This window comes from Vicia villosa, unplaced genomic scaffold, assembly GCF_029867415.1.
Source record: "Vicia villosa cultivar HV-30 ecotype Madison, WI unplaced genomic scaffold, Vvil1.0 ctg.003111F_1_1, whole genome shotgun sequence".
Lineage (NCBI taxonomy): Eukaryota > Viridiplantae > Streptophyta > Magnoliopsida > Fabales > Fabaceae > Vicia > Vicia villosa.
Genome location: NW_026706116.1, coordinates 12,881 through 84,969, shown reverse-complemented (window position 1 = coordinate 84,969; position 72,089 = coordinate 12,881). Strand labels below are relative to the sequence as shown.

At 37.7% G+C, this 72,089-nt stretch overlaps 1 protein-coding gene and 1 pseudogene across 1 annotated transcript; one reads left to right on the top strand and one right to left on the bottom strand.

Moving 5' to 3' along the window:
• The first annotated feature begins 25,178 nt into the window (after positions 1–25,178).
• On the top strand, positions 25,179–27,698 carry LOC131640423 (hypothetical protein At1g04090-like). Its single transcript, XM_058910821.1, has 2 exons — positions 25,179–25,393; positions 25,768–27,698. The coding sequence occupies exons 1-2, from the start codon at positions 25,300–25,302 to the stop codon at positions 27,297–27,299; spliced, it is 1,626 nt and encodes a 541-aa protein (XP_058766804.1). The 5' UTR covers positions 25,179–25,299; the 3' UTR covers positions 27,300–27,698.
• A 3,582-nt stretch (positions 27,699–31,280) lies between these two features.
• LOC131640425 (ent-kaurene synthase TSP4, chloroplastic-like) lies at positions 31,281–36,256 on the bottom strand (annotated as a pseudogene).
• Between the last annotated feature and the right edge of the window lie 35,833 nt (positions 36,257–72,089).

Sequence of the window (72,089 nt, the reverse complement as noted above, 5' to 3'; positions counted from 1 at the left end):
TAAACACACGACATTAGATTTAAGAACAACGAGAGCGTATTAAAACTAATTAGATATTATTTGTTTTCAAAAAGTGCTTTTAAACTCAACACGGGACAGCGAGAGCGTACGTTAGGGAATATTAGCATAATCTGAGTCAACAGAGCGAGAGTTTGAGACAAGGATTTTTAATTAAATAACGCCTGCATAAAATAGGCATTTTATCAATTATGATGTTTTCAAAAAGCGTTTCTAAATCTGGCGGGATGGCGAGAGCGTACATTATAAGTTAGGATCGTAGTCTGAATCAATAGAGCGAGAGTTTGAGAGGAGGACTTTTAAATGACATATTTAATAAAGATTTTTGATTTAATAAGAATCTGGCCAATGGAACTTTGAATCACCTAAGTTAGACGAACTACATACTCATATCCGCTTATTATTATTATATCACTTAGATTTAAGATTTTAGTTTCCCCATCTATAAACAATCCAAATATTCTTAGCCTTAGCTTTACATAGTAACCTTAGATAATGGTAGTCCGATTCATAGTCCCTGTGGATTCGATATCTTTTAAGACTACACGACACGACTGTGCACTTGCAGTTATTAGATTAATAGACACATAAAGTCGCGATCAACACCAATGGACATAAGAGAGAGATATATTCTGGGTATTCAAGCACATCTTCCCAGCTTTGATTGCTTATGAGAATTAGAATAAGACTAGACCATCTCGAGAATTAGAAAGTTGTTCCCAACCATTCTAGCCTGATTACAATATTCTAAATAATTTGTTAAAAACTTTTTTTTAACGATTTTTATTTTTGATGACAAAAGGGAGCAATGTATATGACTTTTTATTCATTTTTATCCAGATTTAATAAAATCTCAAACATTTAAATTTGTGGATCTGTTTATATGATTTTTGTGCTTCTGAAAATTATCTTTTGAGTTCATGATATTTCTCTCCAGTCTCTTTTCTTACTACCTTTTTTTATTTTTTTTTTATAACAAAAGAAGGAGTAAGGTAATAAGTATTTAAACTCTAAATCTGACAATTACATTTATGTTTAGGGGGAGCTTACAAACCTCTTCATTAGGACTATCAGACTCAGGGGAAACTTACAAACCTCAGACCTTGGAGTTGACTTGTTAAATCAACAACCATTGTTCTTAAATACTTGTGTTTTTCGTCATTAAAAAGAGGAGATTGTTGGAACAAAATTGGTTTGTACCATATCCCTAAGATTTTGATGGTAAAAAGCATTTAAAAAACAATTAGGTATACTAACTTATGTTCAAGTGTGCAGGACCATAAACTAAAATTTATGATAGAAGTTAAGTTCTGACACTAAAGTTGAACATTAAAGAGAAACTTGAAGATCCTGAATCTGAAGAATCAGAACCTGAGCATCAACTTCTAAAGACTCAGACTCTGAAGTAGGTCAACCTCTAAAAACTTAGAACTCTGAAGAAGGTCAACTTCTAAAGACCATACTCTAAAGAAGGTCAAGCTCTGAAGATACAGACTTTGAAGTTGGTCAAACGCAAGGATCAAGAAGACTTTGGAAGGTTATTAACAAACTCAGAGATCATTTTGTCTTCTTTTGATCATGTGCCGAACCAATAAAAAGTTTGCACAGATAGTAGGGATGGAATTAATAATTCCTTTTGAAGCTAAGGATTTTCAAAAGTGTTTTGTAAAACATTAACCATTTGAAGTAACATCCCAACGTCTCTAATTAATGCTTCTCCAATACTCACTTATGCAAGAAGTCTTCTCCAACGACTATTTTATGTCTCTATATATAAGAAGCTGAAGACTTGAAGAAAAGCAAGCGAATGAGCTATTGGCAAACAAAGAGTTGTCACTCTATCAAATGAAAAAGCACAAATTTTACTTAGAATTTATTAACACTTGTACTTTCTAGAAATTCTTAAGTCTTAAGAGTCTTTTGTGTTGTATTTTGTTTACACCTCTAATTGTATATCAAGTGTAACTCTTAAACATTCTTTCATTTGCAAGTTAAATTGTAAGAAGTCTCTTGATTGTGTGCTTGAGCATTTGAAATATCTTACTTGTGTGCTTGAGCATCTGGAAGTCTCTTGCCTCTGTGGTTGAGCATATGAAGTCTATTGCTTGTAAGCTTGAGCATCTGTACGTTTCTTACTTGTGTTCCTGAGCATTAGAAGTCTTTTACCTGTGTATTTGAGCATTGGAAGTCTCTTGCTTGTGTGCTTGAGCAATTGTAATCAGGTGTGATTACATTGAAATCCCTTGAAAGGGCAATGGGACTTGTCATACCCCAAAATTTGCCCATGTTATTTTCCACACATAAAATCAAAACAAAAGACAAAGCTCCAAAACACACTCTCCTATACAAAAGCTCTGAACTAGGGAGTTATTAATGCAATGGAAAATCATTGAATCAATGGCTCAAGATGGTTCCATAGGGTCACTAACATCCCAAAGTATCTCCATATAAAGTTTCAAGTCAATCAGAGCAAATTGAGTCCCTCAAATCTTGATTAGGTCAACAGTCGACTCTCAAGGGCAAAATAGTCATTTCAAGTCAATATACAGACAAAGTTCAAGATATTTGGTCAGCAACATCCTCATAACCCTAAAATCATCATTTGATCAAGGGTTGATCATGATGATGCAAGGAAAGATCAGAAAAGTCAAAAGACAAAAGTTACTATTTTGGGCATGAACTAAAAAAAGTCAACCAAACTTTGAAAATTCACCAAATATTCATACTTCATCAGAAAAATTCCCACCAAAGCTCATTTTGAAGAGAATTCATTCCTCTATCCAATGGTCCAAGAATCAGAGCTCATAGGTCAATGGTTTAAGAGATATGGCTTCATACATTATAGGTCCTTTTCAAAAGTCAACAAAAAGACACTTTTTTCAAAAGCACATAAAATGAGAATGAAAAATGATTTTGATACGGGACCAATGACATTGGTTAGGGGACTCTCCAAGGTTTCTAAAATGTCTTAGAACACTTCCATACCTCAAAAATTGAGGGAGATAGGCCTTGTCAAAGTTAGGTGATTTTGGAGGGAAAAATGTGAAGGAACTTGAAATTTTTTGCAAATGGGCCTAAGCTTTTGAGATCCAAACTTGTTCCTTATGACATTGAGAGCCCATAAATAAATTTCCACGAATTTACTTGAATTATGTGATTTATTATGAATTTTTATTCATATTAAAAGGAATTTAAAATCAAAATAAATCATATAATTGCAAAATTTGATTTGATTCTATTATTAACCACTTCCAATCACCAATCAAATCATATATTCAGTAAAAATTCGTGCAAAAGGGATTGATTCAATGAAGATTGAAGGTGAACCAAAATTAGAAAGATTTTAAGATGATTTCAAATCAAATTTTCCAAGGTTACAAATATTTGATTCAAAGAGATTCTTTCTGGTTTTATTAACCCAATCCATACTACTATAAGTAGTGAACAAATTCAGACCTCTAGGGTTACAAAAAAATCGGCAGCCAAAGAAAGTGAAACCGAGCTCAAGAATTCACAAAAATCTCAAACCTCAGAATCAAGATACAAGGCAATTCAAAAGGATCCAATCGTTCAAGGACCCTCCCAGTTCTTCCCTGAATCTATTCCACTCCTCACACGCAAGGGATACGTCCAGAAACGTGCCAAATTCATTACGGTTTGCACCCTTCTAAAACTTACTCGATTACCTCATAATACGCGTCATAAACGAATTTTGTTTGCATATATGTGATTATTGTGATGTGTTCATTGTTTCTGGATCTTTAATTTGAATTCTGGGTACTATAATTGTGTTTAGCCATGAACGAAGATCTAGGGTTTTGTTTAGGGTTTTCTTGCACAGGTCAAATTGGACCAAATTAAGGCCATAGGCAAGTTTGTGAGGTCCATACGAATGTATTGATGGCCTTGCGAAATTTTTTTGTACCGGTTTGCTTGTATTCGTAAGCTGCAGGGCTATAGCAACGGAAGCGTCCGTTGGTAAAAGTTAGAACCAGAGCTAAAACGACGGAGGAGAGGTTGAAGACAACTACGTGGCGTCTCCTCACTAGATGGCTTTGGCGCGCGTTTTTTTAAACCCAGATGGATCATATGCGTTATGAAACACCTGCTACGGTGCTCCCTCATCATCATGTCCATTCATCTGAACATCCAGTTGATCCAACGCCCCTGGAGACGCAGGTGCACCAAGGACCGTCATACACGTGCGGTATTGAATAAAAGCTAAGTTTTTTTTAATTTTTTTTATTTATAATTATATAACATAATTAATTTTATTTATACATATACATATATATATATATATATCATTCAATTTCTTTTCTCTATAATAATATAATAACCGAAATCTATTTTATAAAACTTTTTTATAATTATTATTTATTTATTTATCTAGTGATTAATTTAATACTTATATTATTTTTTTTTAATTATATATCTTATTTAATATCTATTTAATTATATACATATCTTTAAAAATTCATATTTATTTCCTTTTGATTCCAAAAATTCATAAAAAATTATTTTTTGCATTCGATTTAATTTTCTTAACCCGATTTAATTAATTAGGTCGTAAGACCAATAATTAATTAAATCAATTTACAATTATGTGCAATTTGAATTTTAAATCAGGGTTTACGAAGATCGGCTCTACACTGAAAAAATCTTCTTCTTCTGTGCCTTTTTCAGGATTGCTTTTTTTCAAACGCCTTCCGACTACGCGCCTGATTCAAAAACCCAAAGTTAAGTATTCTACTTAATTTAATGTTACTTCCTATTTGGTTTATTTTATATACGGGTTTGTTTCGCCTTCATATTTTGTCTGCCTTGTTTCTTTTCAGGGTTAACCTTAAAAGGCGCCCTATCAACCATATCAGATCAAATACAAAACTAAAGTCGATGCTTCTGGCAAACCCTTGCCCTCAACCCTGTCAGGCAAATGCCAAGCTAAGTACTTTCTCTTTATTCTATTTTTTAATTTATTATTCTACTTTCTTTGTGGTTAATGGCAAACCCTTGCCCTCAACCCTGTCAGGCAAATGCCAAGCTAAGTACTTTCTCTTTATTCTATTTTTTAATTTATTATTCTACTTTCTTTGTGGTTAATGAAGTTTACCCTCGAACCTGATAATGCACTCACTCTCCGTTTTCTGTATCTTCTTTCTCCTTTTCAGGGTTTGTCAGATGCCAAAGCTACGTGTATTGGTAACCCTAACTCTAATATTTTCTGTTTTAATTTTTAATTATATCCCGCTGGTTTCAATTCCCCTCTCCTCCGCTGGTTACAATTTCCCTTCCCCATTATTACTATTATATTATTGTGTGGTTAGTAATCTTAGGGAGTGCAAGCCTTAAATCAATGTAGATAATTAATTCTAAGATAATTTTCTGAATATAATCACGTGATTGGTGCACACATGCACGCTTTTGGGGTAACCTCTCTGTTGCCTTGTTGCCTTGTTGCCTGTTGCCTTGTTGCCTTGTGTTTTTGCAGAATAAGCCACGTCCCTCGAATATGAGGATACCTCAGCCATGTTGCCTCGAATACTAAAGGTCATACGACCCTAAATGATGCTGCCTTCGATACACAAAAATGACCTCGACCCTCGGAAGTTGCCTACGGAAAAAGGCTGATGTATCTTCTGGTTGCCTACGAATAAGGCTTATTCTGATCCTTACCTTAGACTACCTGCCCTCCTATGGCATGGGACAGTCTTATGGCAAAGGATGCTTCGACGACCCTTCAACCTCCAAACGAAAGGCTTCCTGCCCTCTTATGGCAAGGATTGACCCTTTCATTCTGAAAGGCTAAAAAGAGACCTATCATCTGAGTTTAAGGTAATTGCCCCTAATTGCCTTGCAATGCTCAAACTTTCATTATATTCTTTCTCATAATTTTTCAAAAGGGCTACGCTCATTTACGAGCTAAAGTCCCTATCTCTTTCATCTACATTTTCTAAACAAACGAGCAAGCAAAGCAATTAAGAGCCCATGGGAAACCATGGATGCAAAGGGTGCCTTACACCTTCCCTTTGCATAAATTACCCCCCGAACTTAGATTTCTTTAAAAAGGTTTTTTTCTGTTTCTTTTTGCCTTTCCGAATTTGTTTGGATAAAATAAAAGTCGGTGGCGACTCTTGCTTACCGCGACATTCCGATTAATAAAAAGTCAGTTCACCGTATTACAGAACTGGCGACTCTGCTGGGGAAAATTTCGATTAAGAGGGGTTACCTTAAAGGTTTAGGATTCATTTTAAAATGTTTTCTATTATTTGCTTTGTTTGTTTTATTTTTCAGGGGCGTTTTGGGAATTAACTGAAGGACGAATCCTATTCCCGGATTCAAGAACCCTTAAGATTAGGAGTGGCATAGTCATAAGGACCTCTTTCACATATGTGGGAGATGAGTCAGTATGAAGTTCACGCTTGAGTTAGGACTCCATAGCATATGCACACCTTTCTCAAATGAGGGAGGTTTATGTATGTGTCTGTGGGTGCGCCGGAGCTCAAGGACCTTTAGTTACCCTTAACCCATCCTGGCCTTTAGGAACGTAGTGGGGGGACTACTCTTGACAAATGTTAAGAACTAGTCGCTACCCGATGCTACAATTCAGATAGGTTCTTTCTCAAAGTATCATTGCATGGTGCAAATGCATCATGTCCGAGGGTGCTTTAGAAGGGCTGACAATTCTGGATAACTTGTAGAACCTGTTGCTGAAATCTCCTTATCCATAGAAATACCCTTGGGAAAGACACCTGATCAGACTCCATGCAAGCCTTAAGCCAAAAATTGTGTGGCTTGTTTGTATTTGCTACTAACCTTTGTTTCCCTGCAGGTTTTGCTAAGCGACTTGTTTACCCTTATTATCCTACGCTTTGCTTGATGCACTGCATTCGCATAACATCATGACATCATGACATCATAAGCATAACATAATTAACTAACCCTTTCAAGGATCTTAGGGATTTAGAACACACAATTTCAGGTACTCTTATCAAGGACTGAATTCTTATCTAGGGGCAAGAGGATTTATTTTCCTCTGGCCACGTACCTTCCAATTCAAAGACATCGCACCTATCAAGGGGCAAGAGGATTTATTTTCCTCTAGACATGTATCTTCAAATTCAGAAGTATCCCGAATCAGAGGCGATGACCCACTCGATATGGTGAGCTTGATTCTTAAAGAAAGACGTTCAAAGACAAAGTTCAGATTTCTCCTGACAAAGACATGACCAAATCACTTTCTAAATGTTGCTGACTTAATTCCTAGAGATCCTTGAAAATATTGCATTTGCATTCATAACACCGCATAACAGGTTTCTTACAATAGGTCTCTCATCCTTCCTCGCTGTTTATTTCAGCATCATGGATCTCGAACAATCTGTCAAAAATCTTCAGGCTCAGAATAACCAGTTCCAAAAAGTAATCTTTCACTTGGCCAAGGGGCAAGAAGAATTGAAGGCACTTCTGATCGAGAAGGAGAAGAATCAATATAAGTATCAAGGTGGTCAAGATAATCAGAGATCCAAGCCTAAGCGGTCATTTACTCCATTACATATGTCGCTGTCTCAAGCTCTGCAACAACTGCTCAATCAGAACTTGATAACTCTATTGCCTCCATATTCACTTCCTACTAATCCCGCTCCTGGGTACAAGTACCATGCAAGATGTGCTTATCATTCAAACAGTCCTGGTCATGATACAGAGGATTGTGGACCGTTGAAGCACATGATCCAAGACCTCATTGATTGCAAGATCATTGACTTCAATTCACCTGAGAAACCTCATATGGCCAATACTGGGTACAATCGGAAAGGTCGCAATGAACCCAACCAATCTGTGGGGACAATTCTAATCTCTACACCAGTTCAACAACAAATACACAAGTCAGATACACCTAAGCGCCAATTCGCAAAGATCAATATGACTCTGGCCGAAGCGTTGCAACAATTGCTGAAGAAAGGGCTAATCACTTTGAAGGATCCTCCGAGGAATCCTAGTACCTCCTCTTCTCGTTATAAGCCCAATACGAGGTGCGCATATCACTCCAATAGCCCTGGGCATGATACGAATGATTGTTGGCCATTGAAGAACAAGATTCAAGACATGATCGATGCTGGTGAAATTGAATTCTATCATCCCAAGACTCCTGTGGTGATCACTACTCCTATGCCTAATCACAAAAAGATTGATTAATACCTAGAAGGATGAACTTTTTAGATCATTAGATTTACTTTCATTTGCAATTTCTATTCTGTTTGTTTAAACACTCCAATTATGATAGACATTATTTGTTTTAATAATCATCATCAGTGCATTGCATATGTTTGTCTTGAATAAATTATTTCGCTATCACTCTTTTTAAATTATGTCGTTACTCGGCATATGTTTTGTGATACTCAACTCTTGCTAAGCTGTAAACCTTTTAAGGGAGGATGACGAGAACGATACCGCAATCTCATATAGTATGCTTTTGAACAGACTATGCTGACGATGTACAGGCATTGTTTCAATTCCTAAACAGTGGAGATATAAGGATGTTAATCCCTCGTTAACCCCTTTGAGCCTAAGAAGTAGAAGTTTTCTTTCTTGTACTAATTAAAACCCTTGATCATAACCTGGGGCAGGGTAGTTCTCAGTTAATTTGGCTGTGCATTCTATTTTAAGAGAATCATTCAGTACACCTTTCAACAAAGGTTTCAATCATAAACGTTCAACCATACACATCAAAGAAGTGTTGAAGATGTCAATCAAAAGACAATGATGGTTCATCAATCATTAAGCAACGCAGTCAATATCTTTCAAAAGGAAAAAAAATGAAAAAACAAAGAAAAGCCTGCTAAGTCAAAAATCAAAAAGGTGACTTAGGCAAAAATCAAGGCATCCGGCTGACTGTAAGCTCAAAATAGACAGTTCAGGCAAAAGTTAGGGATATCAAAAAGATGAAGAAAAAAAAAGAAAAAAAAGAGAAGTCAATAAATTCTTGAACAACTCAAAGTTGTGACTACCAAAAGGAAGAAGTGACTGCCATCTCAAGAGTTCTCTTTGTTTGCGAACCATCAACATTATCAAAGGCGCAAATCCAAAAGTCTCTTGGAACCTGAATGCATAAGTCGAACCAACTGAGCTTAGGAATGAAGAACATCACGAAGAAGGGGATGGGTATAAATAAACTTTGAGCCTTTATCTTTTGTTTCTTAAAACCGTGAACCAAGCCACGTTACAACCCTTGAAAGTCCTAACTGAAGCATGGTTAGTTCGAAAGCATACTGTCACCAAAAAGGTATCCCGACTCCTTAAGGTTTACTAAAATGCTGAGTGGATATTTCGCTTCTACAAAAAATAGCATGTTTTACAAATATCACGCTTTTACATCTCTTGTTTTAATGTTTTTTTTTAAAACTCAAGACAAACGTATGCATTGCATCTCATGAATTCATTATTAAACATATTCTGCTACGTAATTTCAAATGTTAGCATCAGAATAAATTTGCACAGGGTATGGCTAATGACTGAAAGTTATCCCGACAAACAAAATCACTCCAAGAAGCCATGTCTCTTACGTATACAAGGGGCATGACATGTTTTGCCCAATCAATCTGGGGCAATCAAGTCAAGATTCCAAGAATCTCTCAAATGACAAACAGTCAAAGGCATATATCCCAAGTGGGTTTCATACTCTTTACCGATCAATCTGGGGCAATCAAGTCAAGATTCCGAGAATCTCTCATGGATGCTCGATCAATCAGGGGCATACATCCAAGTATATCTAAAGCTAGTCCCTAATCAACATGGGACACTGTCTTGAGCCTATGATTACTGGGGGCATATCGCCCATAGTGTACATCTCATAAAGCCCTCGCGAGGCGAATCTTTCCAAAGATCCTACTAGCAGGGGCAAATCTATGCAAGTCTAGTTTTACATCTTTATCAAATACTCAGTGGCATGTCCTAATCAAATCCAGGAATGGTAGTCACTATAATACTGGGGGAAATATTCAAGGCATCCATGCCTTCCCGCAATTCCGATTTCACAAAATCATATCCCCACAGAGCAATCCTCTAGAAGATATCTTCAAACATACTCGGCCCGACAAAGACATGGCTCCCCAACAGAGTTTACATCTTCAATACCACCTGTTCTCCGACACTTTGCTCTTCTCCAACATGATTTATTAATATCCCTAAATCAGGGTACATCAAATTACTGATCATCCCCAAGCAGAAACCGTAAATCCCCAGCTGAACATCTTCAAAGATACAGAGATTTATTTTCTCAATCAAGACAACATGAATCATATTCACATATCACATGTCATAAACATATTCATACAATTGCATACACGTTCATACATAATACATAAAACAGCGCGACAATTGCATACATAACATACGAGGTCCTCATTTATTTTGAGAATCCCGTCATACAAACACATTGCATGCATCATGACATGGCATAAAGAAAACTAACCTCTACTTTTCAGGATACCACTATCTCCATTTACAAGAGTTAAGTCGACACCTTTGACGGTTCCTTAACAATCTATTTTCAAGTATTAAGTCGATACCTTTGACGGTTCCTTAATATATCAAGAGTTAAGTCGACACCTTTGACGGTTCCTTAACAACACATTTCAGATATAAGTCGACACCTTTGACGGTTCCTTATACAATCTGTCTGCATATCTGAGTCGATACCTTTGACGGTGCCTCAATGATATGCTTCAGAGTTAAGTCGATACCTTTGACGGTTCCTTAACAACCCACATCAAGAGTTAAGTCGACACCTTTGACGGTTCCTTAACAACACACTTCAGATATAAGTCGACACCTTTGACGGTTCCTTATACAATCTATCCGCATATCTGAGTCGATACCTTTGACGGTGCCTCAACAATATGCTTCGAATTTAAGTCGATACCTTTGACGGTTCCTTAAATAACCCAACACAGATTTGAGTCGATACCTTTGACGGTTCCTCAACATTCAAAAGAGGGAAGACAGCAAAAGCAGAAATTGCGTAACAATCTACACTCTAACAACTATCAGATGGCATCTACAAGCCCATCTCCGACAAAAGTCCCTACTTCAAATAGGGAAAATTTCTTGGTATTCTTATGTTCAATCATCTCCAACCTTCAGATACCGACTGGCATACAGACCACTCTACATCTTCAGGTTTAAGATAATTGAACAGGGGCAGCTGTCATACCCCAAAATTTGCCCATGTTATTTTCCACACATAAAATCAAAACAAAAGACAAAGCTCCAAAACACACTCTCCTATACAAAAGCTCTGAACTAGGGAGTTATTAATGCAATGGAAAATCATTGAATCAATGGCTCAAGATGGTTCCATAGGGTCACTAACATCCCAAAGTATCTCCATATAAAGTTTCAAGTCAATCAGAGCAAATTGAGTCCCTCAAATCTTGATTAGGTCAACAGTCGACTCTCAAGGGCAAAATAGTCATTTCAAGTCAATATACAGACAAAGTTCAAGATATTTGGTCAGCAACATCCTCATAACCCTAAAATCATCATTTGATCAAGGGTTGATCATGATGATGCAAGGAAAGATCAGAAAAGTCAAAAGACAAAAGTTACTATTTTGGGCATGAACTAAAAAAAGTCAACCAAACTTTGAAAATTCACCAAATATTCATACTTCATCAGAAAAATTCCCACCAAAGCTCATTTTGAAGAGAATTCATTCCTCTATCCAATGGTCCAAGAATCAGAGCTCATAGGTCAATGGTTTAAGAGATATGGCTTCATACATTATAGGTCCTTTTCAAAAGTCAACAAAAAGACACTTTTTTCAAAAGCACATAAAATGAGAATGAAAAATGATTTTGATACGGGACCAATGACATTGGTTAGGGGACTCTCCAAGGTTTCTAAAATGTCTTAGAACACTTCCATACCTCAAAAATTGAGGGAGATAGGCCTTGTCAAAGTTAGGTGATTTTGGAGGGAAAAATGTGAAGGAACTTGAAATTTTTTGCAAATGGGCCTAAGCTTTTGAGATCCAAACTTGTTCCTTATGACATTGAGAGCCCATAAATAAATTTCCACGAATTTACTTGAATTATGTGATTTATTATGAATTTTTATTCATATTAAAAGGAATTTAAAATCAAAATAAATCATATAATTGCAAAATTTGATTTGATTCTATTATTAACCACTTCCAATCACCAATCAAATCATATATTCAGTAAAAATTCGTGCAAAAGGGATTGATTCAATGAAGATTGAAGGTGAACCAAAATTAGAAAGATTTTAAGATGATTTCAAATCAAATTTTCCAAGGTTACAAATATTTGATTCAAAGAGATTCTTTCTGGTTTTATTAACCCAATCCATACTACTATAAGTAGTGAACAAATTCAGACCTCTAGGGTTACAAAAAAATCGGCAGCCAAAGAAAGTGAAACCGAGCTCAAGAATTCACAAAAATCTCAAACCTCAGAATCAAGATACAAGGCAATTCAAAAGGATCCAATCGTTCAAGGACCCTCCCAGTTCTTCCCTGAATCTATTCCACTCCTCACACGCAAGGGATACGTCCAGAAACGTGCCAAATTCATTACGGTTTGCACCCTTCTAAAACTTACTCGATTACCTCATAATACGCGTCATAAACGAATTTTGTTTGCATATATGTGATTATTGTGATGTGTTCATTGTTTCTGGATCTTTAATTTGAATTCTGGGTACTATAATTGTGTTTAGCCATGAACGAAGATCTAGGGTTTTGTTTAGGGTTTTCTTGCACAGGTCAAATTGGACCAAATTAAGGCCATAGGCAAGTTTGTGAGGTCCATACGAATGTATTGATGGCCTTGCGAAATTTTTTTGTACCGGTTTGCTTGTATTCGTAAGCTGCAGGGCTATAGCAACGGAAGCGTCCGTTGGTAAAAGTTAGAACCAGAGCTAAAACGACGGAGGAGAGGTTGAAGACAACTACGTGGCGTCTCCTCACTAGATGGCTTTGGCGCGCGTTTTTTTAAACCCAGATGGATCATATGCGTTATGAAACACCTGCTACGGTGCTCCCTCATCATCATGTCCATTCATCTGAACAGCCAGTTGATCCAACGCCCCTGGAGACGCAGGTGCACCAAGGACCGTCATACACGTGCGGTATTGAATAAAAGCTAAGTTTTTTTTAATTTTTTTTATTTATAATTATATAACATAATTAATTTTATTTATACATATACATATATATATATCATTCAATTTCTTTTCTCTATAATAATATAATAACCGAAATCTATTTTATAAAACTTTTTTATAATTATTATTTATTTATTTATCTAGTGATTAATTTAATACTTATATTATTTTTTTTTAATTATATATCTTATTTAATATCTATTTAATTATATACATATCTTTAAAAATTCATATTTATTTCCTTTTGATTCCAAAAATTCATAAAAAATTATTTTTTGCATTCGATTTAATTTTCTTAACCCGATTTAATTAATTAGGTCGTAAGACCAATAATTAATTAAATCAATTTACAATTATGTGCAATTTGAATTTTAAATCAGGGTTTACGAAGATCGGCTCTACACTGAAAAAATCTTCTTCTTCTGTGCCTTTTTCAGGATTGCTTTTTTTCAAACGCCTTCCGACTACGCGCCTGATTCAAAAACCCAAAGTTAAGTATTCTACTTAATTTAATGTTACTTCCTATTTGGTTTATTTTATATACGGGTTTGTTTCGCCTTCATATTTTGTCTGCCTTGTTTCTTTTCAGGGTTAACCTTAAAAGGCGCCCTATCAACCATATCAGATCAAATACAAAACTAAAGTCGATGCTTCTGGCAAACCCTTGCCCTCAACCCTGTCAGGCAAATGCCAAGCTAAGTACTTTCTCTTTATTCTATTTTTTAATTTATTATTCTACTTTCTTTGTGGTTAATGGCAAACCCTTGCCCTCAACCCTGTCAGGCAAATGCCAAGCTAAGTACTTTCTCTTTATTCTATTTTTTAATTTATTATTCTACTTTCTTTGTGGTTAATGAAGTTTACCCTCGAACCTGATAATGCACTCACTCTCCGTTTTCTGTATCTTCTTTCTCCTTTTCAGGGTTTGTCAGATGCCAAAGCTACGTGTATTGGTAACCCTAACTCTAATATTTTCTGTTTTAATTTTTAATTATATCCCGCTGGTTTCAATTCCCCTCTCCTCCGCTGGTTACAATTTCCCTTCCCCATTATTACTATTATATTATTGTGTGGTTAGTAATCTTAGGGAGTGCAAGCCTTAAATCAATGTAGATAATTAATTATAAGATAATTTTCTGAATATAATCACGTGATTGGTGCACACACGCACGCTTTTGGGGTAACCTCTCTGTTGCCTTGTTGCCTTGTTGCCTGTTGCCTTGTTGCCTTGTGTTTTTGCAGAATAAGCCACGTCCCTCGAATATGAGGATACCTCAGCCATGTTGCCTCGAATACTAAAGGTCATACGACCCTAAATGATGCTGCCTTCGATACACAAAAATGACCTCGACCCTCGGAAGTTGCCTACGGAAAAAGGCTGATGTATCTTCTGGTTGCCTACGAATAAGGCTTATTCTGATCCTTACCTTAGACTACCTGCCCTCCTATGGCATGGGACAGTCTTATGGCAAAGGATGCTTCGACGACCCTTCAACCTCCAAACGAAAGGCTTCCTGCCCTCTTATGGCAAGGATTGACCCTTTCATTCTGAAAGGCTAAAAAGAGACCTATCATCTGAGTTTAAGGTAATTGCCCCTAATTGCCTTGCAATGCTCAAACTTTCATTATATTCTTTCTCATAATTTTTCAAAAGGGCTACGCTCATTTACGAGCTAAAGTCCCTATCTCTTTCATCTACATTTTCTAAACAAACGAGCAAGCAAAGCAATTAAGAGCCCATGGGAAACCATGGATGCAAAGGGTGCCTTACACCTTCCCTTTGCATAAATTACCCCCCGAACTTAGATTTCTTTAAAAAGGTTTTTTTCTGTTTCTTTTTGCCTTTCCGAATTTGTTTGGATAAAATAAAAGTCGGTGGCGACTCTTGCTTACCGCGACATTCCGATTAATAAAAAGTCAGTTCACCGTATTACAGAACTGGCGACTCTGCTGGGGAAAATTTCGATTAAGAGGGGTTACCTTAAAGGTTTAGGATTCATTTTAAAATGTTTTCTATTATTTGCTTTGTTTGTTTTATTTTTCAGGGGCGTTTTGGGAATTAACTGAAGGACGAATCCTATTCCCGGATTCAAGAACCCTTAAGATTAGGAGTGGCATAGTCATAAGGACCTCTTTCACATATGTGGGAGATGATTCAGTATGAAGTTCACGCTTGAGTTAGGACTCCATAGCATATGCACACCTTTCTCAAATGAGGGAGGTTTATGTATGTGTCTGTGGGTGCGCCGGAGCTCAAGGACCTTTAGTTACCCTTAACCCATCCTGGCCTTTAGGAACGTAGTGGGGGGACTACTCTTGACAAATGTTAAGAACTAGTCGCTACCCGATGCTACAATTCAGATAGGTTCTTTCTCAAAGTATCATTGCATGGTGCAAATGCATCATGTCCGAGGGTGCTTTAGAAGGGCTGACAATTCTGGATAACTTGTAGAACCTGTTGCTGAAATCTCCTTATCCATAGAAATACCCTTGGGAAAGACACCTGATCAGACTCCATGCAAGCCTTAAGCCAAAAATTGTGTGGCTTGTTTGTATTTGCTACTAACCTTTGTTTCCCTGCAGGTTTTGCTAAGCGACTTGTTTACCCTTATTATCCTACGCTTTGCTTGATGCACTGCATTCGCATAACATCATGACATCATGACATCATAAGCATAACATAATTAACTAACCCTTTCAAGGATCTTAGGGATTTAGAACACACAATTTCAGGTACTCTTATCAAGGACTGAATTCTTATCTAGGGGCAAGAGGATTTATTTTCCTCTGGCCACGTACCTTCCAATTCAAAGACATCGCACCTATCAAGGGGCAAGAGGATTTATTTTCCTCTAGACATGTATCTTCAAATTCAGAAGTATCCCGAATCAGAGGCGATGACCCACTCGATATGGTGAGCTTGATTCTTAAAGAAAGACGTTCAAAGACAAAGTTCAGATTTCTCCTGACAAAGACATGACCAAATCACTTTCTAAATGTTGCTGACTTAATTCCTAGAGATCCTTGAAAATATTGCATTTGCATTCATAACACCGCATAACAGGTTTCTTACAATAGGTCTCTCATCCTTCCTCGCTGTTTATTTCAGCATCATGGATCTCGAACAATCTGTCAAAAATCTTCAGGCTCAGAATAACCAGTTCCAAAAAGTAATCTTTCACTTGGCCAAGGGGCAAGAAGAATTGAAGGCACTTCTGATCGAGAAGGAGAAGAATCAATATAAGTATCAAGGTGGTCAAGATAATCAGAGATCCAAGCCTAAGCGGTCATTTACTCCATTACATATGTCGCTGTCTCAAGCTCTGCAACAACTGCTCAATCAGAACTTGATAACTCTATTGCCTCCATATTCACTTCCTACTAATCCCGCTCCTGGGTACAAGTACCATGCAAGATGTGCTTATCATTCAAACAGTCCTGGTCATGATACAGAGGATTGTGGACCGTTGAAGCACATGATCCAAGACCTCATTGATTGCAAGATCATTGACTTCAATTCACCTGAGAAACCTCATATGGCCAATACTGGGTACAATCGGAAAGGTCGCAATGAACCCAACCAATCTGTGGGGACAATTCTAATCTCTACACCAGTTCAACAACAAATACACAAGTCAGATACACCTAAGCGCCAATTCGCAAAGATCAATATGACTCTGGCCGAAGCGTTGCAACAATTGCTGAAGAAAGGGCTAATCACTTTGAAGGATCCTCCGAGGAATCCTAGTACCTCCTCTTCTCGTTATAAGCCCAATGCGAGGTGCGCATATCACTCCAATAGCCCTGGGCATGATACGAATGATTGTTGGCCATTGAAGAACAAGATTCAAGACATGATCGATGCTGGTGAAATTGAATTCTATCATCCCAAGACTCCTGTGGTGATCACTACTCCTATGCCTAATCACAAAAAGATTGATTAATACCTAGAAGGATGAACTTTTTAGATCATTAGATTTACTTTCATTTGCAATTTCTATTCTGTTTGTTTAAACACTCCAATTATGATAGACATTATTTGTTTTAATAATCATCATCAGTGCATTGCATATGTTTGTCTTGAATAAATTATTTCGCTATCACTCTTTTTAAATTATGTCGTTACTCGGCATATGTTTTGTGATACTCAACTCTTGCTAAGCTGTAAACCTTTTAAGGGAGGATGACGAGAACGATACCGCAATCTCATATAGTATGCTTTTGAACAGACTATGCTGACGATGTACAGGCATTGTTTCAATTCCTAAACAGTGGAGATATAAGGATGTTAATCCCTCGTTAACCCCTTTGAGCCTAAGAAGTAGAAGTTTTCTTTCTTGTACTAATTAAAACCCTTGATCATAACCTGGGGCAGGGTAGTTCTCAGTTAATTTGGCTGTGCATTCTATTTTAAGAGAATCATTCAGTACACCTTTCAACAAAGGTTTCAATCATAAACGTTCAACCATACACATCAAAGAAGTGTTGAAGATGTCAATCAAAAGACAATGATGGTTCATCAATCATTAAGCAACGCAGTCAATATCTTTCAAAAGGAAAAAAAATGAAAAAACAAAGAAAAGCCTGCTAAGTCAAAAATCAAAAAGGTGACTTAGGCAAAAATCAAGGCATCCGGCTGACTGTAAGCTCAAAATAGACAGTTCAGGCAAAAGTTAGGGATATCAAAAAGATGAAGAAAAAAAAAAGAAAAAAAAGAGAAGTCAATAAATTCTTGAACAACTCAAAGTTGTGACTACCAAAAGGAAGAAGTGACTGCCATCTCAAGAGTTCTCTTTGTTTGCGAACCATCAACATTATCAAAGGCGCAAATCCAAAAGTCTCTTGGAACCTGAATGCATAAGTCGAACCAACTGAGCTTAGGAATGAAGAACATCACGAAGAAGGGGATGGGTATAAATAAACTTTGAGCCTTTATCTTTTGTTTCTTAAAACCGTGAACCAAGCCACGTTACAACCCTTGAAAGTCCTAACTGAAGCATGGTTAGTTCGAAAGCATACTGTCACCAAAAAGGTATCCCGACTCCTTAAGGTTTACTAAAATGCTGAGTGGATATTTCGCTTCTACAAAAAATAGCATGTTTTACAAATATCACGCTTTTACATCTCTTGTTTTAATGTTTTTTTTTAAAACTCAAGACAAACGTATGCATTGCATCTCATGAATTCATTATTAAACATATTCTGCTACGCAATTTCAAATGTTAGCATCAGAATAAATTTGCACAGGGTATGGCTAATGACTGAAAGTTATCCCGACAAACAAAATCACTCCAAGAAGCCATGTCTCTTACGTATACAAGGGGCATGACATGTTTTGCCCAATCAATCTGGGGCAATCAAGTCAAGATTCCAAGAATCTCTCAAATGACAAACAGTCAAAGGCATATATCCCAAGTGGGTTTCATACTCTTTACCGATCAATCTGGGGCAATCAAGTCAAGATTCCGAGAATCTCTCATGGATGCTCGATCAATCAGGGGCATACATCCAAGTATATCTAAAGCTAGTCCCCAATCAACATGGGACACTGTCTTGAGCCTATGATTACTGGGGGCATATCGCCCATAGTGTACATCTCATAAAGCCCTCGCGAGGCGAATCTTTCCAAAGATCCTACTAGCAGGGGAAAATCTATGCAAGTCTAGTTTTACATCTTTATCAAATACTCAGTGGCATGTCCTAATCAAATACAGGAATGGTAGTCACTATAATACTGGGGGAAATATTCAAGGCATCCATGCCTTCCCGCAATTCCGATTTCACAAAATCATATCCCCACAGAGCAATCCTCTAGAAGATATCTTCAAACATACTCGGCCCGACAAAGACATGGCTCCCCAACAGAGTTTACATCTTCAATACCACCTGTTCTCCGACACTTTGCTCTTCTCCAACATGATTTATTAATATCCCTAAATCAGGGTACATCAAATTACTGATCATCCCCAAGCAGAAACCGTAAATCCCCAGCTGAACATCTTCAAAGATACAGAGATTTATTTTCTCAATCAAGACAACATGAATCATATTCACATATCACATGTCATAAACATATTCATACAATTGCATACACGTTCATACATAATACATAAAACAGCGCGACAATTGCATACATAACATACGAGGTCCTCATTTATTTTGAGAATCCCGTCATACAAACACATTGCATGCATCATGACATGGCATAAAGAAAACTAACCTCTACTTTTCAGGATACCACTATCTCCATTTACAAGAGTTAAGTCGACACCTTTGACGGTTCCTTAACAATCTATTTTCAAGTATTAAGTCGATACCTTTGACGGTTCCTTAATATATCAAGAGTTAAGTCGACACCTTTGACGGTTCCTTAACAACACATTTCAGATATAAGTCGACACCTTTGACGGTTCCTTATACAATCTGTCTGCATATCTGAGTCGATACCTTTGACGGTGCCTCAATGATATGCTTCAGAGTTAAGTCGATACCTTTGACGGTTCCTTAACAACCCACATCAAGAGTTAAGTCGACACCTTTGACGGTTCCTTAACAACACACTTCAGATATAAGTCGACACCTTTGACGGTTCCTTATACAATCTATCCGCATATCTGAGTCGATACCTTTGACGGTGCCTCAACAATATGCTTCGAATTTAAGTCGATACCTTTGACGGTTCCTTAAATAACCCAACACAGATTTGAGTCGATACCTTTGACGGTTCCTCAACATTCAAAAGAGGGAAGACAGCAAAAGCAGAAATTGCGTAACAATCTACACTCTAACAACTATCAGATGGCATCTACAAGCCCATCTCCGACAAAAGTCCCTACTTCAAATAGGGCAAATTTCTTGGTATTCTTATGTTCAATCATCTCCAACCTTCAGATACCGACTGGCATACAGACCACTCTACATCTTCAGGTTTAAGATAATTGAACAGGGGCAGCTGTCATACCCCAAAATTTGCCCATGTTATTTTCCACACATAAAATCAAAACAAAAGACAAAGCTCCAAAACACACTCTCCTATACAAAAGCTCTGAACTAGGGAGTTATTAATGCAATGGAAAATCATTGAATCAATGGCTCAAGATGGTTCCATAGGGTCACTAACATCCCAAAGTATCTCCATATAAAGTTTCAAGTCAATCAGAGCAAATTGAGTCCCTCAAATCTTGATTAGGTCAACAGTCGACTCTCAAGGGCAAAATAGTCATTTCAAGTCAATATACAGACAAAGTTCAAGATATTTGGTCAGCAACATCCTCATAACCCTAAAATCATCATTTGATCAAGGGTTGATCATGATGATGCAAGGAAAGATCAGAAAAGTCAAAAGACGAAAGTTACTATTTTGGGCATGAACTAAAAAAAGTCAACCAAACTTTGAAAATTCACCAAATATTCATACTTCATCAGAAAAATTCCCACCAAAGCTCATTTTGAAGAGAATTCATTCCTCTATCCAATGGTCCAAGAATCAGAGCTCATAGGTCAATGGTTTAAGAGATATGGCTTCATACATTATAGGTCCTTTTCAAAAGTCAACAAAAAGACACTTTTTTCAAAAGCACATAAAATGAGAATGAAAAATGATTTTGATACGGGACCAATGACATTGGTTAGGGGACTCTCCAAGGTTTCTAAAATGTCTTAGAACACTTCCATACCTCAAAAATTGAGGGAGATAGGCCTTGTCAAAGTTAGGTGATTTTGGAGGGAAAAATGTGAAGGAACTTGAAATTTTTTGCAAATGGGCCTAAGCTTTTGAGATCCAAACTTGTTCCTTATGACATTGAGAGCCCATAAATAAATTTCCATGAATTTACTTGAATTATGTGATTTATTATGAATTTTTATTCATATTAAAAGGAATTTAAAATCAAAATAAATCATATAATTGCAAAATTTGATTTGATTCTATTATTAACCACTTCCAATCACCAATCAAATCATATATTCAGTAAAAATTCGTGCAAAAGGGATTGATTCAATGAAGATTGAAGGTGAACCAAAATTAGAAAGATTTTAAGATGATTTCAAATCAAATTTTCCAAGGTTACAAATATTTGATTCAAAGAGATTCTTTCTGGTTTTATTAACCCAATCCATACTACTATAAGTAGTGAACAAATTCAGACCTCTAGGGTTACAAAAAAATCGGCAGCCAAAGAAAGTGAAACCGAGCTCAAGAATTCACAAAAATCTCAAACCTCAGAATCAAGATACAAGGCAATTCAAAAGGATCCAATCGTTCAAGGACCCTCCCAGTTCTTCCCTGAATCTATTCCACTCCTCACACGCAAGGGATACGTCCAGAAACGTGCCAAATTCATTACGGTTTGCACCCTTCTAAAACTTACTCGATTACCTCATAATACGCGTCATAAACGAATTTTGTTTGCATATATGTGATTATTGTGATGTGTTCATTGTTTCTGGATCTTTAATTTGAATTCTGGGTACTATAATTGTGTTTAGCCATGAACGAAGATCTAGGGTTTTGTTTAGGGTTTTCTTGCACAGGTCAAATTGGACCAAATTAAGGCCATAGGCAAGTTTGTGAGGTCCATACGAATGTATTGATGGCCTTGCGAAATTTTTTTGTACCGGTTTGCTTGTATTCGTAAGCTGCAGGGCTATAGCAACGGAAGCGTCCGTTGGTAAAAGTTAGAACCAGAGCTAAAACGACGGAGGAGAGGTTGAAGACAACTACGTGGCGTCTCCTCACTGGATGGCTTTGGCGCGCGTTTTTTAAACCCAGATGGATCATATGCGTTATGAAACACCTGCTACGGTGCTCCCTCATCATCATGTCCATTCATCTGAACAGCCAGTTGATCCAACGCCCCTGGAGACGCAGGTGCACCAAGGACCGTCATACACGTGCGGTATTGAATAAAAGCTAAGTTTTTTTTAATTTTTTTTATTTATAATTATATAACATAATTAATTTTATTTATACATATACATATATATATCATTCAATTTCTTTTCTCTATAATAATATAATAACCGAAATCTATTTTATAAAACTTTTTTATAATTATTATTTATTTATTTATCTAGTGATTAATTTAATACTTATATTATTTTTTTTTAATTATATATCTTATTTAATATCTATTTAATTATATACATATCTTTAAAAATTCCTATTTATTTCCTTTTGATTCCAAAAATTCATAAAAAATTATTTTTTGCATTCGATTTAATTTTCTTAACCCGATTTAATTAATTAGGTCGTAAGACCAATAATTAATTAAATCAATTTACAATTATGTGCAATTTGAATTTTAAATCAGGGTTTAAAAAGATCGGCTCTACACTGAAAAAATCTTCTTCTTCTGTGCCTTTTTCAGGATTGCTTTTTTTCAAACGCCTTCCGACTACGCGCCTGATTCAAAAACCCAAAGTTAAGTATTCTACTTAATTTAATGTTACTTCCTATTTGGTTTATTTTATATACGGGTTTGTTTCGCCTTCATATTTTGTCTGCCTTGTTTCTTTTCAGGGTTAACCTTAAAAGGCGCCCTATCAACCATATCAGATCAAATACAAAACTAAAGTCGATGCTTCTGGCAAACCCTTGCCCTCAACCCTGTCAGGCAGATGCCAAGCTAAGTACTTTCTCTTTATTCTATTTTTTAATTTATTATTCTACTTTCTTTGTGGTTAATGGCAAACCCGTGCCCTCAACCCTGTCAGGCAAATGCCAAGCTAAGTACTTTCTCTTTATTCTATTTTTTAATTTATTATTCTACTTTCTTTGTGGTTAATGAAGTTTACCCTCGAACCTGATAATGCACTCACTCTCCGTTTTCTGTCTCTTCTTTCTCCTTTTCAGGGTTTGTCAGATGCCAAAGCTACGTGTATTGGTAACCCTAACTCTAATATTTTCTGTTTTAATTTTTAATTATATCCCGCTGGTTTCAATTCCCCTCTCCTCCGCTGGTTACAATTTCCCTTCCCCATTATTACTATTATATTATTGTGTGGTTAGTAATCTTAGGGAGTGCAAGCCTTAAATCAATGTAGATAATTAATTATAAGATAATTTTCTGAATATAATCACGTGATTGGTGCACACACGCACGCTTTTGGGGTAACCTCTCTGTTGCCTTGTTGCCTTGTTGCCTGTTGCCTTGTTGCCTTGTGTTTTTGCAGAATAAGCCACGTCCCTCGAATATGAGGATACCTCAGCCATGTTGCCTCGAATACTAAAGGTCATACGACCCTAAATGATGCTGCCTTCGATACACAAAAATGACCTCGACCCTCGGAAGTTGCCTACGGAAAAAGGCTGATGTATCTTCTGGTTGCCTACGAATAAGGCTTATTCTGATCCTTACCTTAGACTACCTGCCCTCTTATGGCATGGGACAGTCTTATGGCAAAGGATGCTTCGACGACCCTTCAACCTCCAAACGAAAGGCTTCCTGCCCTCTTATGGCAAGGATTGACCCTTTCATTCTGAAAGGCTAAAAAGAGACCTATCATCTGAGTTTAAGGTAATTGCCCCTAATTGCCTTGCAATGCTCAAACTTTCATTATATTCTTTCTCATAATTTTTCAAAAGGGCTACGCTCATTTACGAGCTAAAGTCCCTATCTCTTTCATCTACATTTTCTAAACAAACGAGCAAGCAAAGCAATTAAGAGCCCATGGGAAACCATGGATGCAAAGGGTGCCTTACACCTTCCCTTTGCATAAATTACCCCCCGAACTTAGATTTCTTTAAAAAGGTTTTTTTCTGTTTCTTTTTGCCTTTCCGAATTTGTTTGGATAAAATAAAAGTCGGTGGCGACTCTTGCTTACCGCGACATTCCGATTAATAAAAAGTCAGTTCACCGTATTACAGGACTAAACTACTCCTTATTTGCGAGAGGAACTAGGATATATTGGTGTGTCTATCTTTCCTTGACTCTCTAACTCTTGATCTATCTTATCCATCGCAAAGAATCACTTATGTATCAGATTCTAGACCTTTGGTTCATAATCTGATAAGAGAGTTTTAGAAAAGAAAGAAAAAGTTAACACAATTAAACCCCCTCCCCCGCTCCCCTTTATGTTTTTCTCACCTTCATTTTGAACTAACATAAATTGTTTTTTTAAAGATTTTTTTAATATTAATCTTGATTTTTAAATATCACAATTCACTCTGTCTTGTATTTGGAGTCACTTATTCAACTAATTTGCTTCACTTATCACAAGTGGTTTATGAAGTGTCTGAGGAATAATGTTCAAGAAAGGCCACTCAATTAAAAAAGTTATTTTACATATGATTCAAGAACCAATCTTTCCCACTTAGGAAATTGTTTCCTAACCTTCTCCATAGAACCTTTATAAATGCCCTAACCTCTACAGCTGAGACAAAAAAATTAAAAAAAAATACAGAGTCACAAAATCCCTATGTAAGGGAGTCTCTTTCTCTGAATTATTGAACTTTAGCAAGTACAATAATCTTGAAAGTACTTGGTTAAATTATTTTTTAAAGAAGATGCACAAGAATTTTTTAATGATCATGTTTCTAATTTCTCATCCAAAGATGTAAAAAAAACACTATTACAAGCATAATATTATTGAGTGAATCGAGTGACTTACCGAATTCTATCAATTCACTATATAGTGAACTAAAACAAAGCATAAAATATCTATCCTATCATTTGTCTTTTATTATATCCAGGCACAGATCACAAATAATAATTATTTAGGCACACACATAAATAATACATGGTTTAATTATTTTGAAAAGATGTATTAAATGAACCACATATATTTATGCAATTTTCTTATTAGTGGTTATCTTATCTTAGTCATTTAACTCTCTTGATTTTTTCTTCAAAACAAAACTCACCTGATTTTTAAATTCAATTTTCCTTTAAAAAATTCTAGGACTTTGCTTATTTAATATCAACGGAAAAAGTAAGAAAAACATTATCATATGTAAAAGCATCATTGAAATTTTAACACGCCAAGGTGTTTGGAATGGAATATGCTTCTTGCAATAGCTGTTTCTATATATATATAATGACCAACTAGCCATACTTACCCCACACAACATTCAATCTCTTGTCTATAGAAAACTCAATAATGGGGAACTCATCTTCTTCTTCTAACAAGATTAAATCTCTTCCAATTGACACTTTATTCAAGCTTCCAGCTAACTTACCAATTTGGCCACAAGGTAAATCAATTCTTCCCCTACTTTCTTCTTGATACTATCACGAAATTGAATCCAATGCGGTCGTGTTTTTTCCGTATTCACTCTATTAAGATGTTATAAACCATTTGATCTTGTTCGAACGATTTAGAAAAAACATATTTAATGTTTTAAAATTATTAATTTTTAAATTAGTGTCGTTTGATCTTTGATCGGACAACCAACTACATTTGAATGTGTGAATGCGTTTTTTAATTACAGAGAATTTGAATCTTATTATCACTATTAAAAGTATGAAATTCCTTCGTTAATTCTCTTGTTATTTAGTTCATTTTAATAGTAATATCATGACATTCTAATTCTTTTTTAATGATAACTTTGCATATGTATGTATCTAGGTGGTGGATTTGGTAGTGGAATCATTGATCTAGGAGGACTAAAAGTGTCACAAATCTCAACATTCAACAAAATTTGGACAACCTTAGAAGGTGGACAAAATGATCAAGGAGCAACTTTCTTTGAGCCAACACAAATACCTCAAGGGTTCTTCGCATTAGGACACTATAGTCAACCCAACAACAAACCTCTCTTTGGTTGGGTTTTAGTTGCAAAAGATGAATCCAATGGAGCATTGAAAAATCCAATTGATTACGCACTTGTTTGGACTAGCAAGTCACAAAAAATCAAACAAGACAAAGATGGTTACATTTGGTTACCAATAGCACCTAATGGTTACACCCCTTTAGGCCATATTGTCACAACCTCACCTGAAAAGCCTTCTCTTGATAGAATCCAATGTGTAAGGTCAGATCTCACTGACCAATGTGAGATTAACTCATGGATTTGGGGAAAAGACAAGAAAATTGATGAAAAAGGTATCAATGTTCACTATGTTAGACCAAGCAATAGAGGCACACAAGCTCCTAGTGTTCTTGTTGGAACATTCTTAGCACATGTTGGTGAAATCACAAATGGCCCTTTACCTATTTCTTGTTTGAAAAATTCTAACTTTTTGAGTTTTTCATCAATGCCTAATTTACCCCAAGTTAAGGCACTAGCACAAAACTATTCACCTTTCATGTACTTGCACCCAAATGAAAAGTTTCAACCTTGTTCAATTAAATGGTATTTCTCAAATGGAGCATTGCTTTATAAGAAAGGTGAAGAAGAAAATCCAATTGAAATCGACCCATTAGGCTCAAATCTTCCTCAAGGTGGAAGTAATGATGGTGCTTATTGGGTTGATCTACCAAAAGATGAAGCTAATAGAGAAAGAGTCAAAAAAGGTGATTTCAAAAATTTTCAAGCATATATTCATGTAAAACCAATGTTTGGTGGAACATTTACTGATTTGGCCTATTGGGTTTTCTACCCTTTTAATGGGCCAGGGACATTGAAAGTTGGGCTTATAGATAACATTTCACTTGGTAAAATAGGTGAACATATTGGTGATTGGGAACATGTTACTTTAAGGATAAGTAACTTCAATGGAGAGTTGAAAAGTGTTTATTTTTCACAACATAGTAATGGTCAATGGATTGATGCTTCACAAGTTGAGTTTCAAAGTGGGAATAAATCTGTGGCTTATTCTTCATTGAATGGTCATGCTATTTATTCAAAAGCTGGACTTGTTCTTCAAGGTGTTAGTGAGATAGGGATCAAGAATGAGACTAAGAAGAGTGATAAGGTTGTTGATTTTGGAAATGGTTTTGAGATTGTTTCTGGGGAGTATTTGGGGGATGAGGTTGTTGAGCCTAGTTGGTTGAATTATTTTAGGCAATGGGGACCTAAAATTACTTATGATTTAGGTGAGGAGTTGAAAAAGTTGGATAAAGTGGTTCCTGGTTTAAAATTGCCTAATGAGTTGTTGGGTGAGGAAGGGCCCACCGGGCCGAAGCTCAAGAGAAATTGGACCGGGGATGAAGTTTGAAATAATCGATCAAATCACATCGTTTTAAATTGCAAATTGCAGTTACAGTTACAATTGTATTATAATTTAGTGAAACGTCGCAGATTCAACTCGCGTTTCAGCAGTGTGATTTTCTTGCACAACTACAACTGAACTGGATTAAAGAGTCTAAAATATTTATATTACATTTGTTATTGGGGACAAAAAAATTAAAATGATGATGTGACAAGTTGCATTATTGGGACCAATCAATTTAAAAGAAAGACTTAGGGTTGTTGTGTGTATTTAATATTATTTGTTTTATGAACATTATTGATGTTATTTTGTGATTGATATTGAAACAAGTGTTGGTATTATAATGGTATTAACAAAGTTGAATTTTGTTGTATTTGTATGCCAGCTTGTTCTTGTTCTTGTTAACGTTAGCAACCATGTTCTTGTATAAAATGTTAGATTCTATTCTCACCCACTAATCTTCTAAAAATTCTTAATAATAATGGCCGTTTAAAAATAGTTGAATTTTTGTTTTTATTTTTTTTTCATTAAGAGTTTAGTCTCCTTTAAAAATCAATTTCGACATCAAGTGATTCCAACCCCTTCCGATTGCAGTTACACAGAATTGAACCGTGGTGAATTTTTATTTTTGTGCATGAAATTTGTTGAATAATTTCAGTGGAAAAACATGTCGGTAAAGTTTAAGAAAAAAAGAAAAGAATTAATAAAAGGACTGGGTGTAAAAGGGAAAGTATTAGTTAGGAAACATAGAAGGACAGTGGCGAAAGATGCAAGTCATTTGATTTGGGGTCCATGCCATGAATTGATAGACATTTTGGATTTATTGACATAAACATTGTAAATTACTAAATTGACTCATTTAAAATGAAAAATGCTCACCGACAGATGGAAAAGTGAATGACTATGAGTGGAGTGCATAATATATATATATATATATATATATATATATATATATATATATATATATATATATATATATATATATATATATATATATATATATATATATATATATATATATATATATATATATATATATATATGGACTTGAATCCTCTCCTTCAATTTATTCTCTCCAACTATCTCCTTCACACTTATCTCTCTACCTCTTTCTAATATTTTTTCTCTCTTCTTCTTTTTATCATTTTTCTTAATACCATTAATTTAATTACACTTGCTTTTGGTGAAGGAGAGAAAAGGAGGGAAGGAGAGGATCCATGGTGCAACTATATTGTTTTCAAAATATTTTATAAAATATTTTAAAATTTCTAAATTGATAAAAAAAGTAATAATTTGCTATAATTAAAATTAAAAAACTCATTACCACTACTATGTAAATAATTTAAGTTTTTTGAAAAAAATCTTGAATTTTATTATATATGTTAGATAAACAAAATAAAAGTATGTATATATGACAAAATTATCCTTACAAGAAAATATATTTAATTTGATAATAAATAAAATTAGTATTCATATTTTTAAAATTTTATTAATTATTTTATTTTTAGATATTTCAAGCTATTAAGTTTTAATTTTTTATATTATACAAAGTTAAAAAATTATCTTCATGACAATCGTACATATTTATTAATATTTTTAAATTAATATTAAATTAATTTTTATTTTTATTTTGCTTTTAAATTATATTTTATAGGAGTATATTATTAAATTATTTTCTTATTATATGCTATCGAATTCTAACTCAGCTTATATTCAGGACAATAATTTGAACTAGTGAGATAAGATAGAATAAATTTCAGGATAAATTTATCAGATCCTGTTGTGTCATCAAACACTAGATTGAGATAAAATATAATACACATATCATTTCCTATCTCTTATCCTGCGCACCAAACGGACCCTACGAGTTTAAAAAAGTATTTTACGAAAAACCAAAAATATCCATCTGATTATAGAGATGAATCACCGGATGCATCTAATATTTCATTGAAACACGCCTAACTTCACTCCAACTAATATGCAAATTCTGAGTACAACTAAACTTCAACCTAATTTTTTTTCTAAAATTTATTTTCGAGATGTACACCTATTACACTTTGTGTACACCACATTTTAAACGCTGTTTTTTTGTTTTGTTTAGATAACATTAGCTAGAGATGCATGCATCTTTGTCTCCTGCATATCATATATATTTTGTAAATGTATCTCTAGAATCACACCAGTCATATTTTTTGTCTTTGTTTTAGACATGTTTGGATGAAATTGATGATATATTATAACTATACTATCATTGTTTCAGTTTTGTATAAATTAAATCATACATTTTCAAAATAATATCAAAATAATATATATAATATGCAAATTCTAAGTACACAATGTAATCTAAATAAATAGAATTGAAAATAGTACTCCTAATACATATACTATATACTACTACGTATGACGAATGAGGGCTCCTCGGACCCCCTGTTCCTACGATGCGTTATGTACTGCAGTGCCTCCTGTGCGTCCTTCATCATGGCATCTAGAACATCCCTCACCTCAAAGCCATCAGGAAATAGTCCTCTATTTATACCCTCCTACCCAATCTCCATGGACGATGATATCTAGGCAACACGTCAACAATGTGATCCCTCATCAAAGCATCACAACCCTGCATCTAAATAAATCATTGCCAAACACTTCAAATATTATAACAACGATGTTTTTTCAAATAATGAATACAACTGAAATTTACCTCTCTGTCTCAGACGTGTTTGGTAGTATGATCCTAGTAAAGAGCCAGCAGCGATAAGTTTGACGGGCCTCCTCCAAATCCCTCGGGTTCCTAAGGTGTATGATGTGCCCAGGGAGTCTCGGGTGCTTGAGTATGTGACACTTGTCTCCTACGGAAAGACAAAGGCGAAGATGCATGAGTAGGGAACACCTGTCTCATAGAAGAAGACAGAGACGTAGATGCATGAGTAAGTGACACCTGTCTTCTACATGAAGACAAAGGTGTAGATGCATGAGTTCTAGAAGCTGACACCTTCGCATCAACCGAGATAGAAACAACAAGTGACTGATGATTGAGTTCTTTTCCTTCCGAACTGATGCACGTTATGCAATCTTGTAGTGCCTCAATTTGTCTTGCCTATCAGCCATAATGCATGTAAGCAAATCACACAAGCATTATACATATGAGACATGGTGAGGTCAAGAAAAAAAAAGCAAATTGATAAATTCCAAAGATGCAACCCCGGGTTTTGGGAATTAAAACGTTGAAAATTTCTAAAGATCCATCTCCGAAATTTTTTGCCACTCTGAGTGACGTTACTGGTGGAAATGCGGTCCCTTTAAACATCTAAAATATTTGAGGGCGTTGAGGTTCGAACCAATGAAAGGGTGATTATATTACCATAATTTTGCTTTTCAACTGTGATTATATTCAAACAATTTTTATTTAAGAAATAAAAACGAAAAGTCAGCGTCTAAATTTAGCGTAGTTACCACGGTGCTTTGAGCGATAGTGGTGACTTTGCATTGTTGAATTTAAGTTTTGTAGTAGTGTGTTTTTAGAAGATTCAAGATGTAACGAATTTGGACTGTTTAATTCTGGATAGTTTGTTCGATATCATGAGGTAGTTTCCTGATCCAAGGCTGAGCTAACCTCATAGTTTGACTGATATGACTTGAGATAAGTCGAAGCATCTCATCTTGCCCACATGTTTTTTAAGTCTTCTCTAAGTGTTTTAAGTGACCAAAGTGAGTGGAATGAGGAATGGACTATCAGAGTTTTCTACTCTAGGCGTTTTTTGTTGTGTAAATCATAACTTGACGAATTCATTTAACCTCGTCATTGATTCTTTGTTGTCATATTGAAGATTAGACGATTTTTCTCTTGCCAATCATATTGAAGACTGCAAAGTTTTTTATTTTTGTGCTCCCCCATTAACTTATTTGACAAGGTTTCGCTTGTCAGTTTTATTGGTTTGAGTGAGTTTGATGCTTTTTGTTGACTTGTCATTTTCGAGGTTAGTTGCATAGGGTAAAATTTGATAAGTTCAGCCTTTTTAATGTAGGTTGTATTTTGATAAGTTCAACCTTTTACCAAGTGAAACTATCTTAAAAATTCTATAAAATCCAATATAAATTAAAGCAGTTAAGCCTTTTACCCTTTTATAAGGCCTTCACAGTGTGTAAACATTTAAGTTCAAAGTCTTTGCCAAAAGCAATTGCAGCTCTAGCTTGTCACAACTTTTACTTATTGAACTAAGGCATCATCACATCACTTTTGAGAGAAGGTGTAGCTTTTAGAATCTACCAACAGTTCATCTAGAAGGATTGGATCTTTAAGCACAGCATTAACAGTAGAGGGAAGCTCATTTGGAGTATATCCATCATCCTTAATGTAAACTAGGTTCAACACTCTCACCATTTTCCAAAACAAATCCTTACATTCTCTTGGAATTAAGCTTCCCTTTTCCCTCAAAACTAATCTCAGAAGTTCTCGACTCTCATCCTCAATAACACGCTTCATCTTATCAACCGCGTCTTCATAAGTAACAACACCATTGCCATGAATCATATGCAAACTCACTGCATTCAGTTTCCCTTCCTCGGTTTCTTTCTACAAAAAACTCGAGTCAAACTCTTATGACTTAGCTGATATGTCATGGAAAGAGAAGAAATGGACTATATATATACCTTTACAGTTTGAATATCGTTGAGAAGACGCCCGCAAGTGCTCATGATCTTTAAGAGATGATTCAATTCCTGATTTGCAGCAATATCATCCGAAAGCTTAGGTCCTACAAGATAGAGTGCCGGAATAACAACCGGTCCTAAGGCAAATGATATGTTTGCAGTTTGCATATAATCATCCATTGTTGGGATGGCCTTGGTTCTCGACCACTCAGCTTCCGTAAACATTGCCTTCATCAAATCTAACCACTGCAAAGCAAACAAAGTGAATCCATTGAGCGTGTGTTTAGTTTTGCGGTGATGAAAAAATGTATGTAGAAATATGAAGAAATTTCTCACAATCTTGATAACATTGTCTTTCACATTGCGTCCCTGGCACTCGACAGATTTCTCTCCAATCTCACAAATTGTGCTACGAACTGCAGAAAATATTATCTTAACCGTCTCAGAACAACTTATAGTATTGACATCTACATCCCACCTGCAATTCCATTTCTACAACATTACTGATTTTGCCGAAAATTTTAAGAATTCAAAAGGAAATCAAGAGATGGAAAATGGAACAGGTTTGGTTAAGAATAGGAATATACTTCTCAACTAGTTGAATAAGGTTCAGTTGCTCTTCTTTAGAGCCAAAGAAATCAAAGAAATCATCAACAACTGTTGTGAGCACCCCGTTTTTCGCCCAAGATATGCGCGTCAGAAAGTTCGGGCGAAAAAAAAGTGGCTGTGCAGGCGAAGTAACAATATGTCATTTTCTGCCTTGCGAATTCTAGTTTGTCTAGTCTGCTTTCAACAACCCACCTGCATATGATAGAGAATTCGTTATGGTTTGCATTATAAATCTTTCAGCTACGATTATGATTTTTCTACATTGATTCATTTCCGAAAGATATACCTTGAAAGTTGTTTCAACTCTTTATTGTGTATTGATTGGCAGAGATTGAAGTCTTCAATTCCTAGCTTCAGAATTTCTTGGCTTGCAAGATTGCAGGATCTGTGTCTTACAAACAGTTAAGAACTTGGCCGCAAAAACGAGAGGAATGAAAAATCGGAAACAAACTATCGGACGTGCACCTGTATGATGTTTTTAAAATCCTTGTTTCGTCTACGTTATAATGCTCCACCGATCTTCTGTGTAATAAACGCTCCAAATCCGCGTGATACGGAAAGTTAAGAACATCATTGACCTAAGGTGCAAAAACATTGTAATGTTGTTTATATGAAATTAAATTTAATGAAAGATTGAGATGATAAACTACCTCGTTATCAACATAAATCCGAAGTTTGTCAGCATACAATTGGTAATTAGAAGAATTCCGCCTCAGAAGATTTCTTGTCCAATAACTTTGTTTTACTAAAACCGATTCATCCGGATGTATAATGACTTGTGAGGCCTTATATAGCTCTAAAACAGCACTAGCATCCTTCAAGTAACCTTTCAAGGAGCGCGGAAATTTATCTTCTGAATATCGATAAAAGGGATCTACAAAAGACAACATACACAGTTCAGCTTATAAACTTCTTAGCACACGTTTAGATAACGGTGTACAAATGATATCTAACCTGAAGAGACATCGTAACCATTGAGACGCAACATTCGAAATGCCATTGCACAGGTTGTTGGGTCTAAAAATATATCTTCTTCACCTTCTAGCCAATATCTGTTTTTTTGACTAATTAAATGTTTGTGTGCCTTCGAACTTGAGCACTATTTAGATAAACAACTTATGATATAAGTGCTTATGTATAAGCTATTTCTATAACAATTACCTGTATGTTTCATCCATTACAATATGAATTTCGTCTTTAAAATGACGATCGATCCCCAATCTTTCAAGACTATCAATCATATAGAGACGGGCGTATATATCGAGAGGATAAACAGTTGGAACTGAATTCCCAAACTTTTGTAATACTGATTGGAGGTAACTAAGACAGTCAGCATTCTTTGATCGATGAAAAACCGCTGCGGTTGTAGCCGGTGAATTGAACAAAGATCCATTCTTTCTTTGATACTTGATAATTGTATTCATGTCCAATGAGTTCAACATTCCTTCTGATGTATATGCTAGATATTCTTTCCATCCTTCTGAATTGCTCTCAAAGCCTCTATATCAGAAAATGCACCACAAAAACGTCAGTTTCGAGAAAATGTCACCGTGAAAACGGCCGCGACAAAATGGTATCGGAAGGTGCTGATACTGATACCATTATTCACCTTTTTTTGTGATAAAAGATAACAACAGAAAACAACAGAAAACATAATTACTACCTTTGGAGCTCTTTGTCTCTCTTTTGGATCATTGCTTCCAAGCTCGCGGCTCGAATTGGAAGATTAATGCCCAAAGTTTGTGCATATTCAACCAAAGAAGGAAAAAGTATATCAAATCCTATGGGATGGTGTTGTTTCTCATCATTGATGATAGAACTAAAGTTTAACTCAATAAATTCAAGTCCTGCAAAAATATCAAGAAAACTCATACATACAATGTTACTATTAAAACGTCCAGTTAAGACAGATCAGTTGAAAATATTAAAACGTCCAGTTAAGACAGTTTAGTTGAAAGCTGTGCAAGGACATTAGATGTATGGGCACGGTTCGAACCCTTATTCATCTTATCTTCACCAATACTCCATTGCTTTAAGGCATGGATACATGCTAAGGTAGACAAGAGAGCATCATTCTTCAACAATGGATGGCGATCCGGAAGACCCCAAGAGCCATCAACAAGTTGATTATCCAGCAACCAATTCACACATTGAGGAAAAAACGGGGCGTGACACGAAGTCGGAGAAGGAATCATTGCCACAAAAGCAGTATCATATGAAGAAATTGAAAGTTCAACCTTGTTGAACATTTTCTTGATTCTTTCTTTAGTGTCTTCCAAACACTACAAAAAATAAAACACATTATTTATTTATTTACACTCTGGAATGAAATATATATATATATATATATATATATATATATATATATATATATATATATATATATATATATATATATATATATATATATATATATATATATATATATATATATATATATATATATATATATATATATATATATATATATATATATAGGGGACGTATCAAATGAGAACTTTGGCTATAATGAGAACTGAGAACTTTTAATAATAATCATTGGATTTGAATTAATGACTCAGATTTATCTTATATTTTTAAATATTTCATTAATGGTTAAGTGGATAAGATATTTATGGAATATGTATTTAAAATATAAGATAAATCTGAGCCATTAATTCAAATCCAATGGTTATTATTAAAAGTTCTCATTCTCATTATAGCTAAAGTTCTTATTTGATACGTCCCCATATATATATATATATATATATATATATATATATATATATATATATATATATATATATATATATATATATATATATATATATATATATATATATATATTCTATTATCGTTCACTTAAATTTGAAATTTTAGATGTAAGCACAACTACTTTATCTTGTTTCCTATTTCCCAATTTTACCATTTATTTTGACAAAGATTCTCCAGTTTAACAAACATGTTTGTTCAACGATGCCATTTAGTGCTACAACCAAAAAGACAAAAATCATAAATCCTAATTAATGTAGGAAAAACAAAACAAAATTGATATTTGGTGGAAAACACGTTCATGTTAATGCCACTTGCTTTGATTTAATTTTGTCTTAACCAAAAATACCATATTATAGAACATATATTTTTTTTAATATAAGCAATAAGAACATATATTAGATATAAAATATAAGCAATTATAGAACATATATTAGATCCTAATATGTAGCTTGTTGGTCTTATTAATTACTATATGTATTCAATGACACATATACTACACTATATATCCACTAAATTTAGATTTATTTATCAAGTTTGTAGGTTATAAATACCACTTGAAATTTTAACTCTAACTACATTCTAACTCAGTTTACAACAAAACATCATGTCTCTTTCACACTTCACCACTCCTCAATGTTGCATTTTTACAGATTCTTCTATGCCAAAAAAGAATAACAACAGTATAGTTTTGGTATGACATTCAATTTTTAATTTTTTTTCTTTTTATATATAATATATATATATATATATATATATATATATATAGGGGACGTATCAAATAAGAACTTTAGCTATAATGAGAATGAGAACTTATATATATATATATATATATATATATATATATATATATATATATATATATATATATATATATATATATATATATTATTTTTATGAAGGTCTATTTTGACAAACATTAACTAAAAAGAAGTTAAATTTACCTTAAGGTGCATTTTGCTAAAACATACCTTTATAAAAATAAGTGGGTGTATTTTAGCAAATCCCACATAACTTTGCTAAAATACATCATTTTTTTTATGAAGGTGTGTTTTAGCAAGACGCACTTAAGGTGCATTAAGATATTATGAGATTTTTCATGGATTTCCATGCAAAAGGGAAGTTAGTGAAATCCATAAAATCCTCCTTTATCGCTCTTATCCCAAAAACTAACAATCCTCAAGGTTTAAGCGAGTATCGTCCCATTTGTTTGGTAGGGAGCCTTTACAAGATAGTTGCAAAAGTGTTGGCCGCAAGGTTAAAAGTGGTGATTGGTAAGTTGGTGTCATCTAACCAAACGGCGTTTGTGCCGGGAAGAAACATGATGGACGGAGTTGTGTTGGTGAATGAAATTATCGATTGGTCCAAAAGATTCAAGAAAAGTTGTTTTCTTCTCAAGGTGGATTTTGAAAAGGCGTACGATACCGTTTCTTGGGGGTATCTTAGATTTGTGCTAAACTCAATGGGGTTCGGGGAGAAGTGGAAATTGTGGATGGAAGGTTGCGTGTTTGATAGCTTTATGTCTATTCTTGTGAACGGGAGTCCAACTAAAGATTTTTCGGTCAAAAAGGGGTTGAGACAAGGAGACCCTCTATCTCCATTCCTTTTTGTTTTAGCTTTGGAAGGCCTAACGGCGCATGTGAGGAAATCGGCGTCAATGGGTGTCTTCCGTCCGTTTAAGTTAGGGGAAGCCGGGAGTGTGGATATCTTACAATTTGCGGATGACACCATTATCATTGGTGAACCCTCTAGTGACAACCTTTGGAGCTTGAAAGTAGTGCTTAGAGGTTTTGAATTGGTCTCGGGTTTGAAAATCAACTTCTCTAAGAGCAATGTGTACGGGGTTAACGTGGGAGAGTGGTTCTTGAACTCGGCTAATCAATTTCTTGGTTGTAAAAGGGGGGCGGTTCCTTTTACCTTTCTCGGAATAAGTGTGGGTGTCAATCAAAGTAGGAGGAGAGTATGGTCGAGTGTTATTAATAAAATCAAGAGTAGGCTTTCGGCTTGGAAAGGGAATTGTATCTCCGTTGGTGGTAGGGTAATTCTCATTAAAGCGGTCCTAAATGCAATTCCCACTTTCTTGTTATCTTTCTACAAGGCTCCGGGCGTGGTTGTTAAGGAAATCAGAGGCATCATTAGGAAATTCCTTTGGGGAGGCAACAAGAATGCTAGAAGCATTCATTGGGTAGACTGGTCCACGGTGTGCAACCCAAAGGAAAAAGGCGGCCTCGGAATAAGAGATGTCGGCGAAATCAACAAGACTCTCCTCCTCAAATGGAAGTGGCGAATCCTCACGGATGATACCGCTATATGGCGCAAGTTCTTGGATATGAGGTATGTTGTTCCGAAGTTGAAGGTGCAAGATTTTATTGAAGAAGGAAGAAACAGCAAAGACTCTAAATGGTGGAGGGATGTTATAAATAATGATATCAATACCGAGATAGGTGAAGATGGCTTCTTGAGCAATATTCGTTGTAATGTGGGAAATGGTAAAAATGTTTTGTTTTGGTCTAGCAAGTGGAGGGGGGACTATTCTGTCCAAGATTTATTCCCGGATTTGGCTTCGCTTTCTTTGGATTTTTTTGTTACAGTTGCAGCTGCTGCCAATATGTCGGAAACTGGTACTGTTTGGGATCCCGCTGTCATCTTCGGTTCTGCAGCTTTGGCTCAGACAGTGGTGTCCAGCCCCGCCCAGTGTGACCGGTGGCAGCAGCTTCTGCAGCTGTTGGATGCAGTTCATTTTAGTAGCGGAGAGGAGGATTGGTTCGACTGGCTGCCGGAACTCAGTGGCAAGTTCTCGGTCCATTCAGCAGCGGACATGATTGCAGTTCGGAAATCTTGTCCTTGGCAGCCCCATGTCTTAAATAGAATGAAGATAATGTGGAAATTACCGCTTCCATTGAGGATCCAAGTATTCTTGTGGAGATTTTTTTCTTCAAGAATACCTACTATTGATGCTTTAATTTTTAGAGGGGTGGATAATATAAATAGCTTGTCGTGTGTTTTTTGCGGGAATGTTCCGGAGACTTTGATGCACACATTCTTTTCTTGTATTGTTTCCATGAAGGTGTGGGAGAAGATTTACGGGTGGTTAGGGAAAGATGTTCCTTTCTCCTTTGAAGAGTTCTTGGAATTTGAGGTTATTCAAGAGAAGATGAAGGGGTCGGAGCTAAGGTGAAGATTAACACCATTTGGATGGCTTTGATTTGGAGCATTTGGATTATGCGTAACTCCATCGTTTTCGAGGAAGATTCCTTTTGTTTCGACACGGTGGTTTACAATGTAATGTTTTTTCGTGGAGTTGGCTAGCTAGATTAAATTTGAACGCTTCCTTCTCGTTTTATGAGTGGTACAAGATACTGCTTATTTGCTTCCCGAATTTGTAATTTGTTTGGTTGGGTTGCACCCCTTGTGCGTTTCGTAATCAATTGCTTATTGAAAAATAAGTGAGTTATGGATTGAAATGCTAGTTATTCGGTGAATGGTACATATCACAAGAAGATTAGCAACAAAAGGGAAAAAGCATCGAGGATAATTTCTTAGTAGGCCCACCTCAGCACCGTTTTTCTATCAAGATTGCTGCGACCGGTTCTGGACATTCACAACAAGTGGAATTTAATGAATTGGTTTATGGGGAACAATCTGATGAGACCGGAATTCAGAGATGCAACAACAATATTCTTTCCAACATCTGCCCTTCCTCAAATGAGAGACTTTTGACATAGCGCGAGCATGCATTGTCGATGGTTTCTTTTTTGAGGGGTTTGATCACACACGTATACTGTATGGTATCACGAGGATGGGAGATGAGACATTTTTGTATCTCGACATCGTGTCATAACAGATGGGGCACTTAACAGTAGATGCAGCGTAGTCAACAGACGACGTGGTGGACGCAGAGGCGGGGCGAGAGGCAGATGAGGGGCTAAGGATATTATCCGGCACACACATTAGTGATGCCTATGATTTTATTGATGTCTGTATTTTGATTACATTTATATACTTTTTTTGATTATGTATATGATACTATTTGGATGATTTATTCGATGTATTCTTTTGGTGTAGTATATTCTATTGTATTTAAATTGCACTACTTTGATGTACTATAATTCGATGTTCCATTTTTGTAAAATAAATTGGATTTTTGGAGTGAAATGTAGTTGATTTAAAGTATAACAGAAGGTTGCATAGGTACACCTACGGAACATTCTGTTTTTAACTTTTTCCATAAATACATCTACAGGAGATTTACTGAACTGAATTAATTTGAATTTTCTCAACGTTCACTATGTTTTTAACGCTTCTATAGATGCACCTACGGAAAAAAAAAACTAAATTTTGTTTAAAAAAAATATGCTTTCGAATGTGCATCTACAAAAATACGAGGCATAATTGGTATTACGTATTACGTCAGTGCCTAAGAATATCAAGGTTGTATTGAGATATTCTCATAAAAAATAATATAAATTTATACTATTTTGAAAAACGAATTTATAAAATCTATTTTTTAGAAATAAAAAAAGAAGAAATCTATTTTTCAAAAATTAAAACAAACAATCTCTTATAGAGAGTGAAATGATTAATAATGAATGACTAGCTCATATAATTGTTTAATATGTAGTAAAATCAAATACCGAAATGGTATATCTAGGGGTACATAACTTTATTAAGTAACTCAATTACAAGTTACATTGAACAAGTTAACAAAGTATATAATTTGACAAATTATTGTATTTAATCAATTTATTCACACACCAACAAATTTAGTGAGTAGATTACACAATAGAAATGGGCATAAGAATTAATGACATTATGCGATTCGGAATTTCAGAATCTTGAATGGAATAACCGTCTCCATGTTGGTACATGAACAATGTCATTCTAGCAAGGTTTATAGCATTATCTTTTAAACTTTGAGAGAAAGAGGAAGTATGAGCCTCTTTATTTATCTTTTTCCATAATGTAAATATTATAGACTTTAGATACTCACGAGCCTCAATTTCAGAAGCTCCAGTTTCATTCATGTAGTATTGAATTGACTTTGAAATATCACCAGTCTCGTTTTTACGCTAAAAAAGAAATAAAAAATGAGAAGTTAATAATCTAAAAAGCAATTGTATTTTTAGACTCTCAAATATTAAATGCAATGACAATCAACAAAAATACACTAAACTAGGATTAAAAACTACGAGACCCGTAGGTCATTCTCTCGAACAACTAAATCTAGAGTCTGCCATTCTCGCCAGTGTATCGGGTGATCCTACCATCATCACCAAAACTGTAACACCCCATTTCTACCCGACAATTATTCAAGAATCAGAGTTTCAAAATTTCTCAACGAACAAATGAGGCGTCACATATTCACTTAAAATAAACCACTTAATCGCATTTAGCGGATACATAGCACTTCTGTAATCAATTAAATAAAAACTCCACATATAATACTTTTCAAAACAAGGTAACTTCTTTGATTAGAACATGGCGGAATCATAGTTCTCAATCTTTAATTCAATAACATCATATTTAGCTAAGACAAAACAATAAGCTACAACAATCATAAACATCATAAATCACCCCCCCGAGTGCTACGTATCAGAGCGACAACCGACTCGATTAACGGCAACTAAATGTTCATACTTGAATACCTGCACGTTACTCTTATACCCCAAAATTTTCCCGCATCTTTTTTCAGAGAGAAGGCAACAGACTTCTGTCTAAAAATTGGGAGTTTCATATAATCTTGGATTTTATTTCATAAATATCCCGATTTTATGAATACTCAGTTTTTTAGAATATGTTTTGTACGATATTTTGGTTCGCTGTTGAATTTATTCTTACACAAATGTCAAATACTGTTTATCACTTCACACATTGTTTATTTGAGATTTATTTTCAGAGAAATAATACTGACGCAATTGGTACAGAATTAAATTTTTGCAGGCGCAAAGTCCGGGAATTCAGACTGTACTGGTAACAATTAAATTATTATTAGTTTTTTTTGTTTCCCACAAATTTTTGTACTATATTATCGTTTTCAAATCTTTTCCTTTCTTTTCAAATCTCTTTCTTTCAAATCAAATCATAACTTTATTCCATACATCTTTCTTTTCAAACCCTACCATACACTTTCTTTCAAATCCTACTACCACTCAAATTTTCCTTTTTTGTACGGCATCACTTCATTCCCCAACGTCTCCATCCTTCTTTTCACTCTATAAATACGCCTCGTTTTTTTCATAAATTCTCACATCAAATTTCACTCATTTCCCAAATTTCTATCTCATAATTATTTTCTCTTCTTCCCCGAAAAAAATGGCAAAGTGGATGAATACGTTTTTTCTTATGGTCATCACTGTTTTGGTGGTGATCATGTCTTTTTTCTGTCTACATAGTCCTGAAAAATGCAGACCTGGGATGCTTACACTCCCGTGTGTAACACCCGGTATTTAATTAATTATTTAATTAAATACTTTCAAATTATTTCGAATTTAATTGTTGAATTTATGGAGTGTTGATAATAGTTGACATGGTTTTATGATTAATTAGTCGATTAATTAATTGATTAAGTTGTAGAAATAGTATTGAAGAAATACTAGATTTGTTATATGGACTTAATTAAGTGATGGTGGTAGTAAAAGGTGGAGTGTGAATTTTAGGTCCAATAGGTTTAATGAAATTAAGTTAAGATAAGGATTAGGTTAATTAGAAGAGAAAAAGTCTTGGGAATTTGGTCATGGGAAGTTGTAGAGAAGAGAGAAAAGAGGAGAGAAACTCATTCTCGTTTTTCTTGCAGCAGTCTCACTAAATCAAAGATCCCCGATTCGTTCACTGTTGGATCATCGCCAAATTTTGTGGGTAGGTTCGAAACACCTATATCTAACTTTTGACCGTTGGGATCTTCAAAATAAGGTCTGAGTTGCGAGATATCATCATCGCACTGTAGCTGCATATTTGGAAAAAAAAATTCAGCTTTTAATTCTGATTAAAAGAGACAAGGATTAGAAGCTAAGGCTAGAAGGCTTCGATCGGTGGAATTATAGAGTAATCTCCAATCCAAGGTAAGGGTGGGGTTCTTCCTCTATAAACGGGGATATGATGGACCGTATGTGGGGTTGAGTTATAATTTTATCGGCGTGTTTCGTATTATTTGGTGTTCGCTATTTTGTGATTTTCTAGAAAATTATATATGTTGTTATGGAGTGTGGAATATTGATTAATGGTGTTGGTTTGTGATGCGGTGATATTAAGTTGTAGGCCTATGGCCGGTGACGATGCAATGTTATGATTTGGCGATAACTGTGAAATGCATGAAATAAAGCGACGTTGAGTTACCCTAATAATTGGTAACATTTGTGATATAGGCGTATGCCTCGCGACGTTGTTTTGTGATGTTTTTGATTTGTTGCATTTCATCAGTGTCTCATGATTTGCATGTTTTAGCGACGGCCTGGATTGGCAAACAGTGACGAAGGCTTATGCCTATTTTGATGCCTCTAATTATTGGCAATTGGCGATGGGGGCTGAAGCCCTGGGTACCACATGCATGTGCATTTGTTAGAGTCGCATTTCATTTGTGTGATTATGATTTTATGTGTTGTGATGTATGAACTTATGTGAATTATTGTGAAATATAAATATGAATTTATGTGAGATATGGTGACGTGTATTGTTTTGATTTAAATAGTAAAGTAAACTAGACGGTAATGATTATACCGCAAAGTGATGATTATTATGACTTAAACCTTATATATATTGTTTATCATCACCCTGCTTATATTGTTTGATATCTCACCTCTTTTATTTGTTTTGCCGTTACCTTTAACTGGTAACGTGCAGGTGATAGCCTTGAGGAAGAATTAGACGATGTGAGTCGAGTCGATGGTCGCTCTGATACGTAGCACTCGGGGGGGGGGGGGATAAATGCGTGTTTTAATTATTTGTTGCTTGCTGAATTTTTAGTGATGCTTTATTCTTGAATTGTAGCTTAAAGCTATTTTGCGAAGATGTTATGATTAAATTGAAAATTGTGAAGTTTTGTGAATTCCGCTGCGAGATAAAATAATTATTTTGATAAAGTAATTTTTAGGATTAATTTTAAATTGCTGTGCTATGTATCTATATGAAGGCTAGTAAGTCGAGAATGTTTTTGAAATAACGAATATGTGATACCTCAAATAAAAATGTTTGAAATTTATACTCTGGTTTTATTATATTTTTCGGGTAGAAATTGGGGTGTTGCATTAGTGGTATTAGAGCAGGTCGGTCCGTCTGGCAAAGATGTCTAATGTTGTTTATTCCTCTGTACGCGACAAGTGTGTGAAACGCTGTCGGTACTTGTTGCTTTCTGGTTGTTGCAGGAATTAGTTTGAGCGAAGTGGGGGAGAGCTTTGCTTCTCGGATATGGTTCAGTTGCAAGTTTGCAAAGAGGATTGTTGTCTTGGTGTTTCGAAAACTGAATTTCGCCGAAAGAATGTGTCTCTCGAGTTATAAAAAGTTTTGGAGTGAGGAGATATGTTAAGAGTTGTTTGAAATATGTTTAAGTTGGAGAAAAATAGGTTTTGGAGTGAAATTTCCGTAAGCAAAACGCAGGAAATTGCTGAATTTTTTTGTGAAACTTCAAAATTAATAACTGGAGTTCTGGGTATCTGATTTGAGTCCCGCTTGAAGCGTTGGAAATTTAAGGAGATGGAATTTATTTAAAAAATGGTTCCAGCAGCTTTAATAGAATTATTTGTAACAAGATGATGTTGGAAAGAGATGAAGTTTGCGGTTACGCTTGTCTTTGGGACCAGACTTTTGCGTTGATGTCGCGCTGGACGTTAGTGTCAGAGTTGAGTTAATTGAAGGAGTAATTAAAGGGTTTGTTTAGAAGAAATTTTAAGAATTAAGTTTCCCATTTGAGAAGTTATGGAGATACCATAAAGAGTGTCGCGGCATGGCGTCGATGTTCGCATTTTCAAATGGCGTTGGAATAGTTAACAAGTAGTAACAGTTATGTTGAAGAAGTACCGGAATGGTCGACATATGTGTAGTAGATTTGAGATGTGTTAATTGGTTGTTATGTTGGATGGTTGGACGTGGAAGTGAAGTTGATGATGGTTGTATCGGATAAATTTTCGAGGACGAAAATATTCTAAGTGGGGCAGAGTTGTAACACCCGGTATTTAATTAATTATTTAATTAAACACTTTCAAATTATTTCGAATTTAATTGTTGAATTTATGGGGTGTTGATAATAGTTGACATGGTTTTATGATTAATTAGTCGATTAATTAATTGATTAAGTTGTAGAAATAGTATTGAAGAAATACTAGATTTGTTATATGGACTTAATTAAGTGATGGTGGTAGTAAAAGGTGGAGTGTGAATTTTAGGCCCAATAGGTTTAATGAAATTAAGTTAAGATAAGGATTAGGTTAATTAGAAGAGAAAAAGTCTTGGGAAATTGGTCATGGGAAGTTGTAGAGAAGAGAGAAAAGAGGAGAGAAACTCATTCTCGTTTTTCTTGCAGCAGTCTCGCTAAATCAAAGATCCCCGACTCGTTAACCGTTGGATCATCACCAATTTTGTGGGTAGGTTCGAAACACCTATATCTAACTTTTGACCGTTGGGATCTTCAAAATAAGGTCTGAGTTGCGAGATATCATCATCGCACTGTAGCTGCATATTTGGAAAAAAAATTCGGCTTTTAATTCTGATTAAAAGAGGCAAGGATTAGAAGCTAAGGGTAGAAGGCTTCGATCGGTGGAATTATAGAGTAATCTCCAATCCAAGGTAAGGGTGGGGTTCTTGCTCTATAAACGGGTATACGATGGACCGTATGTGGGGTTGAGTTATAATTTTATCGCCGTGTTTCGTATTATTTGGTGTTCGCTATTTTGTGATTTTCTGGAAAATTATATATGTTGTTATTGAGTGTGGAATATTGATTAATGGTGTTGGTTTGTGATGCGGTGATATTAAGTTGTAGGCCTATGGCCGGTGACGATGCAATGTTATGATTTGGCGATAACTGTGAAATGCATGAAATAAAGCGACGTTGAGTTACCCTAATAATCGGTAACATTTGTGATATAGGCGTATGCCTCGCGACATTGTTTTGTGATGTTTTTGATTTGTTGCATTTCATCAGTGTCTCATGATTTGCATGTTTTAGCGACAGCCTGGATTGGCAAACAGTGACGAAGGCTTATGCCTATTTTGATGCCTCTATTTATTGGCAATTGGCGATGGGGGCTGAAGCCCTGGGTACCACATGCATGTGCATTTGTTAGAGTCGCATTTCATTTGTGTGATTATGATTTTATGTGTTGTGATGTGTGAACTTATGTGAATTATTGTGAAATATAAATATGATTTTATGTGAGATATGGTGACGTGTATTGTTTTGATTTAAATAGAAAAGTAAACTAGACGGTAATGATTATACCGCAAAGTGATTATTATTATGACTTAAACCTTATATATATTGTTTATCATCACCCTGCTTATATTGTTTGATATCTCACCTCTTTTATTTGTTTTGCCGTTACCTTTAAACTGGTAACGTGCAGGTGATAGCCTTGAGGAAGAATTAGACGATGTGAGTCGAGTCGATGGTCGCTCTGATACGTAGCACTCAGGGGGGGGGGGGGGGATAAATGCGTGTTTTAATTATTTGTTGCTTGCTGAATTTTTAGTGATGCTTTATTCTTGAATTGTAGCTTAAAGCTATTTTGCGAAGATGTTATGATTAAATTGAAAATTGTGAAGTTTTGTGAATTCCGCTGCGAGATAAAATAATTATTTTGATAAAGTAATTTTTAGGATTAATTTTAAATTGCTGTGCTATGTATCTATATGAAGGCTAGTAAGTCGAGAATGTTTTTGAAATAACGAATATGTGATACCTCAAATAAAAATGTTTGAAATTTATACTCTGGTTTTATTATATTTTTCGGGTAGAAATTGGGGTGTTGCATTAGTGGTATTAGAGCAGGTCGGTCCGTCTGGCAAAGATGTCTAATGTTGTTTATTCCTCTGTAAGCGACAAGTGTGTGAAACGCTGTCGGTAATTGTTGCTTTCTGGTTGTTGCAGGAATTAGTTTGAGCGAAGTGGGGGAGAGCTTTGCTTCTCGGATATGGTTCAGTTGCAAGTTTGCAAAGAGGATTGTTGTCTTGGTGTTTCGAAAACTGAATTTCGCCGAAAGAATGTGTCTCTCGAGTTATAAAAAGTTTTGGAGTGAGGAGATATGTTAAGAGTTGTTTGAAATATGTTTAAGTTGGAGAAAAATAGGTTTTGGAGTGAAATTTCCGTAAGCAAAACGCAGGAAATTGCTGAATTTTTTTGTGAAACTTCAAAATTAATAACTGGAGTTCTGGGTATCTGATTTGAGTCCCGTTTGAAGCGTTGGAAATTTAAGGAGATGGAATTTATTTAAAAAATGGTTCCAGCAGCTTTAATAGAATTATTTGTAACAAGATGATGTTGGAAAGAGATAAAGTTTGCGGTTACGCTTGTCTTTGGGACCAGACTTTTGCGTTGATGTCGCGCTGGACGTTAGTGTCAGAGTTGAGTTAATTGAAGGAGTAATTAAAGGGTTTGTTTAGAAGAAATTTTAAGAATTAAGTTTCCCATTTGAGAAGTTATGGAGATACCATAAAGAGTGTCGCGGCATGGCGTCGATGTTCGCATTTTCAAATGGCGTTGGAATAGTTAACAAGTAGTAACAGTTATGTTGAAGAAGTACCGGAATGGTCGACATATGTGTAGTAGATTTGAGATGTGTTAATTGGTTGTTATGTTGGATGGTTGGACGTGGAAGTGAAGTTGATGATGGTTGTATCGGATAAATTTTCGAGGACGAAAATATTCTAAGTGGGGCAGAGTTGTAACACCCGGTATTTAATTAATTATTTAATTAAACACTTTCAAATTATTTCGAATTTAATTGTTGAATTTATGGGGTGTTGATAATAGTTGACATGGTTTTATGATTAATTAGTCGATTAATTAATTGATTAAGTTGTAGAAATAGTATTGAAGAAATACTAGATTTGTTATATGGACTTAATTAAGTGATGGTGGTAGTAAAAGGTGGAGTGTGAATTTTAGGCCCAATAGGTTTAATGAAATTAAGTTAAGATAAGGATTAGGTTAATTAGAAGAGAAAAAGTCTTGGGAAATTGGTCATGGGAAGTTGTAGAGAAGAGAGAAAAGAGGAGAGAAACTCATTCTCGTTTTTCTTGCAGCAGTCTCGCTAAATCAAAGATCCCCGATTCGTTAACCGTTGGATCATCACCAATTTTGTGGGTAGGTTCGAAACACCTATATCTAACTTTTGACCGTTGGGATCTTCAAAATAAGGTCTGAGTTGCGAGATATCATCATCGCACTGTAGCTGCATATTTGGAAAAAAAAATTCGGCTTTTAATTCTGATTAAAAGAGGCAAGGATTAGAAGCTAAGGGTAGAAGGCTTCGATCGGTGGAATTATAGAGTAATCTCCAATCCAAGGTAAGGGTGGGGTTCTTGCTCTATAAACGGGTATACGATGGACCGTATGTGGGGTTGAGTTATAATTTTATCGCCGTGTTTCGTATTATTTGGTGTTCGCTATTTTGTGATTTTCTGGAAAATTATATATGTTGTTATTGAGTGTGGAATATTGATTAATGGTGTTGGTTTGTGATGCGGTGATATTAAGTTGTAGGCCTATGGCTGGTGACGATGCAATGTTATGATTTGGCGATAACTGTGAAATGCATGAAATAAAGCGACGTTGAGTTACCCTAATAATCGGTAACATTTGTGATATAGGCGTATGCCTCACGACATTGTTTTGTGATGTTTTTGATTTGTTGCATTTCATCAGTGTCTCATGATTTGCATGTTTTAGCGACGGCATGGATTGGCAAACAGTGACGAAGGCTTATGCCTATTTTGATGCCTCTATTTATTGGCAATTGGCGATGGGGGCTGAAGCCCTGGGTACCACATGCATGTGCATTTGTTAGAGTCGCATTTCATTTGTGTGATTATGATTTTATGTGTTGTGATGTGTGAACTTATGTGAATTATTGTGAAATATAAATATGATTTTATGTGAGATATGGTGACGTGTATTGTTTTGATTTAAATAGTAAAGTAAACTAGACGGTAATGATTATACCGCAAAGTGATGATTATTATGACTTAAACCTTATATATATTGTTTATCATCACCCTGCTTATATTGTTTGATATCTCACCTCTTTTATTTGTTTTGCCGTTACCTTTAAACTGGTAACGTGCAGGTGATAGCCTTGAGGAAGATTTAGATGATGTGAGTCGAGTCGATGGGCGCTCTGATACGTAGCACTCGGGGGGGGGGGGGATAAATGCGTGTTTTAATTATTTGTTGCTTGCTGGATTTTTAGTGATGCTTTATTCTTGAATTGTAGCTTAAAGCTATTTTGCGAAGATGTTATGATTAAATTGAAAATTGTGAAGTTTTGTGAATTCCGCTGCGAGATAAAATAATTATTTTGATAAAGTAATTTTTAGGATTAATTTTAAATTGTTGTGCTATGTATCTATATGAAGGCTAGTAAGTCGAGAATGTTTTTGAAATAACGAATATGTGATACCTCTGTCGCACCCCAATTTTTGCCCTATGTATTCCATTCATTTGGATGTGTCGCGCGCATTCATCATTCAATCATCACATCGTTGCATATCAGAAAGTAAAAAAAAATATAGCTTTTAATAGTTTAGATTAAATTTTAATTTTAATTTTTAGTTTAGGTTTAATTTAGATTATTTTTTAGCTTTTATACTATTTTTATTTCTTATTCTAGATTTAAATTAGGTTAATTTTTTAGTTTAAATTTATTTTAGATTAATTGTTATTTCATTTTTTTTTAACATATTATTATTATTATTATTATTTCATTTTTGTTTTGTTGTATATAAGTCAAAAAGAAAAAAAAGAAAAAACAAAACAAAATAAGAAAATGGCCTTGTTTCACGTTTCCCTGCCCCACCACTTGTTCTGCTCCAAACACTGCACCATTGTGGTCCCAAATCTCTGCGGAAACAGTCCAAAAAAACCACATTCCAAACACAATAAGCCAAGACTTGCATTCAAAAGGTTTATACAAAAACCTGAAACAAGAAGGTGCTAAAGCAGAGCATCACATAAGTTCAAATTTCATCCCAAACTTCCCCCCCAATTCTCAACCAAAACCCTAATCATCTCCCTATTTAAACCTCTCATCTTTCATTCATCAAGGGGATTAGCGACCAAACTCTGCAGAAATTCACTCCAAACAGTCTTCCTAACATCTTACAAAACCTCTGCCAAAGTTTATCGAACAAACCATCACAACCTTCATACCACACACAAATCACCAACCTCACAACCTTCATCAAATCACTTCATCTGCAGATCCATTCTCCATAAACCTCACTTCAATAAACCTCAACCACATCCAGAATAATTTCCTTCACATCCATCTGCAAAAACAAGTCACACAAAACAGTAGCACACAAAAACAAAACAATCACGGTAGCAGCCACTTTTCGACATCTTCCGCATGACAAGCCCGCAACACCGACGCGTAATATTCATCATCCCCAGCGACCCAACAATCTATCTCTTTGACGGTAACCGCTTTTGCACTTGACTTTAAGACTTGGTTTGTAAATCTACTCTGCTCTTGTTGATGTTTTGCTATGGCTGTTTAGTTTGAATATTTGTGTAGACCTCTTTGGTTGCTTTTGATTCTAATTTTTTAGAGAGTGAGGGCTGCGAGAGAGCGGGAGAGATTGAGAGATGAATCTGTGATCGAGAGAGGCGGAAGAGATTTGTATGTGAGATTGAAAGATGAATAAACCGTGAGAGCAATAGCGAGATCGTGAGCTGAGAGATGAAGAGAGTTTCGTTATATTTTATTGTTATTATTTGTTTCGATCCAGCGAGAGAAAGAAATAGAGATCGAGAGAGAAAGATGATGAGAGGTTCAGTTGAGAGAAATCAATGTGCAGAGAACGTTCTTCTTTTTCTCTCGCTGAACCAAGTTGGGGACGGACCCCTTTCTTTTGCTAGGTTTTTATTTTGTGTTTCAGATTTGGGCTTCAAGCCCAATCGGTTTCCTTGCTACACCCTATCTACCACGCCTGAAACTCCCCTGAATTAGTTGTTGACCACTTGAAACATGGGCCGCACAAGCATTTAAAAGCCCAACGGATTTATTGACTTTACACCCTATTTTATGCTTAACCCATGACTTCTATTTCATTTTATTTGTTTCTATGTTAATCTTTTTGTTAATAATTGCTTTTACCTTTTAATATATCTATTAAGAATTCAAAAAAATATGTTAGAAGTATATAATTAGGTTGTTTAGTTATTTCTATATTATTGAAAAATACAAAAATATGTTTTAATTAGACTTTTTATTTCTCTTTTATTGTTAAAAATACCAAAAACATTATATTCATCTCAATCCAAAAAATAAATAAATCTTGGTCCAACGCCAAGTCGTCTCAATAATTTCTCGATCCAACGTCGAGTTTTCTTTACAAAAATTCTTTAATCAAACCGAAAGAACGAGTGACAAGAAGTGTACACCTCTTGAATACCCCGATTCTTTTGGATTAACACCTTTTTTAAACCTTTCATTAATAAAATCAAAGTGATCAAGTGACAAGAAGTGAACACCTCTTGAATACCTTGATCCTTTGAATCAAAACACCTTAATAAAATCAAAGTGATCAAGTGACAAGAAGTGCACACCTCTTGAATACCTTCGATCCTTTGAATCAAACTTTTTCTTAAAAAATTAATCAAATCAAAGTGATCCTGTGACAAGGGGTGAACACCTCTTGAATACCTTGATCCTTTGAATAAAAAAAACACATTAATCAAACCGAAAGATCTTGTGACAAGAAGTGCACACCTCTTGAATACCTTGATCTTTTGAATTCAAACACTTTAATCAAACCAAAAGGTTAAGTGACAAGGGGTGCACACCTCTTGAATACCTTGATCTTTTGAATAAAAAGTGACAATGGGGCTAGCTCCTGTTCAATACCTTGGGTAAAGACGTGCTAGGTGAACACCTATGCTCAATCCTTTGCTAAATGTCCCTTTAAAACACAACTTAAATTTCATTCAACCTTTTTTGCCTTAGGGCTTTTTAAAACTCTTTTCATAAACGAGACACTTATCCAATTTTCAATACGAACATACTTCCACATGTGAAGATCGAATATCTTCCACTCGAATGCGATGATGGCCAAAATCATGTATTATCTTGATTTAGTTATCCATTCTTGTAGTGATATCATATCCATGTGCGCGCAGTATTTCCATTTGAAAGCGATCGAGTACCTCTCGCTAAAAATCAACCAACAAAACCTTTCGTGGTTCTTAGCCCGAACTACGATTGCTCTGACTTTCCCATTGCACTAGGGAATACGTAGGCACAAGATACAAACGTCTTGGCGAGCATAATAATAAGAAACATTTCTTTTTCTTCACAATAATAGAAAACCCCTAAAAACATCTTCTTTTCTCGATTAATAAGCTAAAGAACACAAACATCACACTAACACTCAAACACGAAACTAACTAAATGGGTCCCATCGAGTACGATGGAGGTGAGGGGTGCTAATACCTTCCCCTTGCTTAACCGACTCCCGAACCCTAATTTGGTTACAAACGACCATCTTATCCATTTCCTTTTTATTCGTGGGTTTTATCGATATTTTCCCTTTCCTTTTTGGAATAAATAAAGTTCGGTGGCGACTCTGTTGTACTTCGAGCGCGCGAATACGCTCGAGTCACATTTTTACCGCTACAGAAAGTGGCGACTCTGCTGGGGACTATACAATCCTAAGAGGGTCAACCCTAGTTTAGTTTGTTTTGTATTTGAGTGTTCTATTTTGTTTGTTTATTCTTGTGTTTTGTATGCTTATGCTCTTTATATTTACTCTTATGTTATTTATGTTTCTTACTCTTGCTTTATCGCTTTTATTTTATTTCTGTATATACTCATTTGTGGGTATGGGAATGATATTTGAGTGAAGCTCTCAACCCGAGCTTTGAAAAACAAGAGAAAAACATAAGTTAGGAGGTGGTTGTGTAGTGCTAGTCCCCAAGGTGAACACCTTGAATGGCTAATACGAAAACCCCACTTGGAGGAGACTTAGTCATGAAATTTTTCATAAGATGGTTCACCCGTCGCATGGCAGAAATCTGATTTCGTCGCTAACTCCAAGGACCTTTAGAACCCGTTCCATCTATGGTGATGTAGGTATCTCTACTATCAAAAACCTTAGAGCTAACCTTGTGAGGGGATTCTTGGGTACAAGAACATAGAACTGTCTTATTTTAAGAAGCTTTCCTCAGTAGGTTATGTTATCCATTTACATTTATCATTTTAATTTAGCCTATGTATAGCATTGTGTTGCATTCCATATCATATGACATTGCATCATTCCTGCATGTACAAATATAAAAAAAAACCACGCATATGCATTCCTACATTCAAGTTGTCAACAAAAGACTCATTTCATCTGTCTTCACCCTCAAGTGGCCTGTCTACCGTCATGTTGATTCCTCAACACATTGAACTGGAGGAATGAATCTGAAGACTATGGAAGAACCTCAACGAGGCCAAGATTTGCTAAGAGTAGAAGTTATCCAATTGAGGAGCCAATATATCAGAAAGGCAACTTATCCTCGTCACTGATTATTTCACTAGGCCATGTTTCTGTACTGTTTGCAATTCCCTTGTTGGTACTGTGTGCTGCATTGAATGTTGTTTGTTCCTGAATGTTAATTTTAATGAAATGAGCATTAAATATTTGAATCAATCCATTTACATCCATTATTTGCTTCTTTATGTTTTATCTTAAAAACAAAAAAAAATCTCTTGTTCACTTTCTTCTATCAAACTTGTGTTTTATGCAAAGATTGGAGGGGGGATGATGAAAACGAAATACCAAAGTTGTTGAATTGTATGCTTTCAAATAAAACTTTGCTGATGATGTGCAGGCATTGTTTTAATCCCCAAACACTGGAGAAATAAGGAAGTTAATCCCTAGTCAACCCCTTTGAGCCTTCGAAGTTGGAGTTTCTTTTTAAACGAAAAACCCGCAATTTTAACCTGGGGCAAGGTAGTCCTCAGTTAATTTGTTTATGCATTCAATTTGAAGAGAATCATTAGGTACACCTTACAATAAGGGTTTCAATCAAAAGTGACCAAGATGGTTATCATCAATAATTATCAAGGCAGTCACTATCTTTCCGATATAAAAAAAAATTCAAAGAAAAAGCCCGCTAAGTCAACACCTATGAAGGAGACTTAGGCAAAATTGGGGCATCCCGCTGACTGTAATCTCAAATGGAACAGTTCAGGAAAAAGTTAGGGATATCAAAAGAAAAAGAGAAGTCAATAAATTCCTTGAACGACCACAAAATGTTGTGACTATCAAATGGAAGAAGTGACTGCCATCTCAGAGATTCCCTTGGCCTTTAAACCATCGCATGAATAGGTGCAAATCCGAAAGCCTTTTGGAACCTGAATGCATAATTTGAATTAACTGAGCGTAGGATTGGAAGATTATCACGAAGAATTGGGTGGGTACAAATATACTTTGAGCCTATATCCTTTGTTTCATAAACCGTGAATCAAACCACGTTACAACCTTCAAAAGACCTAATTGAAGCAAGGTTTATTTTGAAAGCATACTACAACAAGGTTGCGTTAACCTGACTCCTAAAGATTTTTGCAAATCGTTTGTTTTACCATACCTTTTGCTTTATCCATCATTTTGAATGTCTAAACCATTGTGTTCAGACTTTTGATTCATTTTCTTTACATCAATAATATCGTTCCTACAATGATTTTGATTTCAAAATATGTTTTGAGCACTGCATTAAAATTACCATTTTTGAATGAACATTTTATTTGTAAGTACTCATCTTCAAGGAAGTTCAAACAGTCAAGAGACTTGATTAGTGATCCTCTCAGGGGCACGTTACTTCAAGATCATGTTATTCAAGACTTATACTGGGGCATGTGTTCCTGACATTCATTTCAAGTACTGAAGCAACGATCAGATAACAATCACTCAATTAGGGGCAGTTTTCTTCAGCGATCCCCAAGCAGTTTAGCAGCCCTTCCCAAGAGGATCATTAGTGTGACATAACAGAGTTGGAAATGTGCTTGTGTTGAGGAATCAGAATTCTAATCTACCCTCACAAAAAGAGTCTACCTCAGCTTTCATAACCAATTGCATCACATTGATCATTAATCACGCATAGAAAATTCATTATCATGCATGAAAACAAAATTCATGCTCATTTACATTCTTTCAAGGTCTCGTTGTTATCAAACATCTTACCTTGAGATCAAAGTCCAACTCACTTGGCATTTACCAAAGCGGTTTCGTCTTATATTCATCAGTACATTAGCTGATAATGTCAATTTACTTTTATTCATCAGTACATTGGCTGATGTCATTCACCACTTGTTGCTATTATCAGTACATTAATTGATAATATGCACTTTCATTTCCCGTCATTAGTACATTAATTGATGCGGGACTTTCATCAGTACATTAGCTGATATCAAAAGTCTCCTGTTTTCTATCGTCAGTACATTAGCCGATGATTGATCATGGTTGTCCCATCCTTATCAGTACATTAGCTGGTATATGACTTCTCTTCGTCAGTACATTAACCGACGTCGGCCTCGTTCTTCTTGCCTTATCAGTACATTAACTGGTATAGGATTACCTTTCGTCGGTACATTAGCTTATGGCAATTCCCTTTTGTTTCCCTCATCAGTACATTAATTGATGTAGGTCGATTTGTTTCACATCTCCAGTACATTAACTGATGATATCATCCTTCTTCCTTCTTCGGTACATTAACTGAAGTCGTGTGTCCTTTTCGTCTTTTGTCGGTACATTAACTGATAATAGATCTCATTTCCTTCAGTACATTAGTTGAAGTCGAAGTCGATATTCTCCTTTGCCGTCATCAGTACACTAGCTGATATTGGTCCTTGTTTTTGTCCATTGCTCTTCGTAGATGCTATATTCCCCCCACAGAGTTCAACATACGTCTCATATCATATTGCATTCAAAATAACAAAAAAAAAGGGTCCATGCATTGCATATCATTTACATATGAAGGACAAAAATTGTGTACTTTGTATTTAAGTATCTTCACATCTTCGATAGAAGAAACTTAAATAGGGGCATCTGTCGCACCCCAATTTTTGCCCTATGTATTCCATTCATTTGGATGTGTCGCGCGCATTCATCATTCAATCATCACATCGTTGCATATCAGAAAATAAAAAAAATATAGCTTTTAATAGTTTAGATTAAATTTTAATTTTAATTTTTATTTTAGGTTTAATTTAGATTATTTTTTAGCTTTTATACTATTTTTATTTCTTATTCTAGATTTAAATTAGGTTAATTTTTTAGTTTAAATTTATTTTAGATTAATTGTTATTTCATTTTTTTTAACATATTATTATTATTATTATTATTATTATTTCATTTTTGTTTTGTTGTATATAAGTCAAAAAGAAAAAAAAGAAAAAACAAAACAAAATAAGAAAATGGCCTTGTTTCACGTTTCCCTGCCCCACCACTTGTTCTGCTCCAAACACTGCACCATTGTGGTCCCAAATCTCTGCGGAAACAGTCCAAAAAAACCACATGCCAAACACAATAAGCCAAGACTTGCATTCAAAAGGTTTATACAAAAACCTGAAACAAGAAGGTGCTAAAGCAGAGCATCACATAAGTTCAAATTTCATCCCAAACTTCCCCCCCAATTCTCAACCAAAACCCTAATCATCTCCCTATTTAAACCTCTCATCTTTCATTCATCAAGGGGATTAGCGACCAAACTCTGCAAAAATTCACTCCAAACAGTCTTCCTAACATCTTACAAAACCTCTGCCAAAGTTTATCGAACAAACCATCACAACCTTCATACCACACACAAATCACCAACCTCACAACCTTCATCAAATCACTTCATATGCAGATCCATTCTCCATAAACCTCACTTCAATAAACCTCAACCACATCCAGAATAATTTCCTTCACATCCATCTGCAAAAACAAGTCACACAAAACAGTAGCACACAAAAACAAAACAATCACGGTAGCAGCCACTTTTCGACATCTTCCGCATGACAAGCCCGCAACACCGACGCGTAATATTCATCATCCCCAGCGACCCAACAATCTATCTCTTTGACGGTAACCGCTTTTGCACTTGACTTTAAGACTTGGTTTGTAAATCTACTCTGCTCTTGTTGATGTTTTGCTATGGCTGTTTAGTTTGAATATTTGTGTAGACCTCTTTGGTTGCTTTTGATTCTAATTTTTTAGAGAGTGAGAGCTGCGAGAGAGCGGGAGAGATTGAGAGATGAATCTGTGATCGAGAGAGGCGGAAGAGATTTGTATGTGAGATTGAAAGATGAATAAACCGTGAGAGCAATAGCGAGATCGTGAGCTGAGAGATGAAGAGAGTTTCGTTATATTTTATTGTTGTTATTTGTTTCGATCCAGCGAGAGAAAGAAATAGAGATCGAGAGAGAAAGATGATGAGAGGTTCAGTTGAGGGAAATCAATGTGCAGAGAACGTTCTTCTTTTTCTCTCGCTGAACCAAGTTGGGGGCGGACCCCTTTCTTTTGCTAGGTTTTTATTTTGTGTTTCAGATTTGGGCTTCAAGCCCAATCGTTTTCCTTGCTACACCCTATCTACCACGCCTGAAACTCCCCTGAATTAGTTGTTGACCACTTGAAACATGGGCCGCACAAGCATTTAAAAGCCCAACGGATTTATTGACTTTACACCCTATTTTATGCTTAACCCATGACTTCTATTTCATTTTATTTGTTTCTATGTTAATCTTTTTGTTAATAATTGCTTTTACCTTTTAATATATCTATTAAGAATTCAAAAAAATATGTTAGAAGTATATAATTAGGTTGTTTAGTTATTTCTATATTATTGAAAAATACAAAAATATGTTTTAATTAGACTTTTTATTTCTCTTTTATTGTTAAAAATACCAAAAACATTATATTCATCTCAATCCAAAAAATAAATAAATCTTGGTCCAACGCCAAGTCGTCTCAATAATTTCTCGATCCAACGTCGAGTTTTCTTTACAAAAATTCTTTAATCAAACCGAAAGAACGAGTGACAAGAAGTGTACACCTCTTGAATACCCCGATTCTTTTGGATTAACACCTTTTTTAAACCTTTCATTAATAAAATCAAAGTGATCAAGTGACAAGAAGTGAACACCTCTTGAATACCTTGATCCTTTGAATCAAAACACCTTAATAAAATCAAAGTGATCAAGTGACAAGAAGTGCACACCTCTTGAATACCTTCGATCCTTTGAATCAAACTTTTTCTTAAAAAATTAATCAAATCAAAGTGATCCTGTGACAAGGGGTGAACACCTCTTGAATACCTTGATCCTTTGAATAAAAAAAACACATTAATCAAACCGAAAGATCTTGTGACAAGAAGTGCACACCTCTTGAATACCTTGATCTTTTGAATTCAAACACTTTAATTAAACCAAAAGGTTAAGTGACAAGGGGTGCACACCTCTTGAATACCTTGATCTTATGAATAAAAAGTGACAATGGGGCTAGCTCCTGTTCAATACCTTGGGTAAAGACGTGCTAGGTGAACACCTATGCTCAATCCTTTGCTAAATGTCCCTTTAAAACACAACTTAAATTTCATTCAACCTTTTTTGCCTTAGGGCTTTTTAAAACTCTTTTCATAAACGAGACACTTATCCAATTTTCAATACGAACATACTTCCACATGTGAAGATCGAATATCTTCCACTCGAATGCGATGATGGCCAAAATCATGTATTATCTTGATTTAGTTATCCATTCTTGTAGTGATATCATATCCATGTGCGCGCAGTATTTCCATTTGAAAGCGATCGAGTACCTCTCGCTAAAAATCAACCAACAAAACCTTTCGTGGTTCTTAGCCCGAACTACGATTGCTCTGACTTTCCCATTGCACTAGGGAATACGTAGGCACAAGATACAAACGTCTTGGCGAGCATAATAATAAGAAACATTTCTTTTTCTTCACAATAATAGAAAACCCCTAAAAACATCTTCTTTTCTCGATTAATAAGCTAAAGAACACAAACATCACACTAACACTCAAACACGAAACTAACTAAATGGGTCCCATCGAGTACGATGGAGGTGAGGGGTGCTAATACCTTCCCCTTGCTTAACCGACTCCCGAACCCTAATTTGGTTACAAACGACCATCTTATCCATTTCCTTTTTATTCGTGGGTTTTATCGATATTTTCCCTTTCCTTTTTGGAATAAATAAAGTTCGGTGGCGACTCTGTTGTACTTCGAGCGCGCGAATACGCTCGAGTCACATTTTTACCGCTACAACCTCAAATAAAATTGTTTGAAATTTATACTCTGATTTTATTATATTTTTCGGGTAGAAATTGGGGTGTTACATTAGTGGTATCAGAGCAGGTCGGTCCGTCTGGCAAAGATGTCTAATGTTGTTTATTCCTCTGTACGCGACAAGTGTGTGAAACGCTGTCGGTACTTGTTGCTTTCTGGTTGTTGCAGGAATTAGTTTGAGCGAAGTGGGGGAGAGCTTTGCTTCTCGGATATGGTTCAGTTGCAAGTTTGCAAAGAGGATTGTTGTCTTGGTGTTTCGAAAACTGAATTTCGCCAAAAGAATGTGTCTCTCGAGTTATAAAAAGTTTTGGAGTGAGGAGATATGTTAAGAGTTGTTTGGAATATGTTTAAGTTGGAGAAAAGTAGGTTTTGGAGTGAAATTTCCGTAAGCAAAACGCAGGAAATTGCTGAATTTTTTTTGTGAAACTTCAAAATTAATAACTGGAGTTCTGGGTATCTGATTTGAGTCCCGTTTGAAGCGTTGGAAATTTAAGGAGATGAAATTTATTTAAAAAATGGTTCCAGCAGCTTTAATAGAATTATTTGTAACAAGATGATGTTGGAAAGAGATGAAGTTTGCGGTTACGCTTGTCTTTGGGACCAGACTTTTGCGTTGATGTCGCGCTGGACGTTAGTGTCAGAGTTGAGTTAATTGAAGGAGTAATTAAAGGGTTTGTTTAGAAGAAATTTTAAGAATTAAGTTTCCCATTTGAGAAGTTATGGAGATACCATAAAGAGTGTCGCAGCATGGCGTCGATGTTCGCATTTTCAAATGGCGTTGGAATAGTTAACAAGTAGTAACGGTTATGTTGAAGAAGTACCGGAATGGTCGACATATGTGTATTAGATTTGAGACGTGTTAATTGGTTGTTATGTTGGATGGTTGGACGTGGAAGTGAAGTTGATGATGGTTGTATCGGATAAATTTTCGAGGACGAAAATATTCTAAGTGGGGGAGAGTTGTAACACCCGGTATTTAATTAATTATTTAATTAAATATTTTCAAATTATTTCGAATTTAATTGTTGAATTTATGGAGTTTTGATAATAGTTGACATGGTTTTATGATTAATTAGTCGATTAATTAATTGATTAAGTTGTAGAAATAGTATTGAAGAAATACTAGATTTGTTATATGGACTTAATTAAGTGATGGTGGTAGTAAAATGTGGAGTGTAAATTTTAGGCCCAATAGGTTTAATGAAATTAAGTTAAGATAAGGATTAGGTTAATTAGAAGAGAAAAAGTCTTGGGAAATTGGTCATGGGAAGTTGTAGAGAAGAGAGAAAAGAGGAGAGAAACTCATTCTCGTTTTTCTTGCAGCAGTCTCACTAAATCAAAGATCCCCGATTCGTTAACCGTTGGATCATCGCCAAATTATGTGGGTAGGTTCGAAACACCTATATCTAACGTTTGACCGTTGGGATCTTCAAAATAAGGTCTGAGTTGCGAGATATCATCATCGCACTGTAGCTGCATATTTGGAAAAAAAAATTCAGCTTTTAATTCTGATTAAAAGAGGCAAGGATTAGAAGCTAAGGCTAGAAGGCTTCGGTCGGTGGAATTATAGAGTAATCTCCAATCCAAGGTAAGGGTGGGGTTCTTGCTCTATAAACGGGGATATGATGGACCGTATGTGGGGTTGAGTTATAATTTTATCGCCGTGTTTCGTATTATTTGGTGTTCGCTATTTTGTGATTTTCTGGAAAATTATATATGTTGTTATTGAGTGTGGAATATTGATTAATGGTGTTGGTTTGTGATGCGGTGATATTAAGTTGTAGGCCTATGGCCGGTGACGATGCAATGTTATGATTTGGCGATAACTGTGAAATGCATGAAATAAAGCGACGTTGAGTTACCCTAATAATCGGTAACATTTGTGATATAGGCGTATGCCTCGCGACGTTGTTTTGTGATGTTTTTGATTTGTTTCATTTCATCAGTGTCTCATGATTTGCATGTTTTAGCGACGACCTGGATTGACAAACAGTGACGAAGGCTTATGCCTATTTTGATGCCTCTATTTATTGACAATTGGCGATGGGGGCTGAAGCCCTGGGTACCACATGCATGTGCATTTGTTAGAGTTGCATTTCATTTGTGTGATTATGATTTTATGTGTTGTGATGTGATGTGTGAACTTATGTGAATTATTGTGAAATATAAATATGAATTTATGTGAGATATGGTGACGTGTATTGTTTTGATTTAAATAGTAAAGTAAACTAGACGGTAATGATTATACCGCAAAGTGATGATTATTATGACTTAAACCTTATACATTGTTCTGGACTGGGCAAAGGTTAGGCCCAACATAGTTTCGGCCCAGTAAACCTCAGAGGCCCACGTTCCTCCATGACCCTCTTCTGCACCTAGGATGCCCACCTTAGACATGCTCGGCTGCCCCGTTTCTCCGGAGCATGTGGCGCCCGGCATGATCGTGTGCTCCCCGCGAGCATACGCTCGGCATTAACATTCCCCACGAACACCTTCGTTTCCGAGGACCCTGCTCCGCGCAGGGCTCCTTCATATCCAACCTTCTGAACAGCACGGATCCCACGTGGCTCCTAAAAGACCGCGTCTCCCTTGAACTTCGGAACGGTTAACCAGGACAGAGGGCATACACGCACCTCCAATATTTCCGCTCAGGAAACCTGGCAGTCTCCTAGTTGGGCTTGGGAATCCAACCCAATAGCGAGATCATGGCCCAGCGCTGGGAGCTATAAATACCCTCTTTGACTAGAGGGTCAGGTATTCAATTCTTTCTAACCTTAAGCTAGTACTTGCACTCCTTTGCTCGTCTTCTCACTTTGGCATCGGAGTACCTTGCAGGTACACCCCTCCTCCTTCCTAGAAGATCCAGTCCGAGCAGCCTACGACGATTCTTCTGATCAGGTACGATCAGTGGCGCCGTCTGCGGGAAACTTGCTTCCCCGTCTTTAACAAACAAAGATCAAAGTAATCCTTTTCCGATCGTCATGGCTGACAACAACAACAACATCCCAAGTGCTGATCCCTTCCACCTGCAACACCTGATTGACGAGTCCACCCGCGAGGGGGCGAATCGTCGTCGGCAGGGAGGAAACTGGCATACCCCCGTCGGGCAGATAAGGCCCGGGCATGAGACCTCACCACCTAGGAGGCAACATATCCATAGCATCCTGCAGCTGCAGGGCCTCCAACAGGTCCAGAACGTCGACCAAGTTCCTCCCGAGGGACACGTTCAAAATGGGGGTGACAAGCAGCTCCGAACACACAATGGGACGGAACAACCCCAGAATGTTAACGAGGCTGACTCCAGAGATGGGCATGCTGCTTCCTCATTCACCCACACTTCCGACAGGCGGAGAGCCCGTCATGGAGAAGAGGAGGAGCCCCTCAACATTCCCGAGGACGCTGACCCCCTCATCGCCCGCTTACTCAAAGAGCTACAGATGACAAACAACCTCCTCCGAATTCAAGACGACCGAATTCACGAGCTGGAAAGGCAGTGAAGACGCCGCTCCCCTCCAAGGAAGCACTACCGGTCACGCTCCTATTCCTCCTCGCGCTCACCACCGAGGAGGTACCGCCGGCGTTCCCCATCCTCTTCACGATCTCCACCAAGAAGATATCGCCGCCGGAGGACACGTTCCCGCTCTCCACCAAGAAAGAGCAGGAAGAACCAGAGGCCAGAAGCCACTGAACCAAGAAGCCCCTCCCCCGAACAGGACCGTCGGGGCCCTTCCAAATCTGCGCCGAAACCTGGCGAACGTCCTCCTCGGGACAACCGTACCAGTCCGGACGACAACCAAGGAAGACCCCGGCGAGACAGGCACTACACTTCGCCAGGGCCGAGCGACGAAGAGGACTTCCGCAGCCCTTTGTCCGGGAGTATCCGGAGAGCCCACCTCCCTCGGGGGATGGAAAAACCGCCAGTATTGGACCAATACGACGGAACCACTGACCCCGACGACCATATTCGGAGCATCGAAGCGGTCATGGACTATCACGTCGTTAGGGGCTCGATCAAGTGCCGCATCTTCCCGACCACCCTTAGGAAGGGAGCAATGAATTGGTACAGGAACCTCCGTCCGAACTCCATCCATTCCTGGACCGAGCTCAAAGAACTCTTCTTGAGCCACTTCACAGCTTCCCGACGACAACCGAAATCGGAAGCCAATCTCGAAGCCGTAATACAAGGACCTAACGAACCTCTTCGGGATTACCTCGAAAGGTTCAACAAAGAGGTCGTCCAGGTGCAGACGGCAGACTACATGAAGAGATACCTCTTAGAACGAGGACTCCTCCCCGGAAGCGACTTCAAGAAGGCCATAAAAATTGAAAAGGTGCACACTATGAACGCCCTCCTCCGCAAGGCAAAGGCATTCATCGATTTCGAGGAGGGCGAGGCAGCCGCAATCAAAGCATCGAGGGGCAGTGACGCTGCTCGCAGCTCAAACCTCGATGATTCAGGATTGCGCCCGGGAAAGGATAAAAGGAGAGACGACAGGCCCCGAGACGCCAAAGAGCGCCAAGGGCCGGCAGGACGGTTCAACGACTACACTCCCTTGAACGTCTCGCGTGAGAAAATCCTCGCCGACTGCCAAAACACCAAGTGTAAGAACTCCAGCATCAGGCCCCCAAAGTCAAATCCCACAAGACCGGGGACAGACAAGTCCAAATACTGCAAGTACCACAAGAGTCACGGGCATCTGACCGACGAATGCATACATCTCATGGATGCCATAGAGACCCTGATCAAAGAGGGCCGCCTGTCAAAGTACACGAAGAAGGGATAGCCTTCCCGAAGAGAAGCCCCTCGGAACTCTGACGAAGGGAACTCACCGGACAGCAGACCGCTTCAAGTCGCGCTGTCCGTAACCCGACCGGAAGACTTCATCCCTTCAGTCGGCGTGACGACTGCCTTCAGCACCTGGGAGCATTTCCCAGCAGCAATGGTCATCTCCAATGGCGGTGACCCCGACTCCCTCATTATCAGCTCGGTAAAGAGAATATTCGATGAGCTGATCAGTGCCAACTCGGATCTCGCCCCTACTCTGCGGAAGTTTAGAGGGAAATCGGACCCGATCACTTTCTACTTGGAAGAGTTGTCGGGCGGAGCCCCGAACGCCACAATTCCTTTGCTAGTCGGAGCCAGAATGGCGAATTTCGACGTCCGACGAGTCCTGGTCGAAGAAGGCAGCACGGTCGACATCATGTATTCCCACCTGTTCCGGACACTCCAGCTGGACGACTTGCACCTCACTCCTTATGTGGGTTCCGATCTCCAAGGCTTCAACGGTGCTACCACCAAGCCGTGGGGATACGTCGAACTGATCGTCACTTTCGGGGAAGAGGAAGCATCCAGGCAGGTCAAGACAAGATTCTTGGTAATCGACTGCAAGACTCTCTACAACTGCATCATCGGACGTCCTACTCTGGCCGAGCTCACCGCCGTCCCCTCCACCGTGCATCTCAAGATGAAGTTCTACACAAAGCGAGGACGAATAGTCACTATCAACGCAGACATCGAAGCGGCCAGAAGGATTTTCGACGCCTCCGTGAAGGGGTTGCAGCTGATCGCCCCTCCATCAGATCTAAACAAAAAGCCGAGGGTCAAAGACAGTCATACTCAGGAAGATCAACATCCACCGAACGTCAGCTCCATCGACTTGGACGCTCGGTTCACTGACGAAGAGCTGAAGAATGCCGAAGAAAGGAGGCCGAATGCAACTCACCCCGTCAGGCCCATCCCAGACGGAGACTTCGACCTCATCCCGCTGGGCGACAACCTCGACAAAGCGGTAAAGATCGGCAAGGACATCCCAGATCTTCCAAGGAGGCAGCTCGTAGCATGTCTTCAAGCCAACGCCGACTTGTTCGCCTGGAGCGCAGTGGAAATGCCCGGACTCGACCCTGAGGTCGCCTGCCACCACCTCTCCATCGACCCAGCCGTGAAGGCAGTAGTTCAACATAGGCGTCGGCAGTCTCCCGAGAAAGCGGAGGCTGCCGAGAAAGCTGTAAAAGACCTCCAAGAGGCAAATTTTATTTCCGAGGCCAAGTATTCAACTTGGCTCTCAAACGTTGTACTTGTCAAAAAATCTAATGGAAAATGGAGAATGTGCGTTGATTATACCGATGTTAACTGGGCATGTCCCAAAGATGCTTACCCTTTACCTAATATTGATAGACTGGTCGACAACTCGGCTGGCTATAAAATGTTATCGTTTATGGATGCTTATTCAAGTTACAACCAAATTCCCATGGCGAGATGCGACAAGCAATGCACGGCATTCATGACCGAGTCGGGCAACTATTACTATAACGTAATGCCGTTCGGACTCAAGAACGCCGGAGCTACGTACCAGCGGATGATGAACAAGGTTTTCCGGGAAGAGATCGGCGACACCCTCGAGGTATATATGGACGACATGATCGTCAAATCTCGAGAAGACGCCGACCACACAACGCACCTTGAACGGGTGTTCAAGCAGGCCCGATCCTGCAAGATGCGTTTCAACCCTGAGAAATGCACCTTCGGAGTACGGGCGGGCAAGTTCCTCGGTTTCTATCTAACCGAGCGAGGAATAGAAGCCAATCCCGATAAATGCCGAGCATTCTCGGAACTTCCTACCCCCCATCAATAAAAAATCTATCCAAGTACTAAACGGAATGCTCACGGCACTATCCCGCTTCGTCGCGAAATCCGCCCAGCATGCCCTCCCATTCTTTAAGTTACTTCGGAAAGAAGCAACCTTTGAATGGTCCGAGGAATGCGAGCAAGCGCTGTCCCACCTCAAACAAGTTCTCTCCCGGCCGCCCGTCCTCTCCCGACCAGATAGCAACGAGATCCTATATCTCTACCTGGCCGTCTCAAACGAGGCAGCCAGCGCGGCCTTGATCCGAGAAGCTGAAGACGGGCAGAAGCCAGTATACTTCACAAGCAAAGCCCTACAAGGGCCCGAGGTGCGGTATCAACAAATAGAAAAAGTCGCATTGGCCCTAATAACAGCTGCAAGGAGGCTGAGATATTACTTCCTCGCCCACACCATCGTCGTCCGGACAGACCAACCCATCAAACAACTTCTCAGCCGACCGGACATGGCCGTGAGAATGCTAAGATGGTCCCTTGAGTTGTCCGAATTCGACATACAATACGAGGGCAGGAAGGCACTAAAAGCTCAAGCGCTCGCTGATTTCGTGGCCGAGATGACCTCTATTTCCAACTGCCCGACTCCCACCGAAAACAAATGGACCATCTACATGGACGGCGCTTCGAGCAACTCGGGAAGTGGAGCCGGCATTATCCTCGAGAATGACGAGGGGCTCATCATCGAAGTATCCCTCGTCTTATCTTTTACCACGTCGAACAACCAGGCCGTGTACGAAGCTCTCCTAGCGGGCCTACGTCTCGCCGAGGATGTAGGAGCTCGAGAGGTCCTGATTTACACCGACTCCCAACTCGTCGCTTCCCAAGTCAGCGGCGATTACCAAGCCAAAAACGACACACTGGCCGAGTATCTAACTCTCGTCAGAGAGAAAATGAAAAAATTCTCAAAGGCAGACGTCGAGCACATTCCCCGGGAACACAACTCACGTGTCGACATATTATCTAAACTTGCGAGTACGAGAAAGAAAGGCGGAAACAAGTCGGTAATCCAAGAAATCTTACCCAGACCGAGCATAAGCAAAAACGGGCAAGCTCTGCAGGTATTCGCTATCGGGGACGACCATTGCTGGATGACCCCGGTATATAACTTCCTCACCAAAGACGAGCTACCTGCCGACGCGAAGGAAGCTTCAACTATCAAGAGACGAGCGTGCTCATACACTATCGTCGAGAACAAACTATACCGACGAGGCTTTTCCGTCCCTCTCCTTAAGTGTGTCGACGCTTCGCAAGCATCTGAGATACTCCAAGAGCTCCACGAGGGGATCAATGGCCAGCATCTCGGCGGCCGATCACTAGCGAGGAAAGCCCTCAGAGCCGGTTACTATTGGCCGACCATGCAGCAAGACGCCAAAGAACATGTCCGTAAATGCGACAAATGCCAGCGTCACGCCGACATGCACTTGGCTCCCCCTAACGAACTTAAATCTCTATCCTCACCTTTGCCTTTCTCCACCTGGGGAATGGACCTCCTTGGACCGTTCCCGGCCGGCTCATACCAGAATAAATATCTAGTGGTCGCCGTAGATTACTTCACGAAATGCATAGAAGCTGAAGCGCTCGCCAAGATCACGTCTCAAAACGTGCTCCGTTTCTACAAACGAAACATACTCGCTCGGTTCGGGGTACCTCAGGCTATAGTCACCGACAATGGCACCCAGTTCACTGATAGAAAGTTCCAAGAGTTTGTGGCCAAGCTCGGCACGAAGCAGCACTTCACCTCAGTCGAGCATCCTCAGACGAACGGGCAAGCCGAGGCAGCCAACCGAGTCATCCTCCGAGGACTGAAGAGGAGACTCGGCGAAGCCAAAAAGGCTTGGGTCGAGGAACTACATAGTGTACTTTGGGCATATAGGACAACCGCCCACTCGAGCACGGGCGAAACTCCGTTTAGGCTAACCTACGGCACCGAAGCCGTGATCCCCGTGGAAATCCGAGAACCTTCTCGGCGCACCGAGTCACCCCTCGAAGAGGAGCTCAACGACGAGGCTATGAGGGAAGAGCTCGACATGGTCGAGGAGATCCGAATAGGATCTTCCCTCCGAGAAGCTAAATTAAAACAACAGATAGCTCTCCGCTAGAACACTAAAGTTATCAAGCGCGAATTCGAAGTCAGCGCCTTGGTGCTCCACAGAAATATGAAAGATTCGCGCAAGGGAAAACTAGCCCCGAACTGGGAAGGCCCGTACCGAGTTTACGATAAAACCGAGAACGGCGCCTACTACCTCGAGGATTTCCTCGGAGTAAAACTTGCTCGGCCATGGAACGCTGAAAAACTTAGACGTTATTACAGTTAGACCCAACCTAACGCCCCGGACACCTGTATCCAACACGGGTGCTAGCCGGGCAGGGACCCGCGTCATCGGTACGAATGCGAGGACTCCACGACAGCAACAGTCGAATTTCCCCACAAAATGGGAGGACCGACCGCACGGATGACTCTACACCTAGACCCTCCGTGGAAGTACCTGCACGGAAGAACCCCAGCTCGCGATGGGATCGTTCACGCCGCGAGAACTTGGCCCCAATCACGGTCTCGTACTCGCTATCAGCGCACATCTGCTCTGCGCACCCGGAACGTACTCAACACGCCCGGGCAATCAATCTAGGCCGAGCATAGTCCATCGAAACCAATAATATTACAAGTATAGGGGTAACTCCCCGGTGTATCCGAGCATAAACCAATGATTATCAAAAAAATATCCTAGGTGTTGAGATAATTCCTCGGCATTGCGAGCATAACCAACAATTATCAAAATATGAGCATGCAACAATAAATTTCCAAACATGCAAAGCAAAATGGTTATGAGCAAACGAAATTGTAAAGCACTAAAACGGCCGACCAAATTAGTCGGCGATATCCAAATATTACAAATAATGTGCCGGGCACGCAGGCCCCCAAAATAATCCGGGCATAGCCCAACAAAACATAAAATGGCACGCAGGCCGAAGAAAACAGGCACGCAGGCCCGGGACAACATTATCTACTTTTCACTCCCAGGAGACTTGGGCACCAACACGCCGTCCACAATCTTCGAGGAAAGCCCAATATTATCCTCCTTCAGGCCAGGGTTCAGAAACTTCAGTTGACGAACTGCACGGTCGAACCCGGCTTCGGCCATGTCGGCGAGGCTCATTTTCAGGCTATCTATCTTCTCCACGAACTCAGCCCTAGACTGTAGAGCAGCCACGTCCGGCAACTCGTCAGCCGAGGGAGCCCACTCAAGCTGAAGGTCGGCAAGCTTTTTCTTCTCCGCCGCAATCTCCCCGTCCTTCTGCTTCAGAACCGCATCGATCTTCTTCTTCAACTCCTTGCGATCGGCCTCCATGGTCTTGATCTTGTCTTCGGCAGCCTTCCTAGCCGCCTCCGCCTTCTTCAGGGCCTCGGCCGAGCCCGAGCCACCATTGGCTAACATTTGGGCCATCCCCAAGACCCTCGTCACGGCGGCGCCGTCGCACGCCAGCTGTTTCTGAAGGGACGGGGGGTCCATTTCACCGATTCGAAGGGCTTCATCCGGAGAGGTAACCAGGGGGAACTTCTCAAAATAACCTCCATCCTTGTAGCAAGGAGGCAATACAAAGGCACGCTCGGAACCCAGGTTCGACGGCTCATGGCGTCCCCCCTCAGTATGACGAGACCTCTTGGGAGACCTCTCGTCTAAGTTCACCCGAGGAGAGCCTGCCGAGGCCGAGTTCTCCGCAGCACCGGTTCCCCGACTCTTCTTCTGACGAATCTTCTTCGCGTCCAGAGCCATCTTCAGGACCGTGTCTTCCTTCTCCGGCATGGCATCTGCAAAGAAAAAAGAAAATAAATGAGTTAGCAAAAACACCGGACAGAAAAGGCAAAGCAGGGCGAATGGACACGACCTAACAACGCCCGAGTCTCCTCGGGAGTCCGGCAAGATAACAAAGCCTTGGTGTTAATAGGCCGCTGCTCCACAACCGGCACACCATTCTCGTCCAACACGGGATCTCCATTCTTCGTCACCCACTGGGACATAGTTGTTAGAACAAGATTTGTTCTGATCAATTATCTTAGTTTTGATGATAACAATAATATGAATTTTGCTTAAGATAATATGGTACTCTAATCCAATGCAATTTCCTTTTCAGGAAATATATAAAGAGTATGCATAATTCAGCGCTCAGAAGCTTTGTCTCAAAGGTTTCAGCATGCAACATCAGAACATGGTCTGGCAAGACATCAGAAGATGGACGAAGCAGAATCAGGACATGGCTCTATGGAAGCATCAGAAGAACATGAGATCAGAAGCACTGAAGTTCTGATGGTATCACGCTCAGAAGCACTTCAAGGTCAGAAGATCAGAAGATGCTATGCACCAAGCTGTTTGACTCTGATGATATTCAAACGTTGTATTCACAAACATCAGATCAGAAGGAAGTACAAGTGGCAGGCTACGCTGACTGACAAAAGGAACGTTAAAAGCTATTAAAGGCAACGTCAGTAGACACAGCGTGAACAAGGCTCGAGGTAGTTGACAAAAGCGTATAACATTAAATGCGATGCTGTACGGAACACGCAAAGCATTAAATGCACTCAACGGTCATCTTCTCAACGCATATAAATATGAAGTTCTGATGAGAAGCAAGGTTACGAATTCTACACCTATTCTGTGAATATCAACTTGCTGAAACGCTGTTCAAATCAAAGCTCAGAATCTTCATCTTCATCAAAGCTCACTACATTGCTGTTGTAATATATTAGTGAGATTAAGCTTAAACGTTAAGAGAAATATCACAGTTTGTGATTATAGCTTTTAAGAAGCAATTGTAATACTCTTAGTATTGATTACATTAAGTTGTAAGGAACTAGAGTGATCGTGTGGATCAGAATACTCTAGGAAGTCTTAGAGGTTATCTAAGCAGGTTGTAACTAGAGTGATCGTGTGGATCAGAATACTCTAGAAAGTCTTAGAGGGTATCTAAGCAGTTGTTCCTGGAGTGATCAGTGTGTGATCAGAAGACTCTGGAAGACTTAGTTGCTGACTAAGTGGAAAACCATTGTAATCCGTGCGATTAGTGGATTAAATCCTCAGTTGAGGTAAATCATCTCTGCGGGGGTGGACTGGAGTAGTTTAGTTAACAACGAACCAGGATAAAAATAACTGTGCAATTTATTTTTATCTGTCAAGTTTTTAAAGCTACACTTATTCAAACCCCCCTTTCTAAGTGTTTTTCTATCCTTCAATTGGCATCAGAGCGCCGGTTCTAAGGTGCAAGCACTTAACCGTGTTTAGAAAAGATTCAGGAAGAGAAAAACGCTTCAGTTAAAGATGGCTGATGAAATTGTGAAGTCTACATCTACATCTGGCTCTGCTGAGCAACACAACGGTAACAATGGTTATACTAGACCGCCGGTATTTGATGGTGAAAACTTTGAATACTGGAAAGATAAACTGGAAAGTTATTTTCTTGGTCTAGATGGTGATCTATGGGATCTTCTGATGGATGGTTACAAACATCCAGTAAATGCCAGTGGCGTAAAGCTGACAAGGCAAGAAATGAGTGATGATCAGAAGAAGCTTTTCAGGAATCATCATAAATGCAGAACTGTTCTGCTGAATGCTATCTCTCATGCTGAGTATGAGAAGATATCTAACAGAGAAACGGCCTATGACATATATGAGTCTTTGAAAATGACTCATGAAGGAAATGCTCAAGTCAAGGAGACTAAAGCTCTCGCTTTAATCCAAAAGTATGAAGCCTTCAAGATGGAGGAGGATGAAGACATTGAAAAGATGTTTTCAAGATTTCAAACTCTTACTGCTGGATTGAGAGTTCTTGACAAGGGATACACCAAGGCTGATCACGTAAAGAAGATCATCAGAAGCTTACCCAGAAGATGGGGTCCTATGGTGACTGCATTTAAGATTGCGAAAAATCTAAATGAAGTCTCTTTGGAAGAGCTGATCAGTGCCCTGAGGAGTCATGAAATAGAGTTGGACGCAAAGGAACCTCAAAAGAAAGGTAAGTCTATTGCATTAAAATCCAATATCAAGAAATGCACTAACTCTTTTCAGGCTAGAGAAGAAGATCCTGAAGAATCAGAATCTGAAGAAGAAGATGAACTGTCCTTGATCTCCAAAAGGCTAAATCAACTCTGGAAGAGCAAGCAAAGGAAGTTCAGAGGCGTCAGAAGTTCAAAGAAATTTGAACGTGGAGAATCTTCTGATGACAGAAGATTTGACAAGAAGAAGGTCATGTGCTATGAATGCAATGAGCCAGGACACTTCAAGAATGAATGTCCAAAACTTAAGAAGGAAAATCCCAAGAAGAAGTTTCATAAGAAGAAAGGTCTTATGGCAACCTGGGATGAGTCGGAAGATGATTCAGACTCTGAAGATGAGCAGGCTAACTGTGCGCTGATGGCGACAGAAGATGACGGATCAGAATCTACATCAAAATCAGATTCTGAAGAGGTATTTTCTGAACTTACTAGAGATGAGTTAGTTTCCGGGTTAACTGAACTTCTGGAATTCAAGTCTCAGATTAGTCTCAAATACAAAAAGCTTAAAAAGCTATTTGAATTTGAAACAAAGAAGCTTGAATTGGAGAATTCTGAATTAAAAGAAAAACTTTTAAAATCATCCAATAATGTTGGATCTCCTTCTGATTCAGAAAAATCCACTCCTA

What these genes read in the sequence shown, in the direction of transcription:
- LOC131640423 (XM_058910821.1), top strand. Translation starts at nt 25,300, where the DNA reads ATGGGGAACTCATCTTCTTCTTCTAACAAGATTAAATCTCTTCCAATT. An exon ending in CTTACCAATTTGGCCACAAG is followed by an intron (nt 25,394 to 25,767) that starts GTAAATCAATTC and finishes GTATGTATCTAG; the next exon opens with GTGGTGGATTTGGTAGTGGA.